The 72,089-nt window shown below is 36.9% G+C and overlaps 2 long non-coding RNA genes across 2 annotated transcripts; one reads left to right on the top strand and one right to left on the bottom strand.

Moving 5' to 3' along the window:
• Window positions 1-34,760: 34,760 nt before the first annotated feature.
• LOC116557692 lies at window positions 34,761-54,809 on the bottom strand. The gene is made up of 3 exons (XR_004271655.1): window positions 54,799-54,809; window positions 54,059-54,066; window positions 34,761-34,868 (listed from the first exon to the last, which is right to left on the bottom strand). It is a non-coding gene; the product is annotated as an uncharacterized LOC116557692 (long non-coding RNA).
• A 6,618-nt stretch (window positions 54,810-61,427) lies between these two features.
• On the top strand, window positions 61,428-70,101 carry LOC116557691. The gene is made up of 3 exons (XR_004271654.1): window positions 61,428-61,442; window positions 65,272-65,276; window positions 70,011-70,101. It is a non-coding gene; the product is annotated as an uncharacterized LOC116557691 (long non-coding RNA).
• Window positions 70,102-72,089: the final 1,988 nt, after the last annotated feature.

The following is a 72,089-nucleotide window of genomic DNA, read 5'->3' as shown; positions in this document are numbered from 1 at the left end:
GATCTATGGTTTGTGAACTGTGTGAACACAAGACAATCAGCGATACTCTAGGAATTTGTTTTTTCTCATCTGTGGACTCTGAAGAGAGAGACATAATTACAATTTTATTGTGTTGGTTTTAATGGCAAATGTAAATGAAAGCATTTTACAAATTCAAGAGGTAGCAAATATAAGTTTAATGTGATAACAGAAAACATACTATAAATTTACAATTTAGGTTGGGTGTGGTGGCTCATGCCTGCAATTCCAGAACTTTGGGAGGTGGAAGTAGCAGGAGCATCACTTGAGCCTAGGAGTTTGAGACCAGCCTGGGCAACATGGCGAAACCCTGTTTCCATAAAAAAAACCAAAAAAGTTAACTAGGCCTTTAGTCCTGGCTACTTGGGAGTCTGAGGTGGGAAGATTGATTCAGCCTGAGAGGTCAAGGCTGCGGTGAGCTGAGCTATGATCAGGCCACTGCACTCAAGCCTGGGTGGAAAAAAGAGAAAGAAAAAAAATTTATAATTTACCTCAATTATTTAAATATTATATAAATGACTATATACATGGTTCTAAGTTATTTGAAATTATGGCTTCCCCAGTTCTCCATCTTGGAGGTTTTTATTTTACTACCAACAAGTTGGTAGTAAAATTACTCCCTCATTTTTAACCTTGATATCTGGAAATTCTGTCAAAATGCATATTATCACATTTTAATTTTGTATCTGAATAATGTTATTTCTGTTAATTTGGTACTTGGTTTTCTGATTTCCTTGGTTCACTTAGGATAATGGCCTTCAGCTGCATACTTGTTGCAAAAGATGTACTTTCATTCTTTTTTGTACCTGCATAGTATTTTATAGTATATGTAACACATTTTCTTTATCCAATCCATCACTGAGGGGCACTGGGGTTAATTCCATGCTTCTTCTATTATTATATAAATAGTACTTCTCTGCATATTTTTTAAATTCATGTATTATTTCTGTTTAAAAAACATCTTTATATGTACACTTTTAAACCAACATCCAACATCATATTGGTTAAAAACAAAAAAAAGATTTGTATGATGTCTGCTACTTTTATTTTTTCTATCTTTATTTTATTTCATTTTTGGCTTTAAAACTAAATCATAACATGTTGGTGCTATAATATTTGATTTATAAAGGTTTTGACAGTGACATATTAATGGTGAATTATGCATTATGAAATAGCAATAAGCTCTCTTTGTTTGTTTAATGATTTCTACCTTGATTTCTACTTTGTACAGACTTATTATTCCTACCATGACCATCTTTACCTTGCTTGCTTTTGCCTAACATGACTTTGACCATTCTTTTTATTTTATTATTATATTTAAAATTTTTGTGGGTACAAACTAGATGAATACATTTACGGGGTACATGAGATATTTTTAAACAGGAATACAATGCATAATAATCATATCAAGGTAAATGGGGTACTCATCACTTCACGCATTTTTCCTTTCTTTGTGTTATGAAAAGTTTGTGTTGCAAATTCTTACTTTAAAATATACAATAAATTATTGTTGACTGTATTCATTCTGTTGTGCTACCAAATAATGTATCTTTTCCATTCTGTCTAACTACATATTTTTTACCCTTTAACCATTCCCACTCATATCAAATTACTCCCCAAGCCTCTATTGACTATTAGGTATTTGACTATCTTCATGAATTCAATTGTTTTAATGCCTTAGCTCCCATAAATAAGAACAAGTGAAGTTTGCCTTTCTGTGCCTGTCTTATTACACTTAACATAATGTCTTCCAGTTCCATCCATGTTTTAGCAAATGACAGGATCTTATACTTTTTGTGGTTGAATATTACTCCATTGTGTATATGTACCACATTTTCTTTGTTCATTTGTCTGCTGATGGACATGGTGATTGATTCAAAATCTTGACTATTGTGAAGAGTGCTACAATAAAGATGGAAGTGCAGATATCTCTTTGATCTATTGATTTCCTCTCTTTGGGATATATACCCTAGCAGTTGGATTGCTGAATCATATGGTAGCTCTGTTTTTAGTTTTTAAAGAAACCTCCAAACTGTTCTCCACAGTAATTGTACTAATTTACATTCCCACCAACAGTGTAAAAAAGCCCCTTTGCCCACATCTTCACCAGCATTCCTTATTGTCTGTCTTTTGGATACAAGCCATTTTAATTTGAGTAAGATGACATCTCATTTTAGTTCTGAAATGCATTTCCCTGATGATCAATGATGTTGAGCACTTTTTATATACCTCTTTGCCATTTGTATGTCTTCTTTTAGGAAATGTCTGTTCACATCTTTTGTCCATTTTTAATTAGATAATTCAATTTATTTCCTATTGAGTTGTTTAAATTTATCTTTTTTTGAAAAGCTTTTCATTTTGTTGATCTTTTCTGTTGCTCTTTTTTGTTTAAATTTCATCTATCTCTGACTTGCTCTTTATTGTTTCTTTTCTTCTACTAATTTTGGGTTTGGCTTGCTCTTGCTTTTCTAGTTCTTTAAGATGCATTATTAGGTTGTAGTTTTGAAGTTTTTCTACCTTTTTGATGTAGGTGCTTATTTCTATAAACTGTCCTCTTAGTACTGCTTTTGCTGTATCTAGCAGGTTTTGGCATGTTGGGTTGCAATTTTTGTATGTTTCAAAATAATTTTTAATTTTTTTTCTTAATTTCTTCCTTGACTCTCTGGACATTCAGGAACACATTGTTGAATTTCCACGTGTTTGTACAGTTTCCAATGTTCCTCTCATTATTGATTTCGAGTTTTATTTCATTGTGTTCAAAGAAGATACTTGATATGATTTCAATTCTTTATAATTTTTAAGACTTATTTTGTGACCTAACATATGGTCTGTCCTTGGGAATGATCCATGTGCTGAGGAGAAGAATGTGTATTATGCAACCACTGGATGAAATGTTATATAAATATCTATTAGGTCCGTTTAGTCTATAGTATGGATTAAGTTAGATGTTTGTTTGTTGATTTTCTGTTTGCATGATTTAGTCAATGCTGAAATTGAAGGTTCCAGCTATTATTGTATTGGAGTCTCTCTCTTGTTTTTTCTAATATATTTGCATTATATATCTGGATGCACCAGAGTTCAGTGCTATGTGCATACATATTCACTAGGATTATATCCTCTTGCTGAATTGACTGCTTTATCATTGTATAATGACCTTCTTTATCTCTTTTAATGGTTTTTGTCTTGAAGCCTACTTTGATATAAGTAAAACTACTCCTGTTATTTTCTGGTTTCCATTTGCATGAAATACCTTTTTCCATTATTTTATTTTCAGTCTATTTGTATCTTTATAGGGAACTGTGTTTCCTGTAGTAACAGAGCATGCGGTCTTATTTTTTGTCCAATCAGCCACTTTGTCTTTTGATTGGAGAGTTTAGTTCATTTACATTCAATGTTATTATTGATGAGGATTCACTCCCACTGTATTACTTGTTTTCTGGTTGTTTTTGGTTTTTTCTTATTTCTTTCCTTCTTGTCTTCCTTTTAGTGAAGATGATTTTCTCAGGTGGTATTATTTTATTTCTTGAATTTTATATTTTGTGTATCTGTTGTAGGTTTTTTCATTTAATGTTACCATGAGACTTGCAAATAATGTCAATAATGCATTATTTTTAACTGACAACAACTGATTGCAGAAGCAAACAAGGAAAAAGTAAGAAAAATTCTACACTTTAACTTCATTCCTCCATTTTTTAACTTTTTGTTGTTTCCATTTATATCTTATTACACTGTCTATTTCTTAAAAAGATTTTATAGTTATTATTTTTGACAAGTTCATCTTTTTACTTAAAATGTTAGTGGTTACACACCATAAATACAGTGTTATAATATTCTGTGATCCTCCGTTTACTATTATCAATAAGTTTGTACTTTCATATGATTTCTTATTGCTTATTAATGCCATATGCCATTTCTTGCAGACTGAATAACTCATTGTAACATTTCTTGTAGGATAGGTGTGATGTTGAAGTATCTCAGCCTTTGTTTATTCGGTAAAGATTTTATTTTACCTTCATGTTTAAAACATATTTTCTCTGGATGTACTAGTCTAGGATAAAAGTTGTTTTCCTAAAGTACTTTGAATATGTCATGCTACTCTCTCTTTGCCTTTAAGGTTACCATTGAGAAGGTTTCCACTCAGCTGCCATATTTCATAACAAAACATTTTATAACATAGCATAATTTGTATGTTATTTATATTCCCTTGCTACTTTTAGAATCCTTTTTTTTTATCCTTGATTTTTGGGAGTTTGATAATCAAATGCCCTAAGGTGGTTGTCTTTGGGTTAAAGCTGCTTGGTGTTCTATAACCTTCTTGCACATGAATATTGATATCTTTCTCTAGGTCTGGGAAGGTCTCTATTATTACCCCTTTGAATAAACTTTCTACCCCAATCTTTTTCTATTTTCTCTTTAAGATAACTGTTAATTTGTCTTTTCGAGGCTATTTTCCATAACTTGTTGGTGTACCTCATTCTTCTCTATCCTTTTTACTTTTGTCTCCTCTGACTGTGAATTTTTAGTAGCCTGTCTCCAAACTCAGTAATACTTTCTTCTGCTCGATCAGTTCTGCTAAGAGACTCTGTTGCATTTTTCAGTATGTTAATTGCATTTTCAGCTCTAGAATTTTTTCCTGGTTCTTTGTAGTTATTTTAATTCCTTTGTTAAATTTATGTGATAGGATTCTTAACTCCTTTTCTGTGTTATATTGGATTTAGTTGAGCTTCCTCAATACAGTTATTTTGAATATTCTGAAAGTTCAAATATCTCTGGGATCTCTGAGATTGGTCACTGGTACATGACTTAGGTCATTTGTTTGAGGACATGTTTTCCGGGATGGTCTTGATGTCTGTGGATGTGTGTCAGTGTCTGGGCCTTGAAGGCTTAGGTATTTCCTGTAGTCTTTTCAGTCTCAGCTTGTTTGTACCCATCATTCTTACAAAGGCTTTCCAGATATTTGAAGGGACTTGGGTGTAGTTACTTAAGTCTCTGGTGACTGCAGCTGTATCTACTTTAGGGGGCACCTTAGGAGCAGTAATGATGCTTTGTGGCTATTGCAGATTTGTAAGAGAACTGCCTTAGTGGTGTTGGGTAAAATCTGGGAGAATTCCCTTGATTACCAGGCTGAGATTCTTGTTCTCTTTCCTTACTTTAACCCAGAGAAATAGAATCTCTCTCTCTCTCTCTCTCTCTCTCTCTCTCCTCAAGCTGGGAGAAAAGTGACACAAGTACCACTGTGGCAGCCACCACTGGGACAGCCCTGGATCAGACCCAAAGTCAGCACAGCTGTGCATATTGCTCAAGGCTCACAGTGACCACTGCCTGGCTACCACCTATCTTTACTAAGTCCCAAAGCGTCTACCATCAGCAGGTGGCAACTCTCACCAGGCTTGTATCTTTCCCCTCAGGGTGGTGAGGTCTGGAGATACTATCTAAGATGAGAGCCTTAGTAATCAATCTGGTACCTATTCTGCTGCGGCTGAGCTAGTAACCAAGCTGCAAGACAAAGTCCTTCCCGCTCTTCCCTCCACTTTGCTTTACCAGAGGAGTCTGTCCCTATTGCCACTACTGTCCCAGTCCTGCAACAAGTACTGCCTGGCTATCGCTGATAATCACTGAAGCCCAAGGGCTCTTTGGTCAGCTTATGGTGCGTGTCGATAATTTCCTTTCATGGCAGTGAGCTCCAATCCGCCTAGGATAGGTCTAGAAATGGCATCCAAGAGCCAAGGCCTAGAATTAAGTACTCTAGGAGCCTGCTTGGTGCTCTGCCCTCTGTGGCTGAACTAATACCTAAGCTGCAAGACAAAGTCCCCTTCATTTTCCCTTTCCTTTTCTCAAGCAGAAGTGTTCTTCCCCCTTAGCCACCATAGCTGTGGATGTGTTGGATTGTACCTGAATCCAGCATGGCTCTGAGTTTCACTCAAGGTACGTGGTGAGTGTTGCCTAGCTACCATTGTGCTACTACTAGACCTTCAGGCAGAAGGACTCTGCTTCAGCCAGCAGGTGATGGATCCTGCCAGGTCTGGGTTCTTTCCTTCAAGGCAGTGGGATCCTTTCTGGCCCATGGTGTGTTTAGAAATGTCTGTGAGCTAGAGCCTGGCTTGGGGGCCTTAGGGCTCTGCTGGGTGCCCTATTTTGCTATGGCTGAGCTGGCATCCAAGTTGCAAGATAAAATTCTCTTTACCCTTCTCTCTCCTTTCCACAAGCATAGGGAAAGATTCTCTCCTGGATCTTTAAGCTATAGTGCATTCCCTTGGCTACCTTGGCCGGTGTCTCACTAGGTTGCGTGTACCCCAAGTCCACTGGCTGTAAGCCCAGTAGAGCAACAGGCTTTGACCAGGAATTGCACTCCTTGTGGCCTAGACTGCCTTTCGAGTTTATCTAGGACCCCAGAGCACTTTTAGCCTACAGTGGCAGGGCTTGGTGGAGCTCAGGTTCCAACCACTGGAATGGAGGATTTGCCTCTGGCTAATAGTGGTCTAAATGCTCCCTCTGTGGGCACTGGCTGAGATCTGCCCTGCATTGCTTTCCTCTGTGACAGGGCAACAGTGAGTTCCAGTGCAAAGTTCCACAATCACTGAGCTGTCCCTCCTTCAAGCACACAGTCTGTCTCTTCATGCCACATGATCACTGCACAGGAATAAGGAAGAAGGGTGTCAACAATTCAAGAATGTCTTTTCTACCCTCTTCAGTGCCTCTTTCATAACGTAAAAATAAGATATTGGGATTACTCCCCTGAGTTCTGGTTCTTACAAAGGTGCTTTTTCTTTGGTGTAGATAGCTGTTCAGTCTGATGGTTGTGCAGGGAAGGACAATTGCTGGAGGCTTCCATTCGGCAATCCTATTCTATCTCCTCCCCTACATTCCATCCCTTTTATTTTTTGTGATATTGTGTTAGGCATTTTTTTTGTTAGAAGCATATAATTGACTTTGGTTTTCAATTGAAAAAGTAGTTTTATGTTAATAGGGATGCCAGTCCTTATCCTTTTTTTTTTTTTTTTGTCATAGCGAATGCTTGCTATTATATTATCTCGCTTGATGAATTGTGTCATTTGTATCTTTGCTTTATTTGTTTCTACAGTCTGAGATATGTAATATGTTCTCTTTGTTGTTAATATCTTAGTTGACACAGAAAGAATCCAAACTCAGATCAATCTTATAAATAAAAAAAGAAAATAAATCTTGAAAGCAAATTACTAACCCTAATTTTTCCTTCCATCTCCCTGTGTATTACCCATTCATCAATATAAGTTCACAGATGTAGAATAAGGGGAATTTCATGTGTTTCTCAGGCTTTGCAATATCTGCTGAAACTTTTATTGTATTGTGTTATTTTTATTTATTTTATATTTTTATTTTTGACACAGAGTCTCAGTCTGTTGCCCAGGCTGGAGTGTAGTGGCACAATCTCGGCTGACTGCAACCTCCGCCTCCTGGGTTCAAGCGATTCTCCTGCCTCAGCCTCCTGAGTAGCTGGGTCTACAGCGGTGCACCATCACGCCTGGCTAACTTTTGTATTTATAGTAAAGACAATGTTTTACCATGTTGGCCAAGCTGATCTCGAACTCCTGACCTCAGGTGATTCACACACCTCAGCCTCCCAAAAGGCTGGTATTAAGGGTATGAGTCACCACACCCACCCTGTTTTTATTATATATTGCTTGCATGCTTTTCCCCTGGGCAGACTGGAGCAAATTTGACATGTACCAGATACTGCTACCTAAGAAATGCAGGATTGAATTTTTCCCGATTATTTGTTGTAAGCTATCCTCCAAGAAAGACCCAACCTGCTAACAGAAGGGTTTCTGAAAGAAGGCAGTGTTGACTGGCAAATTGCTCCCAACTTATTTGAATAAAAGGAATAGATCCCCTTATGTTTTGCACTGGGAGAGAACTGATGACAAACTGAGAGAAACTTGTACACCTCATCTGCATGATTCCGGTCTTCTAAAATGTTTCCTGTCAGCATTAAAGTGCCATAGCTTCATGAAAACCAGCCCCTTTAATTTTGTTACAGAAATATTAACAATATGATTTATTTCTGAAAAGAAAGACTCTCAGAAAAATTACTGTGTCAAACAAAAATTTATCAGGAAAGAATCTCACAACTTATTGAAAGGGAAATAAGGGAATTAAATTAAGCTAAATAATGGGAACAAGGATGACCTACCTAGGCAGAACTAATGTGAAAAAAAGAAAAATATCCATAAGAATTCTGGTATTATTTTGAGAAACATTGTTATAAATATTAGAATGCATATTGCTGCATATGCTAGAAATACAAATCAAATTGGCTTCAAAAAAATTCTAATTCTTACCTCCCAACCATTTTATTCACAAGCATGGTTAAATTCGGAGGTTTAATTTGTGTCAACAGGAATCAGTGTCTTTTCATCTCTAACTTCAAATGGTAACATAATTCCTAGGTAACATCACTATATGTTATCAGATCAAACTGACAATATGTTGATCACACATCCTACCGACTTGAAGTACAAAACACAGAGAGCTTCTCTTTAACAGACAGAAAGAAAAGGTGAAAGATTGAGTTTTACTGAATTAATATGGGTCCTCTGTCTTTTTCAAGATGTAGGAATACGAGATCTGTGAGAGAGTGAAAAGATATTAGAGGAAATAAATCCCATTTGCTCTCACAAGTAAAAGAGGTTAGCAAAAATAATAGATGTTCATAATTTTTAATATATACGTTCTCTGTCATAAAAATAATTTTAAAAATTGGCTTCTTTCTGGCAGGGTGGCCCATGCCTGTAATCCCAGAACTTTGGGAGGCTGAGGTGGCAGATCACCTGAGGTTAGGAGTTAGAGACCAGCCCGACCAAGATGGAGAAACCCCGTCTCTGCTAAAAATAAAATTACCTGGACGTGGTGGCATATGCCTGTAATCCCAGCTATTCAGGAGGCTGAGACAAGAGAATTGCTTGAACCCGGGAGGTGGAGGTTGCAGTGAGCTAAGATCATGCCATTGTACTCCAGCCTGGACAACAAGAGCAAAACTTCATCTCAAAAAAAAAAAAAAAGGCTTATTTCAAAATATCACATATCCCCAAAACATGTCCAACTATTATGTGTTTACAATAATTTAAAATTTAAAAAAATAATAAAAATAGAATGGAAATATTTAACTTGCATGCAGTATAATATTTCCCTTTAACTTGTTTTTATCTTTATTATTAAAACCAATTATTTGAAACACTGCATATTATTTTGTTGATAATACTATTCTATTAATATACTAATTGTATAACATATCTTGTTGTTAAAGAATTATCATGGATATAACCAATGCGATTTATACTGCTATATTTTTTAATACTTAGTCATTAACTGACTTAAATGCCTAAAAATAATCTTTTTATGTCACAATTTTAATATTTAAGTGTTGTTATGCATACTCCTCACTTAGGGACCTAGAGAATTCAACACGTTTAAAGGGATCTCAGACATATTTTCTGAAATCTTTATCATCAAGCAAAGATTAGTGCTGCAGTTATGCAGAATGTAAACTAAGCTCATAATAATATTTATATGCTAAGTTTATATATATATATGTTTTAATGTATCTTGCCTCCCAACTCCCTACCTGATGGTAGGGAGAATCCGAACCATCAGGCCCCTCTGTCTTCTTTACTCCTTAGGTAATTAGACCAAGATGAATGTTTGCCACCACCTGGCCAGTGACCAAGCATATTTTCTCTCCAGCACTCCAAGAAAAAAAGAATATAGGCAGCTAGTTATTGGTGTTAGCTGCCACAAAAGGTGACATAAGAGCAGAATCTCATGTCAGAATCATGCCAAAGCGTGGTGACAGCCCCTCCAAAGTTGTTGAAAAACAAAAACTATAACTATGAAATAGAAAACCTTCTGGTACAGAAAAGGAAGAAAACAGCTGATATGCATCCGGGAGAATTAAGTACGCCATTTTCTTATTTCTAGACATATATCCAATTTGGAAGTGTGTTACTTCCTTACGTTTCCATGAGATCTTTCTGTTGAATCTTTTCATTCAAAAAGGCATAAAAGATTGTTACTCTTTTCCTGTAAACAAGGGGTCATTTTCCCCATTTACACATTATAGACCTTTCCCATTGTCTTCTGTAATTCACCACTGCAGAGACAAGACTGTAGTCAGCCTGGCTACATTATATACATTATTACAATTTTTATCTAGCTGAATTCTCAGGCAGATTTTTCATTGGCTTGTTAAATCATACATGTTTTCCAAAATTAGTTCTAGTTGAGTGTCTCTTTTCACTGTGATAGTCTGAAATTATAGTGAAGTCTGTAAATTAGCTTCTCTATTATTTAATTTTTATAAATTACCCTTAGCCACATGTTGTATTATTACTTCTATGTCATATGCTCTAATTTCTCATTAGCATATATAAATACTATCCTGGAAATACATTTTCTTTGTGCCATCCACACCTATTTTAAGTTACTTTTATCTGCACCCTAGGCAATTACCTCATGGTCAGATTCTATATAGTGGTTTTAGGATTTTTAGAGTCAGTTTTGCTCTTTAAAACTTTCCATGAAATTTTAAATTTTGATATCATAATGTTAGGTTTATTAACATCATATCGGAACTAAAACTTTTTTTTTTAGACTGACTATTGCTCTGTCACCCAGGCTGGAGTGCTGTGGGGCGATCTTGGTTCACTGCAACCTCCACCTCCCAGGTTCAAGTGATTCTCCTGCCTCAGTCTCCCAAGTAGCTGGGACTACAGGCGAGTGCCACCATGCCAGGCTAATTTTTTGTATTTTTTTTTTTTTGTAGTAGAGACAAGGTTTCACGATGTTAGCCAGGATGGTCTTCATCTCCTGGCCTTGTGATCTACCTGCCTCGGCCTCCCAAAGGGCTGGGATTACAGGTGTGAGCCACCGCAAAGCATTTTTGAAAATTTGAATACTTAGCTCTGGAGAGTAACTTGGAGCACACAGCTATTAAAAAGTTAGAGAGAAAGCTGATAAGAAAGAGATGTCTATACACTGCTAATGATGAATGAGAGGCATCTATAATTTATCTCAATTCTTTAAGATGGCTCTGTTCAGTTTTTATCATACTTTTTAAACACAGTGTCTCTATGTTTGACTTACCAAACTCAGAAGACCATAATACATACCGCAAAGCCACTTTTCAGTTACAATCAATTTATCTCCAGAATGTAACCTGAAATTTTAGTGGTGTTTTCAACAGATCACACCATATTCCAGATGACCATGACATTATACAAAACAAGACATCTGGATTTATTTGCTCAATTTGCGATTCACCCATTCATTCAGGTAACCCATGCATCAACATTCTGTAATACATGATACTCAACTGCTTCTCAAGCATACAAATATGTAGAAAGAGTCAAACAAATAATAAAATCCAGCACTTGATTGCAACTCTCAATGAATTCATAGTTTCCTTGTTGGAGCTGATGAAACTAGCTAAATCATCTTATAAAAGGTAAATTGCCAATAGGAATAGAGAATGATTGGAGAATAGAGTGAGGAAGATACAATAACAATGTGATGTCAACAGAGATAATGAGTGAGTTGTCTCTGTGACTGGTCACTTCCATTACTAGATTCTTTAACTGTTCAGAGAGCAGTACATATGGTCATTATGTTTAAATGTATGCATCATCTCCAAGGTGTGATGTAACTAAGTTTTTAAAATTCTTCACGAAAAAAAATTTCTAGAGAGTTAACATCCTCCTGGTCTGTGACACAAAGAAAGATTCTGTATAAAATCCATGTCATAATACTTAATGAAGGAGGAAGGAATGCATTTCTTCTATTAACTAAACATAAGCCAAATCTCCTTACTGAAACATACATCCTCCATTTTTCAGCTCCAAGTGACAATGTCCGACAAACATTTTCAATTTGTGTTTCTTCTTAGCTAATTTAAATCCAGAGGGAGACACTTGTGCATAAATGAGTGAATAATGTAAACTGTGTTTATCTTAATTTGCTGGTACCTGTTTGAATAATCTTCTCTTTTTCATCTCAATTTAATGAACATGGATAAAAGCTAAATGTATGTAAACATGTTAAAGAGTGAAGGGAACTGTAAAACCTAGAAGGGGAAGAAATTCCACAGCTCTATAAGGAAATTGCGGAGACAAAAATCAAAGGAAAAAGAACATGCATAAATGAAAAGCAAATTAAACACCAATCTAAGCACAGGCACATATTTATATATAAAGTATTTGAAAAGTAACTGTACCTTTTTCCTTTTACATATTTAAAATATTATGTGTGTTCTGTGCATTTGGCAGTTTTTTTAGGTTTCATAAAAAGAAATTAATATAGTTTTACAACAAATACTATAAATCAAAGTGGATACAATGATAAAAAGAAGCATAAATTCAAATTCTGGCTCTTCTATATGTAAACTGGATGACCTAGGAGAAACTCAATAAACTAATGTTTGAAATAAACATTTCTCATATTATCTTACAATAAGAGCTCATTGACTATTTTCTGCTAAGTGTTTGTCTATGTGCCCGAGAGTGATAATAATCAATATTGGTTTTCATCAAATACACTCATGCATACACACACACACACACACACACACACACACACACACTCTCTCTCACTCACTCATATGTGCACCCACACACATTCAGTCCAGCCCAGACCCCCCTTTTTATATGAGACAAAGTTTATTTTCGAACTGACTTTCAATGCTATGAGAAGCCACTACCATATGGAGAACTAACTCATTTGGGAGCTGCAATCTGATACTTACCCTTCTGCTTTGGGGCCTTATTAAAATTTTGATTCTCTAAATCATATGCAAGGCATATATTCAAATTTTGTAGAATCTTTGAGGTAAAGCTGACACTTTCAATGCGAAGAAGATAATCAAATCCCATCAGGGAGTCTTTTGATTCTTATTTCAAAACAAAGGAGCATTTTCTTTCTATTTCAGAGGTAAAGATTGGAAGAACCACCCTCAAATCATAATTGGAGGTAGAAGAATAATAGAGACAAAGTAGATAGGTTGGTAGATAGGTTGATAGGTAGGTAGATAGATAGGTAGATAAGTAGGTAGACAGATGGGCAGATAGGTAGGTAGATTAATAGATAGGTAGATAGGTAAATAGGTAGATAGGAAGGTAGATTAGAGAAGTAGATAGATAGACAGACAGATAGATAGATAGATAGATAGATAGATAGATAGATAGATAGATAGACTGGTAGGTTGGTAGGCAGATAGGGGGGTATATAGGTAGGAAGATAGGTAGGTAGATTAGATAAGTAGATATGTAGGTAGGTGGGCAGGTAGATAGGCAGATAGGTAGGTAGATAGGTAGGCAGTTAGGTAGATAAGTAGGTAGATAGGTAGGTAAATAGGTGGATAGGTAGGTAGATAGGCAGGTAGGTTGTAGGTTGATAGGTAGATTAGATAGGTAGATATATAGGTAGATAGGTAGATTAGATAGGTAAATAGGTAGGTAGGTAGGTAGATAGGCAAATAGGTAGGTAGAAAGGTAGGTAGACTAGCTAGGTAGATAGGTAGTTAGATAGATAGGTAGATAGGTAGGTAAGGTAGGTAGATAGGTTGTCAGGTAAGTAGGTAGGTAGGTAGGTAGATAGGCAAATAAGTAGGCAGATAGGTAGATTAGATAGGTAGATAGATAGGTAGGTAAGATAAGATAGGTAGATAGGTAGGCAAATTCTGAAGTTAAGTTTCTTATATAGAAATTTCCAGATCTACAGGGTAAGTAACGTCTTTTCTAAATCTCATTTTATTTCAGACTTTGTTGTTGAAAATTTTATGTACATAGGAATGAATATATGCTATGTATGCATATGTACATATATTTCTGCTTTAACCCAACAGTTTATAAAACAAAAGTTCACAAACTCAGACTTCAGTAATGACAGAATATCATCATTCTAACAAGTCTCATTTCCTTCTGCAGACACTGATACATAAATTCAGGGTATAACAATCTCCCCAAATCCTGTCATCTTCTCATATTCCCCTAAATTTTTGAAAAACATATTTGTTTTTCTGGAATATGACTCTTTCTCTAGGAAGTAAAAAATTATGAATAACTAAAGTCTAAATAAGTAAAATACAAATTCATTAGTACTTTACTGTTTAAAAGCCATTATAAAGTAAAAATTCAGAATATCATGAGCATACAAAACATGTTAAATTTTGCTTAGCTGTCTCCCAAAGGAAAAGCAGATTTAACACGGTAACTCTGATGAAAAAGGATAGTCGATGGAAAAGAAGAAAAAGAAAAACTAAAATAATTATTTGGAGAAAGAAGCAAATTATCAAAAGAGATAATAATGACTTACTGGAGTGTATATGATAATGTGACTACTATATTTAGCTTCTTTATATAGTTTATTTGAGATGTGAAATACGTAGATAGATATATTTTCACATATAAATCTTGTGTAGTGAGAAGAAAGGAAACAAGAGAGTTTTTGATATTTTGATAAAACAATTTCTGTCCTTCTGTGTAATTTTGTGCACATTCCTAAGGTAACGTCATAATGAACTATTTGTTTATTGATGTGTCTTTTATTTTGATTGTCACTGTCCTAAGAGTAGGTAGCAGAATTTCTTATTTCTTATGAAAGTACATATTATCTCCATGCTTGGCATATATTAAATATATATTAAATAAATTATTAAATCAGTGAATACCAATATATCATATAGAAAATATTTCTTAATCCTAAATCCCTCTCAGTAGCAGCTCATTTATATATGCGTGTTTTAAGAAAGAGACATCCTCACCTGTAATCCCAGCACTTTGGGAGGCCGAGGTGGGCGGATCACAAGGTCAGGAGATTGAGATCATCCTGCCCAACATGGTGAAACCCTGTTTCTACTAAAAAATACAAAAATTAGCTGGGTGTGGTGGTGCGCACCTGTAGTCCCAGTTACTTGGGAGGCTGAGGCAGGAGAATTGCTTGAACCCAGGAGGCGGAGGTTGCAGTGAGCCAAGATCGCGCCACTGCACTCCAGCCTGGCACCTGGTAACAGAGCGAGACCCTGTTACAAAAAAAAAAAAAAAAAAAAAGAAAAGAAAAGAAAAGAAAAGAAAAAGACATCCTATTAGGAGAAAATTTTTATTCTGGCCTCTTTGAGGACAGCCTGGCAGTGAGAGCCTCTCTGAATTGCATGTTCACATTTATGACTTCTTAAGGAGGAAGTTATTGTATTCCTCTATCCAGACTTTGCATAGCTAGTAGGTATTAAGTAAATCCCAGATTGAGCATGATATTAATTCTTTTTACAAAGAGCAAGAATTTAATTTTATTGGACAGAGATCTTGGCATACATATCACATCATATAGAGCAATAAACAATATCTGAAATGTCTTTCTCTTCTGATTAGCTTCCAAAAGACAGAAAGCATCTTTGCTTCTATTGCTATCATTCATTTATCATTGTCTTATTTTTACATGTAAAAATTAGAAATCTATGAACCAAAGATTGCATTTATTTTGAATTTAAACAGAAGGGGGCATCTGGTATGTGACACCACAGAGTGCTGGACACCAACACCTACCTAGGAGTACTGAGAAGGGTAGAAGATTTTGTCAGTGAGTTGATACAAATGCATTTTCTGATTTCTTGTATTTACCGAATGTTGCCGCTATGGTTTCTTCATTCTCTCCATGACTCATGGTGGAATTCGATCCCAGTGTTGGACATGGAGTCAAATAGGAACAGTTCGTTTCATAGAAGAGGATTTCTCAAGAATAGATTAATGTTATCCATTAAGGGTGACTGAATTCTTGCTCTGTTATGTTCTCATGAAAGCTGGTAGTTGAAAACAGCCTGATACAAACCCCGTTACCACTTCCTCTTCTGCCATGTGATCTCTGAACATGGTGGCCCCTCTTTAGCTTCTGCCATGAGTAGAGACAACCTGAAGCCTTCACCAGATGCCAATGCTGATGTCATGCTTCTGGTACAGCCTGCAGATCCGTGAACGAAATAAACCTCTATTCTGTATAAATTACCCAATCTCAGGTATTTGTTTATGGCAACACCAAATAGACTATGGCAGCTCTTTATCCCTGTTTTTACAACCATACTGTCCCCACACTAACTGACTGCCACCCTATCTTTCCAATTGATTAACAATGACCTAAATGAGAACAAGGTCATTAGGCTGCTTGGGGTGGATGCCAGAAATCCACAGCTGAATTCTAAAAATGCAAATCTCTAGGCTAACAGAGATACTCATAGACCCATCTTTTTATGGAAGTTGTGTCAAAAGAATTAATCTGAAGAAAGCAGGAGAGTTCTACTGAAACACTCACAGGGTTATGTTTCTTTTCTCTGGCAGAACTTTTGGCACTTTGCCGTTGTTTATTTTACGCATTGATCTCATAAAATGTCCTGGCTTTTTCTAAGCCATTTAGAAAATATTGTTTATTTTGGCTGGGTGTGGTGGCTCACGCCTGTGATCCCAGCACTTTGGGAGGCCAAGGTGGGTGGATCACGAGGTCAGGAGATCAAGACCACCCTGACCAACATAGTGAAACCCCATCTCTACCAAAAATACAAAAATTAGCTGGGCATGGTGGCACATGCCTGTAGTCCCAGCTACTAGGGAGGCTGAGGCAGGAGAATGGCTTGAACCCAGGAGGCGGAGCTTGCAGTGAGATGAGATTGCGCCACTTCACTCCAGCCTGGGCGATAGAGTGAGACTCTGTCTCCAAAAAAAAAAAAAAAAAAGGAAAAAGGAAAATATTGCTTATTTAAATCTTCAAATCTGTCATGTCAGGGAGTGTTTTCATGATGTGTGAATATGAAGAAAAGTGTGACGTGGGTGCGTGTGTGGATGTATGTGTGCCCTTGTGCGTGTGAGTGTGTCAGGAATGGAGAAGGAAAGTTTGGTCAATAAAAAGCACATTTTATTAAGAGTGAACAGCCTGTCCTGTGGTTGTAGATAAGGATATTTTATGATTCTTCAGCTTTGGGCCTCTTCTAGTCACAGACCCTCCAACACTACAATGAACGAATTGGAACAGAGCAAATCTATTATGGATTTTAATTCTGAAATTCTATAATCCTAACATGTAGACAAACAGTAAATCCTATTTTAAACTATTTGGCTCACTAAGAATTTTTCATGGCTGACCTTCTAGTAAGTTGACCCTTAAATAACTTAGGGTTGAACTGCATGTGTCCACATTTATACAGATTTTCTTCTGCCTCTGCCACCCCTAAAGCAGCAAGACCAGATTCTCTTCTTCCTCCTCCTCCTTAGCCTACTCAACATGAAGATAATGAAAATGAAGGCATTTCTGATGATCCACTTCCACTTAATGACTAGGAAATATATTTTCTATTCCCGATTATATTTTAATAACATTTTCCTTGATCTATCTTACTGCATTGTAAGAATCTACTTTATAATATATAACATATAAAATAGGGTTATTCAACTGTTTATGTTATTGGTAAGGCTTCCAGTTAAGAGTAGGCTGTTAGTAGCTAAGATTTTTGGGAGGGTCAAAAGTTATAGAAGAATTTCAACTCTTAGGAGTTGCTACCTCTAACTCCTGCATTGTTCAAGGGCCAACTGTATTTTCCTGTAACATATGAATCATAAGTCTCTAACATGATACAGATTGTGGGACTTGAGTAAACTATGCTTGTTAGAAATATATTACTTGTTCTTTACCAGTTTCTCTGTCCTACCTTACAGTCATTTGTAAGCAATACTAATGTATTATTTGTATATCAGTGAGAATACAAACTATGCCTTTTTAATATTCATGCCTTTACAAACCTCCCTCTATTCCCATGTTTGCACTTAGCTGAGTAGAAAGAGTGAACTGTGCATGGATGAAATTTCATCAACTGGTAGAATTTAAGCAGTGGTACAGTCAGGATAGGGATTTTTGAAATCAGAGAGATCTTGGCTTAAAATTTGGTCTGCCACTCATTGGTTGTGGAGCTTGAGAAGATTACCCATAGTATTATTATTAGGATTCTATTAATAATCTAAGTATATAATTTATTTACCTAGATTTAGATTACCAGCATGGCCTGTGTAGAGAGCAGAACAAGGCTAAAATTTATTGAACTAAATTGGAAGCAAAAAACCAACAAATAAAAAGCAACCCCTGCTTGCATTTGTCAGCAATGTGTAAATTTTACTGGGCAAATTGGAAAGGTCTATGCTAAATTAAGGCAACTGGAGCTTCCAATGGAGAAGAACTAGAAAGAAAAACACCATTGGTATAAATTCTGCTATAGATTCAGTGAAAAGAAATGGCTCAATTCTTTTTCATTAAAAAAAAATCTACAAAGGTTGCATTGATGTCTAAGGCAAATACATGGATCTTTTTGCAAATTGATGGTCTTTGTGAAAATTTTTACAAATGTTCTTCATTTTATCACTGTAGAAACCACAAGAGAAATTCCAAGGAAGGAAGCAAGGACAGGGTAGACATGCAAACGCTCTTAGATCTCACAGTAATACATCAAGTGCTATTTTAATACATCAGACCTATAGCCACATGAGAAGAAGAATTGTAAATGCAAAATAGCCATGTGAAAGAAGAATAAATAAAAGCTAGCAGGACTTTCAAGACAATACAGGATAAAATATCCTGTCCTGTTTATAGATTGCATACAGATACTAGGATTTTATATGGAACCATATTAGGCTAAACAGAATTTTAAAAGCTGAAATAAAAGCAATGTTGTCTTATTAAGGGCTTACCCCTCTTTTACTGAAAGATGTATGAAATAATACTTAACATCTGGATTTCTCCCTTATTTAGACTTTCTGTTGTAAAATCTTCCTTTCAGAGTATAGGAAAGAGGAAAGGTCATGTAAGCAACTTTAAACCCTAGGGTTGTGTGATCTCTAATACATTTCAGTCTATTCGAGAATCTACCAGTTTTATGGGGTGGGGTATTGATCCAAGTATTTGTACTTCAGTTTCTTCATGATGTAATAGAGACATAATTTAAAGCCAGAGAAAATCAAATAGGACCTCAGAGCCTCTATAATCTGCTCTAACAGGTCTAGCATCCTCAGGGTGCATAGACTTCTTAGACTTCAGGTTGGAGATAAGGCAACCTTCTCTAGGAAATTGTAGGTCAAGTACATTTCTGGTAGCATAGTACTCATTCTATATCTGTTTAATTTTCTGAAGGCTCATAAAAATTGTAAGTTGTGGGAGGACTCATATCTAATACATTATGCCTTGATATACTTTGGCTTCATTTTAGAAAATTGCATATAACAAAAGAAACCATCTGATAGCCATTCTCATTCTCCTTGGTAAATGATTTTGACCATCCACTGCAGTCTATCTGCTCAGACTTACAAAGCTGTATTATTGTAAGTTGAAAAATATGTTGCACATTATAGTAATTCTTATATTCACTATGTTTTTCCCAGTGCTCAAAGTAATGCCTATCACACAACAAGCACTTAGTAAATATTTTTTTTAATTCAGATATTCTTGATTTTTATTGTCTTTCTTAATGTGGACTCTGAAAATCATGCCCAGTGGGTTTAAGTCCCAGACCAGATATTGCCTTAGACAAGTGACATAACTTCTCTAAGATTCTATTTCCTCACCAGTAAAATGGTGACAGTAAGTGTTGTCTTTCAAGACTTGCTGCATATAAATAAGTTAAAGGACATAAGACAGTTCCACAGTACCTGAGAAACAACCAAGTCACAATAAGTGTTAACTCTTATTACTGTATGTTTTTAATTTTATATCTCCCATCACATATGTGTTATAGTTAATATCAGAGACAGATCAACATTTGCTTTTCTTGAAATAAGAGAAACATAAAAAGAAAAGATAAATATCACTTTTGAACATTAAAAATTCACAGAACTCTAGTTTTCCAATGAAAAGTGGTATTTCTGAAAATACAGGAAATTAGGAGGAGCTGGGACAGTTAAATTTTTGAATTGAGACAAGCCAATAGTCCTACAGAAATAACACTTACTCCAGTTCTTCTCTAGCAAATAGTAATAAAAGGAGAATTTGCAAATTTAAAAGTTGTACACTTAACTCCAAGATAACAAAGAGCCTACCAACATTCCCTCCAAGAAACAGTGATAATTATCCAAGATGTTATTTTACTAAGGAGCCTAAAAATAACCTTGAAATATTTCTAACACATTCCTGAGAAACAGCAAAAAAGATAAAACCTATTTGCTATCTAGGTCTGGTCTTATTTCTCCATATAGAGAATCTAGGGAATTTGTTGCCTGTCATAATTAAGGAGAAAATATATTTAACAAGCTGAAATATATAGGACCATTTCTGAAGTGAACCAATGTTTGTGAAAATAATTCCAGACCTTTAATCTGATCTCAAGTTTTCTTTTCTCTCATCATTTCTGGTTATTTTTATGAGCATCAGCTGACCAGTTTAAAAATTCAAGTCTCTGCCGCCTTAAGGTCTTGATTTGAACATGTTTGTCTAATGACTTTCTTCATTCTGTTTTTCATACTTAGATGATCAATCACAGTGACAAGCAAGGATTGTGTCATTACCCTGGAGTATTCTGAACGATCACTTAGGCAAGAGCATAAATAGCATTGTGTACTACAATATGTGCGTTTTCTTTTTAAAAACATTGTAATCATCTGATTGTTCATATACTATGATTGTGTATTTTAAGAAAATCATTTACTTCCTGTTACTTGCATTTTCCCATTGATTTTGAAAGCTGGTAATGGAAATGATGAACTTGCTTTCTCTAAATTAAAATTAGAGTGATGACACTTGTATGTGCGACTATTTTAGAAGAATGGGTAATTTTTGTTAGCTTACTTCTAAATTGACAAAGTGAAGACAAAGAACATTCTAGCTCAGCATTCATTCATTCAGTTGTCAGTCATGTTTTCAAACTTTTCAAACCCATATTATTCCCCAATATTTATATTTACAGACTTGTGACTATGTCACTGCATGGAATGTGTGCTTTCTCTCTTTTTTTACTTTTCATATTGACTTGTAGAGGGATAGTCTAATCAGAATGGCATTGCTGCTTTGTTTATAGCACTTTGAACTTACATCTAAGATGTAAAAGAGTCTAAAATGTATCTTAATTTTCCACTTATCCTCAAAGTAATATCATTTTAACATAAATAGCTTAACATAATTGGTTTTTGTATTAAGACCCTGGGGTGTTAAGTATGAAAAACCTCAAATCCAGGCTTCTATAGATATTTATTTGATGCTGTGTCATATGTATCTATATTTTAAGAATCTACCTCATGTTTCTTTCCCTTGCATTTTTATGTAAATAAATTCTGAGTGTAATGTGTTTATGACTATTAAATGCCATGTGCTGGTCCCCTGTGCTATAATAAAGTACATCCGTGCCTTCTGAATTTCTCTGGCAACTGTCTCTGCATTCGCTGTCTTCCAATCAGCATCTGCAAATGTAACCATTTAAATCTGATCCCCCTGTCTGAATCAGTTATTCAGATAAAAGGCAGCCAACATCTAAGCCCTGCTCCATGTGGGACCCTCTTAATACTTCCCCCCAGAATGGACATGGTTTCTCTTACCAGGAGTGTCTGTTTTTTGTTTCTTCCACTCATTCTTTATCTACTCCCATGTCTCCTCCTGGATTCTTGCAGGGTCTATCTTAAGCAGGAACCAATTATGCAGAATTTAATCAAAGGCTTTCTGAAATTCAAATAGTCATAACATATGTACTGTCATTCCCAACACTGCTGGTACCACTTCAGATTGGAAACGATGTAAAATAAGCAGATATGTTTTCTAAAACTAAATTTATCATTTCAGTTTTATTCTCTGGTCAAAAAAATGCTATTTAAATTCATATGTTTTCAATCTTTATATATATATAAATACATACGTATATATATATATATATATATACACATATATATATATATATACACATATATATATGCTTTATAATGCTTAAGAGAATTCAGCAGATTTCTAGAAAATTTATTTGAATGATTTATTTTCTTTGAATCACCATTGAACCAACAGACTATTCCATTTTGTCTACTTTCTGTCAAAGTGAAATCATCATAGCCGTATACAAATAAATTTTTTTAAAATGTTAATGTTCTGACACTGGTTTATATGGTTACAGAAATTACCAGAATTTACTTGTGGCTACCCTTAGAAAAAAACCCAGACATTTGAGTTAATATACATTCTTTGAAGCTACATTTTATTCAACTCATTCTACTGTACCTCATTATTCTAGTGTACATGAAAGTATAGACAGTATTCATTTCATTCTTAAATGAGTCAGTAAGACTTTATTTGTTCTCAGTACAATGGCTAGATTTTCTTAGCTTGAGTTTGATTCAGGGACAAGAGTGGCACGTAAGCTTGTTCTGTTATTACGTATTTAACAGATTTCTCAACTAACGACAAGGAGCTGTTAGTGAGTACATTTTATGTGCATTATGAAATTTATATACAATATCATATTTATTTCTATCCTCACAGTCTTTTCAAGTTAATGTCAACAGCTTCATTTTTTTTTCAGATGCAAAAATTGAAATTTAGAAAGTCTTAGTAACCTGCATAGTATTTCACATAGCCAAAGTATGAAAGCTTGGATTCAAATACCGGAACCATCTGAATCTAAATGATATTCTTAACCACTCAATCTGTGCTGCTCCAGAAAACAGATACACATACAAGAGTCAAAAAGAAAGGTAGCCTCACAAGAAAATCTCAGTCATGAACCCCAAATTCAGAAACCCTGCTCTAAATTAAAGAGAAAGTTAAAGGAGACCTTGAGATTTCTTCTGGGTTGGCCACCATATTTTACAGGGAAAGGAAAGGACAGGAAATAGTAAACTGAGATAGAAACTTGATCTTAGGATTTACCATGCTTTTTAGCTAGAGAAGATGTTGGCAACCTTTCTTAAGCCATATAGTACATATTTTAACGTTTGTGGATCATGACATAGTCTTTGTTGGAACTACTCAATTGTGCTGTTTTAGGTGAAAGCAGTCATAAACAAGAGAAAAGGAATGGGTGTGGCCAGATTTAACCCGCAGTGGCTCCCACTAGCTCATTATTAGATTTTTGGAAGGAAAGAGAACATAAATGTGATGTTCAGGTAAAGAATTCACATGGAGATGTAGAACTATTAGTGGAAATATTAGAAATTATACTGTGAAATGGTGTTTGACAGTAGGGTTTTTAAATGGTCAATATGCAGCCAGTAGAGAAACAACAAAAAAAGTTGAAATAAGATGTGGGACCTGAAAACAGCAAGTTAAGATGACAATTGTTTTTTAATGCAAAAATGTGATATAAAATACATAGACATTTTGAGTAATTCACTTTGAATGAGGCACTTTGAGAAAAAATGCATATATTTAGTCTTTTCCACTTTTAAATGTAGGCCAAGTATAAAGTAATTGGAGAAAGGAAGGTAGGAGAAATGGGATAATGATTGCAAAAAAATTTACACATGAAAGAATGTTAATGTGATAAAACTATTATTCAAATTGCAGTCTCTTGATGCTTCACCAAACCAAAGAATGTTAATGTGATAAAACTATTATTCAAATTGCAGTGTCTTGATGCTTCACCAAACCTTATCCTGACTTTCTCCGTTTCTATGGCCTCCTCCTCTTTTTCAGCCAATCAGATCTCTGTATCAAATAAGTGCTGGTCAAATGAATATGAACATGTTATATGCTTCTCGTTAGACCTAATTAGTTTCCATCAAAGTTAAGAATCCTGCCCAAGCATTTTCGGTATTATTTGGACCCATAAAGCAGAAAGGGGGCCATATCCCTAATGTCTTTCTGGTTTGCCATTAATATAAACAAAATATTCAGAACTATTATTTTTAGTGGAGGTTTAGATGTTTGAGAACATACAGATGTTTCCATTTCACCTAGAGAAAACAATAGATCTGCTATATAATACTAAAGATAGAACTTAATTGAGCCCATCAGATGATGATGAAGAAACAGTGCAACATTTCAGATGATTAAACTGCATGCTTTGTATTCAGCCTTTTTCCCTCAGCACCCTGTGGATTTCTTCCACAGCCTTTCCCGTCTTTGAAGTCAGTGGGAGCTCTGAGCCTAGAAAAGTCACCCGGAGTACAGAAGTGCACAAGGACAAGTCTATTTGACTTTGTGTCCTCACAAGGATCATGGAGTGGTTAAATGAGTAAGCAGGAGGAAAAAGAAATCCTAACCTCAGTCAAATGCAAAACAAGCATTTTTCTTTCTTATTCTTTTTGTTTTGAAGTTCGATGTTGTTTCTTTACTTTTTTTTTTTCCACAATACCTTTGCCCTTCCTGTTTCCAACAGTGATTAGAAGTACTTAAAACTCTTTGGAAAGTATGTTCTGTTGATATTTCTAACAGGGACTGGAGCAAAAACTATGACTTATGAACCTCTGCCCCTTTGATGTGCTATCACTAAAGCTCTGAGTACAAAGTGTGAATGTCTCAAGCTTACAGTAGTTCTCGAGGGATTGCCAAGACCAAGCAGTCATTGATGGGATTTCAAAAGACGAATAACGAAGCAAACTCTCTTAGTGTGCAATAGCACTAATAATTAGTAGAGGTCATTACCCATGCTTTTCTTAAGACAGAAATATTTCATGTCTTCCTTTAATCATGTATGATTTTCAACAAGTATCATTTATTATAACATTTTGAATCCTTAAACAAGAAAGATATTTTATAAATCCTTACCCTATGGCCCATCATTACATTTTAATAAGCTGTTAGTATTTATTAAACATACAATTACTGCCATATTAAAATAAAAATTAATGCCAATTAGAGATATTTAATTTAATGTACTACTACTTGGCTAGTTAATATCAACCTCTCCCATGTGTTCCAATAGATGAGTAAGAAATTTAATTATTGCATATTAAAATTTTCTGGACAGTTTACTTTTATTGTACTATAGGATTTACTTGCTCTTTTAATCTTCGACTTTCCTAAACCTACATCAATTCGCTTGGCAATTTTTCAATGACATAGCACAGCACAGGACATTTTCCTTGGTTATTCAGTCAAGGAAAACACCTGGTGCATAGTGAACCGATAGGTGGATTTTGATGGAGTCCAACTAAATTTATTTTAATTCAATAGATGTTACTTGAACATTGTTTACATGTAAGAAACGATCCCAAACATTTCAGGGATAGAGAAAGAGACCTGAAAAGAACCAATCAACTTTTCTGGTTTGCTCAGACCTCATGGGTACATGGGCATAGAACTGTTAGTGCTAAAATAGAAAATTCCAGCCAAACTTGGATGGATTTTTTTCCCTGAAAGCCTCTGAGGACACTTACCTCAAGGAGAAAAAGACAATATAGGAATAAAGAATATATGTCATAATATTAACTTTTACTGAATGGCCCAGAAATACAAATAGGTATACATTACTTCTGGGTAAGCAGTCAAGGTAGATCCTGCTACAGCCATTTTTGTTAATATTGATAATAATAATCATGATTTTGACTTTTTTTTAATGCAAAACCATATAAAGTATGATAATTATGGTACTCTTCTAAGAATTCTGAAATGCTGTGTAGCTGAAAAAGTTGCACTGAGTTTTCCTTATCTGTATTTTCTTGGCGCAGAAAATTATAAACATTAAGAGAACTTGAGTTACATCTTTCCTGCCTAGTGCTGTATGTTGTTTAGAGAATTTCCTTATTTAATTCTTCTGGTGATTCTGCAGGTTATACATGAATTAATCCATCTAACAACAATGCCACAAGAGAGGTCCAATTTTTATTTTCATTTTACATATAGGGATGCTGAGGCTTAGGAAAATTATGTAATTTGTCCAAGATCAAACGTGCAAATCATAGCCAGGATTTTAATTGGACCAGTCTAGCTTTAAAGCCCAAGTTCTTACCCATAATATTGCTGCCTTCATGAAGCAGTGCTTGACTTTAGCATTACCATAATTATTACCGATTTAATTAGAACTTCACCATCAATAGGATTATCTCACCCCATGTCTAGAACTAGCACAGCAAATTAGTTACAGGTTTGAGCTAGCTTTTCAAACTTTAGGCTTACTATCTTTCTGTTATCCCACAGTATCTATTTTTTTTTAAGTTTACTCTTTCTTATACCAAGCATAATATGAAGCCCCATAACAGCATATTATTTATCCATTCACCGGCTTATAGACAAAGTAGTTTTGGGGAATAAAAGGACTTTTGAAAAATATCACTTTTTGGCATTGATAATGTAGCAAGGGGGAGGAAGTATTTGTTTTGATTCATTTTGTTTTAGATTTATAATTTTCTGAAAGCTGTGGTATATAGACATAAGCTTCATCTAAGCAAAGAAAAATAAAGTGTTGTCATGCCAGTTGAAGCAGGTGAGCAAGATTTAGGCCTCCAATTGCTTGATGTCCCTGTTTCTATTACCTGGAAGGTAGAATGACATAGAGTTCTGACCAGCATGGCTTAGGAACCATCCTATAAATTCTAGAGACATAATATCTACAGTACTATCTCAGTGAAATAATGGAGAAAGAGCTCACAGATCAGACAGGATTTAATTTAGCGATTAAAGCATAGCAGTCTTTCATTAATTCCTTATAGGACAGTCATCTCATTGTGTGTGGATGGCCAGCAATCAAAGCCATTGAACAGAATCAGAACATGTGCATTAAGTAATCATGACAGAGATAAAAGGGTATGAGATTATAGACAACTGGCATGTGACATCATTCCTTATGGATTTCATGTGTCTCTGTGCATGATAATTTTTCAAGCATCTTAATCTTTAAAGAACTAGGAGCTGGAATTATGAGGGGAGTCAGAGTGAATACAATTGCTTGGAAGAAGTTTCCATGGCTTAATGGACAACTTCACACCCTGCATAACAAACGCCACTGTCTGTCTTTCACAATTTTCATGCCACCTCTAAAAACAAAGTGACTGAGATATTTCACACCGTAATTAACAAGTGGATGGTAATTCCAGGCTTAATTTCATTTGATTGAAAAGTTATGGTCTTCATTACTGAAAGTAAGTATGGGCCATATAGTTAACAGTAGATTGGCATTCAGTCCCACTTGAGGAGTGAAGTGGGAGAGAGGACTAGTGTCTGGCTGCTTATATTACAATCATTACTCCTCAAGTCTGCCAGGAGAGTAGCAGTTCTAGGATACTGTGAATAGTTGAATAATTGTCTACCATTCTTAGAAAGGCAAATAAGGAAGATATTTGGGGCTGATTTTATTAAGCAGTCATGTACCCCACATGGCCTGATAGTATAATTTGACAACCAAATTGGAAAGTCATTTTGTTTGCTAAATAGTGTGACCCCCTCTGTAGGCAAACAAATCCTACACACTCTTAGCTACCACAGAAGCAAAAGTATTCATTTGTGAGAACTACATCAAGGCAACCATTGGGGGTTTTCTTGAAAATGAAACATTTGCGGCCAGTTGACATTGCAGAAGGTTGGGTTGAGCAAACTGTATCAAGAGAGAAGTGTTTGCTGACAGTTTGACAAAAAGGACATGTTGCTTTTGCTTTACCAGAGGAGAGGTTAGGCGGTACAGCACCACTCCCAGTGAAACCTTGGGGTGTTGCATAGCTATCCATTCACAGCTTTCACAGTGATGAATGAGGTCTTAGCAGATGCCTAGCAGAGAGGGTTAGAGAGGAATAGATTCCTCATAAGTCTGCCCTTTTCCCCTCAGATTGGGCAAGGCAGATGATTAGAGAAAGTAGAGTCTGGGTAGTTTAATAAAACCCATCTGCTTTAGCTTTTAATAGAAAAGTCTTTCAGAAGCTCTTGAAAATCAAAAGCAATTTAATTGTAAAAAATCATGTAAATATATATATATGTTATATACATGCCATATATATGACACATACACACTCACACATAGCAAAATATTTGTATTTTCCAAGAATAAAGCTTTCATTGTTGTTTTGCCTGCAATCCCAGTTGAATGGATATATAGGCTTTTATCTGTATCCAGCATGGACTTCTGACTACATATTTATGACATCAATGGATGGTTGTGTTAATTGAACACAGGGGAAACTAAAACAATGCAGATCCAAATCACTTTAACCTGTTAAGTTTGTTAAACAGTAGGAGGAATTTTACAACAAAAGAAAATTTACGGAAAATACCTGATGTACTGAATGTCTCCTAATGAATGCGTCTTTCCCACAATGCCTCCATTACCAGCTCTTATACAAGATCTCACTGTGGCAGCTAAAATCTAAACAAGGAAAGGGAGAAGTTATTATTTCAACCTATTCACTTCATAAATTGTGCATGATATTAGAAGACTATTTTATTCTGTAGCTACTTGCTTGGAGACTTTTACTCCATCAGCTATATTTTATGTTTGAATGATGGTTACATCAAAATTAAGTTAAAAATATTTCCATATGTGTTGAGCACTTTATATATTAAAAAAAAGGTAAATATGTATATATCATCCATAGATCTAAGTATATATCTGCTCAGGAAAGAATAAAACATGCAGAGAAACACTGGTAAAGCAAAGTGAAAACATTAATTTTGTTAAATACTTTCATACTGAAACTTGAGAGTGCTCAATACTTTATGACATTCCTTCAATAGTTAACGACAATGCACCTTGCTTCCAGACAACCAAAACTTATGAAGAGAGTGAGGAAAGGCTGGTATATTTTAAATAAATTGAAATTTGGGAGACTAGCTTCTAAATCAATTTTCATTTTAATAAATTTATTTTTATTGAATATATTCTTTATGTAATAAAAGCATTTTATGCCAAATATCTAGTTCCATAAAAATCAGGGCAAACATTTTCAAATATTTATAAAGAATAACTATTAGCTTAGCCCAGAAGTTATTTAATTTATAGCAAAATAATTATTTTAAACTATTTAAATGGCATGCTTTTTCTTCTTCATAAAGAAACACCGCCTAGCTTCAGGTTTAGAATATCAACTATCATTTACTTTAATGAATTTGATATAGCTTGTTGTTGTTTTTTAAAAAAAGAAAAACATATACTGAAAACTCCCATGATTATAAAACTTTAGGAGCCTTAGTTTATAATCATAGCTCTCAAACTTTAGAATGCACCTGAATCACCTGAAAGGCTTTATGAAGCAGACTGCTGGGTTCCGTCCCCACAGTTTCTGATATGCCTTTCTGAGAAGTTTCCATGTGATGCCGATAATGCAGTCTGGGGATACTTATGAGAACCACAGGTTTATACTATCAGTTTAGTCCTCCAGTGCAAATCCGTGGCCGCTGGTGAAAACAAAAATGTGAAATGAGGAGGCAAGTCAATCATAAAGAAAGGAGAATGTGCTTTTTTCTCTTTAAAAAATGGTGGTTATGCTTTGTTTTCTTCTTCAGACTTGTCCAGAAACCAAAGAAGAACCAGAAAATTGAAAGAGGAAACATGAATAGGCGATTGAACTCTATTATAGCAGTTTGAACTTTGCTGCAAGAGAATATTCTAAATCTTCCTCAGCCTTCTGAAGTCTTGAGGCATCCTTTTATTCCTTTACTGTAGCTTACCAAGGTGCTACTTTATGGTATTTTATACTGTTATTTTATCCTTTTTAATTGTGTGTATTTTTTGTACCATGATTCCATAACAGAATAAGCTTTATTATCACAATAAGCATTATTGTAGTGACACAACTTTTTGCAAAAGCCCTTTCTTTCTTCATGCAAACATTATTTGTCTAGAGTTATTGAGATATCCCGAGCTCTCTAAACTGTTTATATTACAAATTTATATAGACCTTAAGGGTTGTGACTTTTCCTGTTTAATCATATCTGGGATCTCCAGTTATTGCCCACAGTTGCTTTGACTCTGTGGGCTTAGCCATTCTTGCTGCTTTATGACCTAAAACAGCAACCAGAGGCATCATGCGTGGCTAAGAAGAATGTGCTTTCATACCTGGTCCACAAACCAATTTAAATGTGTTTCTCTAAGTGAGAGCAAGAACTGACTGTTTTTGTGTGTTTACTCTCTAACTGCACCTGAACTCAGGCTCCATCCCAACAATAGAGTAATTTTCTGGAACCCTGCACTCCTAACCCAGTTCTCACAACGTGTTAACAATCATGAGGAAAGTAAACACAAGAAAATAGGAATCCTTATCAATGTCATGCCATCATTTTCATATAATCCTTTCATTAAAAAAATTATCATCTTTTCCATGTTCTTGTTGGCAGCAAGTTGATTTACAAATGCTAGCTATTGGCTAATATGTAGCTTTGGAAATGTCCCTAAACTTCTTAGGAACTTAGTTTCCTTCAATGGATTAATCTGAATACACTCCCAAATGTTTTCACTTTCAACGGAGGAGCTCTCAAATGGGAAGAGTCTGTGGTGCCAAGTAAAAGCGGTTGTTAAAATCACAGTCTGAGTTTAACAACTCATTTGGTTTGAGGTCAAAGTCTTTGTTCTTGTTTAGCACTGAGTATAAGCTCACTAGATGCAAATCGCAATATGGAAGCAACGTATAAAAAGAACAAGTCCCAGCCAATAAAAAAGTTCGCTTACTTTTACTTTACACAATATCTCACTGGCTGCCTTTAAAATATTTCCTAAGCCGGTTTGAGGACATCATGGAAGAAGCTAAGCTCATCCTGGCCTTTGCACATTTTGCTTCTGACAAGAAAACAAAATGATGTTTTTGTTTTTGCATCAGAAAATTTATTTTCAGCAAGTCCTTAAACTTCCTCCAAAATATACATTTTTAAAAAAATGCTGGCAAATGGTCGTTTCAAAATACGTGTTGTATTGTGGATGCTCTCTTCTGTTTTCCCCTCACTGTCTCTTGTTTTGGTCTTTTGATGTGAGTAGAGGCTCAGCAGCCACAGTCACTTAATGGAAGTGAATGGCATTTTCAGAGACCCAAAATTTTCATCATTGAATCTATTTAGAGAGGCTGCACAGAGCCATTCTTCCTCTAATCTCCTACTGATTTTCAATGCAAATACTGCCAGCATTGCTCATGGCCACAGGATTTAGTTATGCACTTGACTGAAAACCATGTCAATGCAAATTCAGAGGATAACCGGCATGCAAATTCCTAAGGCTTCAGCAAGTTACAATTCAGCCACAGTATTAGCAAAACAAGATAGCAATTATGCAAGGAATCAGCTGAAAGGTTATTTTTAATTTAAAGTTTTTGCATCTTTACAGCTGGGAAAAATGAAACCCTGCCTATTCTTTCTTATAAAACCCACCCGGTAGAAACCATAAGACATATGGTACATTATGACAGCCATGTTCTAGTATGAGGCACACACACATATGTACACTCACACAAACTGCTGCTAGAAGGCTAGAGGGACTTCTGATGAGGATAAATTGTTTTATTTTCTTCCACTGTTTATTACTGATTTCAGAGACCAATATATAATTAGCATCCATTAAAATCTGCATATTTGAAAGTATCAGTCCTGAGCAATTTGCCCTCATTTCTAAACTCTTATCTCTGGTCTCACCATTCCTCCTTCTTCTTGCTTCTGGGTGCTGTTGCTGAGGTATCTTTTGCTATGATGGGTAAAGGAAGTGACTTTGCCTTTCATCACGGTCCAGGGATCTATGCTGTGCTCAGAGAATTCCAACCTGAATTTATGACTGATGGAGCTATTTAATTTATTTAGAGTCTAGAAAAATTAAAGCCATCCTGTAATGTACTGTCTCTAAAAAGGTAACAACCATCTGTTCATGACACCTTGCATTTCTCCTGAGTCAGGGGCAGGTGATGCAAGTTTCTTTTGCAATATTTTCGTGAGTCAAGAAGAGCAGGCACAATTCTGGAAAACAGGGGAATTGTGTGATCACTTTTAAGAATTACTGTGGTTGACAATAACAAACAGCACAATTGAGATCTCAGGGCAAGCCTGAGTCTCAGGGTCTGGGTTGGAATCCAGGGTTTCCTCCTAACCTGTTGGGTGAACTGGATAAGTCACTTAGCTCCCCAGCTTTCCAATGTTTTCCCATAAATGTCAACACCTTCCTTCTCAAAGCATGGCCTGTGGTCCAGCAGCATTGACATCACTCAGGAGTTTGTTGGAGAGCTGTGGAATCTTACCCCAGCCCACCCCCAAACCACTGAATCAAAACCTGCCTCTTAACAGTCATCGGGCTATTTGAATGACTGTTAAAATTTGACAGTCACTGATATGTAATACAATAGGTTTCCTGTAAGTGGTAATTTTATTCATTTATTGAGTGTCTACTATTTCCAGGATGCCCACTGGACATAACAGAAAATGGAAACTAACATGTACCGTTGTTCTCATGGTAGGAGAAACAGACTTGAATTTCACAAATAAAAGTCTAATTGAAGATTGACAAGAGTGCCCTGAAGATCTTGAATGAGGCCTTATGATCATGAGAAAATTGACCTGGACAGGGGTGTGAATGAAGTTGTGTTATTAAAGTGTGTCCAGAGCTGTATTCAGGAAGACACTTGTCATTTCTTCTTGTCCAGAGCATTTCAGTTTTAACAATTTAAGTGTTAACCAGTCTTATACTTCTGAATATATGTTAGTTTCTTTTAGGATTATACATTATTTTTCTCTTATTTGACATTGAATCCTGGACTTCTAAACAACTGTGTGTCTTGCATTAACTCAGCAGACATAAATCCCTCACTTTCCTCCTTGGTAGGGGTTCTCTCCAAACGGGTATTTAGCCTGGTAGGGGACAGGTAGCTCGTTACTAGTTCAGACAACAACTGGAGCATCCACTGCTACTTATGGTATTTTGAAAGGTCAAGCTCCCTCTCTGGACACGTTATATTATAGTAATTACTTTCCCTTGGTCTCTCCTCCTGTAAGTACTGTTCTTAGGCTCTACTGAGTCCTGACCTGCCCACCCAAGCCTCCTGGTTCCTGAGTTACCATATTAAGAGTAATGGAACAGCCACACTACATAGTAACAAATCAAGACAGAGAGTGACTAGACTCTTTCCAGAATCAAAAATACGAAAGATGTCCCGAACCCAATTCTATCCACCAGCTACTGATACTTGGGTGAGGAAGTAATCAGTATTAGAACAAGGACAAGCGCTTACGAATTCTAATTGCCATGGCATAGAATATGTGTCCTAGAAATATTTTATTATTATTAACCCATATTTATAAAAATCCTTTTTCACTGATGCTTATTCATCTTGTTCAGCAGAGTTACTTTGAAATGTAAATCTGACCCTATTACTCTCCCCTGCTTAAAATATGTTGATGATTCCCCATAAAGCCACGTTCACAAAGTTCAGTTTCCTACACATCCCAATTTTCTACACGTTCATTCATTTCCTATGGCCTTTTCACCTGGTATTCTATTCCCCTACCATCTCAAAGACAGTGATTTTCAAATGTGCCTTATTCTCAGGCATCTGAGTTTTTTGTCATTCTCATTATTTGATTGGAAATCTCTTTATTATTCCATTCTCTGGAAAAGTCTCCTTCCTCATTCTGCAGTTACTCATATTTCCTTGATGAGGGCTGTCCTGACTCCCTGTATAGAACTAGGCAATTCAAAATTCCCTAAATGACTTCTATTATCTATTTTGCTGCATCGTACTTTTATTACACAGATATTTCTGGGATTTTGTGCCCATTTTCATATGATATTGTGATTTCAAAAGCAGAGACCCTTATTTTTGAATCGTGTATCCCCAGAGTCTAATACAGTATCTGAAGCATAGCATACCCTCGGGGAAAACGTGTTTAGAACAAAGTCAGGCAGAAAAAATTGTGTACGTTTTCATAAATGAATGAATGCATGCACAGAGGTTATAGGCTATTTCCATCCATAATTGAAAGCAGAACAAAATTAAAAGCCATATCCTTGCACATTACTTGTTTTGTAATCAATGCTGAAATATTTGTAAAATCAACAAAGACAATATGCAGAGGGACACACAAGGCCAGCTCTACCTCTTCTTTCCTGAGTACTGAAATTGTACCATTTGCTTATAATAACCCCTCAAGTGTACATAGAAAAGGTTCAAGCATTTCAAATCAAATGTCATGTCAGGAAATCTATTTTTTATTAGTAGGATAATTTTTGTGTTTCTCAAAGCAATTTGTAAATATTACCTAATCAAATCTACTAGGGCAGACAGGCTGAAAATATTACACTTACGCTCCAGATGACAGAGGCCAAGAGAATAGTGTATGTGAGCATGTGTGTGCGCAAATGTGTGTGTGTGTATGTGTGTGTGTGTGTTAGGCAAAAATCAGCCTCACTATGCTAGAGTCTCCCCAGTGTGTCTGTCTCAGCTCATTGCTTGTCAATAAAGATCACCACAGACAAGATGATTGGACTATAATGTGGACCAATTATTTAAATTACGCTCCTACTAGCTTTTCACACACTGTGTTCATTCTGCGCAATGCTAGAGACTGGTCAACAGAGAAATTTCTCTCTGTCTTCCACTAAATCTTTGTGTCAATCTCTCTCTTTTCAGTGATGGTTTTCTACAGTACTTCCTGCCTCCACAATGGGGAAAAACTAAAAAGTATAAATCATGTACTGTGTTCTCAGAGAATTCACCATTTGATAAGCTGCCAAAACTTGTTTTGTTTCAGTCATTGCTCCCTGATGCATGACAATACATAGTCTAAACTGCACAGGGGAAATACAAGTGTCAAGACGGTCTATTCTATTTGAGGAGGCACCTTCTCTATGTTCTTAAATTCTTCAATAGCAGGACTGCATCTTAGTTTATCTAATTTTTTTTTTAATTAATGAGAGTTTCTTATGTTGCCCAGGTTGGCCTCGAACGCATAGCCTCACCTCCTCAAGCACCAGGTCAACTGGCCTGAGCCACTGCCGCTCCCTCTAATTTCTTATTACCCTTCAGTGAACTTTAATATGCCGTTGGTCTCATTTTCCCTCACAGTTCTCATTTCTGTGTTAACTCATGTTCTTTCTTCTACTTAAACTACCTGCACTTTCTACCTTCTCCGTATACTCAAGATCCACCCATGTTTAATATCCATATTTACCTCCCCCTAAAATAAATCTGTTTCCTGATAATTCTGTTCTATTCCTGAAGGTAAAGTAAATATTACAAAAATTAGCATATAATTACATATTGATTATATTGTAATTGTACTCTCTTTGTTCCAGGTATGCCAACTTGTTTCCCCAAGGATTACCTAAGTTTTGACTTTTACAAATATCATATCTTAAATTAATTTATATCCTCTGAAGACTGAACAATAATAGGGATTCAACAAAAATCCCTTGCTTCAGAGTTGTGGTTAAAGTATTCACTCATTTATTATTCTTCTGCTTACACCAAACACTCACTGCTCCTTATCTCTCTTCATGCGTTTCTCTACGCCTGGAGTTCCATTTTCCCACTCTTAAACTTGGAAATTCTTAGTACTCCTTTAAAGCTCAGGGCACAGAAGTATTTTTTCTTGGTAATATCCAGAATTGATTTGTTTTCCTTTCATGCTTCTATGATACTTTACATAGTATTCTATTTTAACTGTAATTACATTTCCTTATTTTGAGGTTTATAAAATTGTCAAATTCAATACCATCTATGGTAGACTAAGAAATAGTCCCCAATATCCATCTCCTAAGCCAAGTGGGTAAGGGAGTAGGTCATTGCAGATTTGATTAAAGATCTTGAGTTGAGAGTATTATCCAGGTGAGCTCTAAATGCAATCACATGTATTATTATGTAAGGGAGGCAGAGGGAGATTTGATACAGACACAGAGAAAAAGGTGACATGTAGATAGATCAGAGATTCAAAAATGCTGTCTCCTTTGAAGATTGGAGTGATGAAGCTATAAGCCATAGAATGATGGCAGCCACCAGAACCTGAAAGAGGAAGAAATTCTTTTCGAAGTCTCTAGAGAGAGCATAGCCTGATACCTTGATTTCAGCCATTGATATAACCTCAGACTTCTGGTCTCCAGAACTAGGAGAGAATAAATTTCTGTTGTTGAAATCCCCATAATTTGTCATATTGTATTACAGTGGCCATGTCTCAATTTATTTAATATTCATTTATTTGAGACAGGGTCTTACTGTGTTGTCCAGGCTGGAGTTTAGTGTGCAGTCACAGCTCACAGCAGTCTGGAACTCCTCAGTTCAAGTGATCCTCCTGCCTCAGCCTCCTGAGTAACTAGGACTACAGATGTGCACCACCACGCTTGGCTCAATCTATTTTGTATTGTTTGCTCTATCTCCTGCTGTTAGCATTATACCTTCCATATAGCAATACATTTCAGAAATGCTTTCTGACCCCCTACTATGTGCAAGGTGATATGCTAGCTGCTTGGCAATTTCACTGTAATAAGCATTTTAAAGGCTACATTTGGTATTATAATTTTTTTATTACATATATATATATATATATATGAACTTAAGCTTTTCCTGAAAGTTCACATTTGAATATCCAACTGTCTATTTGACTTCTCTACTTGCATTTTAAAACAGTGCCTCCAACTTAAATGATTGAAACCTCACTCCTGATACATTCTCTGCAGTTGTATTCTCTGGAGACCACACTTCTGCTTCTCTGTAAGTTACTCTATTAACCAAATGTACAAGCCAAAAATCTTCCTTTCTTCTCCCTCCGCATCCAACAGACCTCAACAAATCCTCTTGTTCCTGTCTCAGAATCACATCTTATATTCATTTACTTCTCTCCATCATCACTGCTATTAATTATTTTCACACTCTTAAGTACTATAACGGTCTCAATAAATTTCCTTGATCTCACTCTTATCTCTACTCTCTATAAAGTTTTCTGCATTTATTTGCTAGAGTATTCTTTTAGAACCACAAACTAGAGCCAGGAATGATAGCATGCACCTGTAGTTACATTTGCTCAGGAGGCCAAAGTGGGAAGACTGCTTTAGCCCAGGAGCTTGAGGCTACAGTGAGCTACAATCGTGCCGCTGAACTCAACATAGAGTTGGACAACATAGAGACTTTGTCTCTTAAAGAAAAATAATAAAAACAATTTTTGAAAAGGAAACCAGTAGATTTTCTACCTAAAAATATGCCAGTGTCTTACTACTGCAAATTTGGGGTCAAATAAAACCCCAAATTCTTATTTCGTCTCATGGGGCCTGTATCTCAGATGTCATTCCCTACCATTTTTCTGTTGTGTTGATTAAATGATCCAATATTGTGGCTTTATTTTAGATTTTAGTTAGTCAAACTCACTTTTAACTTAAAGCCTTCACAATGGGCTTCGAAGTCTCTGAATAAAATGTTGCTTCCTCACATCAGTTTGGTAACTTATTGTCATTTAAATTCGTATCATAAATTACTCAGTGCCTTCCTACTATAGCCAATTAGAATTATTTGTGCAATGATCTGCACATTTGTCTGTGTCTTTTTTATTGCATCTCACTAATATATAAGTTTCATGAGAGCATAAAGACACTATCTGTCTTATTTATCTCTATCTCCAGGGTCTAAGTCAGTGTTTGGTACATAAAGGTTTCTCAGTAAACAGCTGTTGAAAGAAAGGAATGCAAAAATAAATCAGCTAGTCAATCAACAGCACCCAATCAATGAATTATCTTCAAATTCTAATATCCAAAGTGTACCCAGGTCACCAGCCTGCATTATAACAGGGACACACAAAAATATATTAATATGGCATTTCTTTTCCCCAGTTCACAACAGAACTGTGAAAACAATAGCACAAAAGAGGAGGACCTCTGTATTTCAGGAAGTACTGTCTGCTCATTTCTGCACTTCTGCAAGTGTTATTTAAATTGGTATCTACCTGTATCATTTCTATGTGTCTGGTTTATTTGCCAATACTTGAGGATTTCTTACATTGCTGATTACAGGCCCTCTGCCAATAGTACTACCTGTAGACGCTCTCAAATGTCATCTGTCTTGGCCACTCTGTGTTTCATCTGTTTGTTTTTTCTGTCTCTATCTCCCAGAGACCCCAGGAGACATGCAGGCTCAGCAGAGGGTGACAACGTGACCATGCTTCCCTGTGCTTATCCTTTCGAAGACATTACTCTAACATTAGCCAAACAATTGTCTGCCCCTTTTCACTCTCTCTTCTGCTGCAAAAAGTCCCTACTCTTTTCTACAGCTTGTACTGTAGGTCCTCGTCTACCTTTCTGAGGCTGTCTTGACTTCCTACTCTGACTACTCATAAAGAGATCAAAGCTAGTACCAACCTAATGTTTGCTTTCACTTCTTTCCTCTCCTTTCTCTTTCTACTGAAGTTGCTTTGGGTGGAGATTTGAGAATTTGTAGATTGGGCTTAATGCTTATTTAATTATTTTATTAGAAGTTTTTTATTTTTTACAAAAAATTATTGTCTCTATGGTTCTTTATTCTCATTTTTCTACTTACCACACCCAAATTATTTAAACATAAATAAATTGTGTAGAATAAGACAAATAGTAGATACTCAAAAAATAGAAGATATTATCTTCATCATCATCATCATCATTATTAAATGCAATCAAAAAAGCAAAACCTAATTTTTATTCTAAATTTCAGAAGTCTTTTGTTGAATGCTGTGAAAATATAGTGAGTTATCAACGTTTAAAAATCCTTTTTACTTTTTCTTCAAGTTTGAAGCATATAATGCCCCACAGCAAGCTGAAAATAGAATATTCTGTCAGTCAAAAAATTATTCCTGTACATGATGTCAAACATCCGATTTAATTCAATAATTTGATCAATATACCTTTTGAAGTTATGCATACATAGTTTCATGTGCCGTTTAAGCTTGTAGTTTTTGATTACAGAAGAAGAGTAAGAAATAAAAGCAATACCAGCATATGATAGCAATTTTCCTTTGATCATGTCAAAAGTAAGATGTGCATGAAAGATGTGTTCAGGAGTAGTTGATACAGTAAATCCTCTTTCTTTAATTTGTGAATATAGTCTGTATTTTATGTCCTCAATATTGTAACACTGAAATACATTCACTTCCTCAACAAAGTTTTGACAAAGAGCATTCCAAAGTAGCATGCAGCATCAATAGTTACACTGATTACTTTTGATGAATACAGAAGTTTTCATGACACATACTTGGATAAATTATATGATTCAGTTCCGTGCCTTGAAATCTCCAAATTCCAAATAGGAGGAGAATCACCTTTTAAGTTTCTAAAGATTAGTCTTAGATAAACCATATTAAATAATTATGGATAATGCACATTATTTGACAAAATATCCTGAATTGTAAATTGCAATAGAAGGAATTGCCATAAAAATTGACTTCAAAGAATATTATTAGACAAATTCCCAAGGAATTTCTTACCTATTCACTTTAGGAATCAACAATCAGCCATTAAGTTAGTATTTTAAGGCTAAAGCTACTCCTTTTATGTTCATTCATGTGTGTGGGGGGGAATCTTACTATTCTTTGAAGTCAATTTTTATGGCGATTCCTTCTATTGTGATTTGCAATTCAGTATATTTTGGGGTTCCTGATAGTTGCTGTTGCTAATTACTTATTTATCTCCCTTAGATTTATTTTGTCTTAATTGTCAAATAGTTGTGCATTATCCATCATTATTTAATATGGTTTATCTAAGACTAGTCTTTAGAAACTTGAAAGGTGATTCTCCTCCTATTTGGAATTTGGAGGTTTCAAGGTGTGGAACTGAATCATATAATTTATCCAAATATGTTATTCCTCATCCTTAAAAAAAAATGTTTGGTTTTAAAATATAACACAGCTGTCAAAATTGCCAGTTCTTTCTTTCTTTGGTGTATAGGATTATGGAAGACACTGAAGGACATTGGGGACCTATGGGCAGACAGAACATAATAAGTCATAGTTTTGGTTCTGAGTGACTGGCAGCATTATGCCCCAAAGGATTAGTGGAAAGTCCTCATGCTATCCTAGAAAAGAAAGTACCTGCAACCCAGCTGGCAAAGTGTAAAAACTAAGATTTTCCACCACAAATGGATATAAAAAGGGGAGTAGCTTTGGCCTTTAAATACTAACTTAAATAAAATCCTCTATCCTTTTCTTCCTTTTCCAATCTCATTCAGTTTCCTTCTCATATTTTCTCTTTTCCTCTCTACTCAATGATTGTTATTTTTAGTAGTAGTAACAGAAACCCTATTACAACTCACATGAATGGTTATGAGGAGTAGGCTGTTAGCTCATAATAAAACACACATAACAGCAATAAAACAAAGCAAAACTACAAGGAGCCAAAAGAAGCATAAAACTGCTGTTACTTTTTACACAGGAAAAGGAGGCTGAGTGTCTGACTTTGGAAATAACCTAGGCTGGTGTCTCCTTCCAAGAGCATAGAGAAGGTGATTACATTTCATCCTAGGAAATATTGCCACAAGCACAAAAGGTAACTCAATATAACACAAAGGCAAGCAAGCAAACTAAAACAAGTGAATTTCTCAAAAAATCAAACAAAAAATTGAGTTTTTACATTGTGGGGTACCTTTCCAGTCAACCAGTAGGCCTGAGTATATTTTAAAAAAATCATTCATATAAAGCGTTAAGTCAAATTTGAAGTTTCTACAGCAAAGATATTCATGAGGCTACCGGTGTCCTCATCCAAATACATTTTGATTCTCTAAATCCCATTGACAATTGCAAGCCTTCCCTCCTGTTTGTTTGATTATTGTTATACAAATAGTTTTTATTTATTTATTTTCAATTTCTGGGCACCGACGACAATTTAAATGTGTTTGTTTCACAATTTCTCGTAGAAAAGTACACACAAAGATTGACTTGATAGTCCTAGAATGCATTCATTTCATTATCAAAGGCTAGAGCTAAATCTAAAAGCTATATAGGCAACATAATAAAATATAATCATAAGATCTACAAATATCAAGTCCTACTTTACACTGCCATGACAATGTTTTCTCATTTCTATTTACATAATCTTCAAAAACACAGCCTTTAGATTTTAAAATGTCTGCTTTAGAATTTTATTTGTAATAAAACTTCTAGTGAGATGAACTGATAAGTGATAGATAGCTAAAAGAAACGGATTCTGGGGAAATGTCTTAGAAGTAAAGCATAATGTTCTTTGCATGAGAGTAAAGAACTTCCCTCTGAAATAATAGCAATGGACTAGATGATTTCTGGATTTTCTTGTAGCTCTGGGGACCTACAATGACTGTTAGGTGTGCTGTCCTTTTTATTATTATTATTATTTGGAGGCTAGGAGAACCATTTTTTAATGTGGTGTGCTCTATTTTCACCACTCAATGAAAAGAATACCCTATCTGCATTACCACACCTTAATGAGTTTCTGTGAAAATATAGCATGCAGAAGTATGCTGTGGACTACAAACACTGCAAATGCAAGATCGTAGTTTTACTGTCCAAGACACAAACTGCCATAAGGAAGTGGAAGGTAGGGGGTGAAATATGTGGCCTCAAGTGCCTAACTCAGTTTAAATCTTTATTTTCTCAAAACCATTGAGTCTCAGTATCTAATTTGAAAAAGAGAGATGCAGGTACCAACCTTATGAGATTATTGGCAGAATGGAAGAAACAATGTATACACATCTCACATACAAGGCCTTAAATATGGTAAGTACTCAATAAATGCTCGTGATTATTTTTTGTACACTCCTGGCATGCATCTGGGCAGTGATCATAAAATTAATAATGAAGAGAAAACAAAACAGAAAAATACCAAAGTATATCTATTTCTAAGTGTGGCCTTTTCCTAGGGACTGTACTAGCTAACAAAAAAGGAGGCAGAATTAAGTAAAACTTGAAGCTCCTTGAATTCAGGGAATTTAAAATTTCCAGAAGAGAAGATAAATGAGAATAACTTTGAGTCTCAATGTCAGAAACAAGTGATTTTCCATCCACCTTTTCCAGCTTTCTGAGTTTTAAAATATCAATGCCTTTTCCCATAGCGTTCTGGAGCTGGCTTGTAATGGAGCTGGCACACACCAGGTTGCCAACTGTTAAATTTTCAGTATTATGAGCTGATTGACAGACGTTTTGGTAGCTTGTAATCTGTCAGGGTGGGAGTACTCACTGCGATCAAGGAAACAACCAACACTACAAATTCTAAGTATTTTTTAGTCCTAGAGTTCTTATTAAACATTTGCCAGCATAATAATGCTATTGGCCCTTCAAAAGAACCCATTGACCATGAAAGGATAGCCCAAATATTGCTCTGAAAAAAGGGAAATTATTTGTTTTCAACTAATGTGAAATAAATGCTTATGGTGGTCCAGGCACTGTACTAGATTCTAAATTAGCTCTTGATCAGACTAAACTACTTATGCAGGATTTTTCTCAGCCACTTTACTTGGCTCAAAACAGGGGACGCCAAGCCTACTCAGCATTTGTCTGTCTCGTGCTCTGGCCCATGGCTTCCATGGTCATCACACCTGTGTGCTTAGCCCCTGGTGGGAGGGAACAAGTGAGCAAGTGAGTGCAGGCTCCAGCCAGCCGCTCCAAGCACTGACAGAGGAGTAGGTTCTGGTGGGGCTCACAGCCAGACCAGACATGTCCCAAGGAGAATGTGGCAGCACCCAGACAAGGATGCCTGTGATCCCAAAGCCCCACAGAGGGTGTTACACTGTGCTAATTAGCTCTTTTAGTTCACCATCCACGGCTGGATCAATGGTGGCATGCTAACAGCTCAATCAGCTCCTTACTCCACTCTGGCCCAGTTAGAACAGAGGGCAAGGTTACAGCCTTTCTAGGTACCCACATTCGGTGGGTCCCGAGCTCCTGTCCCAAGCCCAAGAAAAATAAGGTCACCTTGACAATTGAAGGGTGATGAAGGTGGAGAATAGTATTGAGTGATGAAACAGTTCTCAGCAAAGGGGGGATGGGAATGTCAGGTTGTCTCTCGCCCAATGTCAGTCTATCTCCCTACAGTATGGCTGAGTCTAGGGTTTTTACAGGTACAGGATAGGGGAGTGCATGCTGATTGATTTGCGCATATGAAAGAAAGGTTAAAACAAAGGCACCAGTCAAAGGTGGGTGTGGTGGCGTAAAGACAATTAGGGAAATGTAGGCATATTAGTCCATTCTCACACTGCTGATAAAGGTACTTGAGACTGGGTGATTTATAACGAAAAAGAGGTTTAATGAACTCACAGTTCCATGTGACTGGGGAGGCCTCACAATCATGGCAGAAAGTAAAAGGCACATCTTACATGGCAGCAGGCAAGAAAGAATGAGAGACAAGCAAAAGGTAAAACCCCTCATAAACCTATCAGATCTCATGAGACTTATTCACTTACCACAAGAACTGTATGGGGAAACTGCCCTCATGATTATATTTTCTCCCCCAGGTGTCTCTCGCATCATGGGGAAATTATGGGAGCTACAATTCAAGATAATATTTGGGTGGGGACAGAGTGCAACCATATCAGTATGCATATGTAAAATAGGTGAAGGTGGGGAATGAATCAAAGAAAGCACACCAAACCGGAAGACAGATCCTCAATCCAATTTGTGGATTTAACTTGTAGCTTGGCCTTTGGGCTTTAAACTGCCTTTGGCTTGAAGATGAGGTTTTACTGGGGACCTGCCGCCATCTGTCTAGGCATGTCTCTGCCTCCTGCTGCTATCAAATCCCCCTCTAAAGATACATCTAATTGTCATTAGGATAGGAATGATATCCAAGCTTAATTGCTTCCTGCTGACAGGGAGCACTGTTTTGGGGAAAATGGCAGTCAGATTTCCCTCTAAGACCTACCTAAGGGTCCCCCGTGAAACAGAGTCCTCTTCTGAGGCTCCACTTGCATGACGGTTTGAAGCTTGATGACCTCTAGGTTAGAAAAAAAAAAAACAAATTTTACAAAGTAAAGTATAAATGGACCAAATGTGTGGAATTATGTGGACATATATGTTATGTGGACAAAAAGGAATTAAAAGGGAAATAATCTAGTGCTGAACATAACAGAAATAAGAAGTAAAATATACTAATCATTTTGAAAACAGTATTGTGGGCACAGCTGTTTCACCCTGGTGAAAGAAATTGAATCCTGTATGGGAGCAATTAAACTTTAGGAGAGAGAACTGTTTAGGGGAATAGATATTCCTATTGGTACACAGGATTAAGCAGTCCTTGGCAAAGATGCTTCATGGTGAGAAACAGGATGAAGGTAAGAACAGCAAGCCGAGGCAAGACTATAAAGAGGCTATCTGTGGAAGATTAATTATTAACACTTATCTTTTGTGATTTGTAGCTCGAGTTCCCCAATTTCTTCACATTGGTACTTTGGATGCTCTTCTGGGTTGATGGTGGTAACCATATCAGCTTCCCAGGCCTTTACTCAAGTAGAATGAATTTAATAACCAATTCTAGTAACCTTTACTGCTGTCGAAGTAGGAAGAAGTACGGTGTAAGGGCCCCCTCAATCCGGGCCTAGAGAGGGAGAAAGAAAAGGGAGTGCTTTTATCAGTACTAGATCCTCTGGGTTGAATAGAGGTGGCCCTAGTTCATGGGATTGGGCCTCTGACAGTTGTTTTAGTTCCTGTTGGAAGCAGACCAAATAAGTTATATGTTTGATTAAGTCCGAGGTCCCTTGGTTTAGCAAGAAATCATCGGCGAGAAAGGGTTGTCCTTACATCATTTCAGAGGGACTTAAACTCTGCTTTGAAGGAGTGTTTCTAAAATGTAGTAGGGCTGTGGGAAGAAGAGTAATTCAGGGGAAGTGAGTTTCTTGAGACAGTTTTCTCAGGTGCTTTTTGTTATAATCATTTGTCTTATCTACCCTTCCCGAGGATTGTGGTCTCTAGGCACAATGAAAATGGTATTGCATGCCTAGTGCCTTTGAAACCCCTTGGTGGCGGCCACTTTGAACAAGGGGCCATCATTCCTTTGTAGGTACAAGACAGTCCAAAGTGATGAATTAACTCATTGATTAGTACTTTTATCACCTCAGGGGTTTTCTCTGTCTGACATGGAATGCTTCTACCCAGTTAGTGAAGGTAGCTGCATATACCAGTAGATACTGGATGTCCCCTGTCTTTGGAAAATGGGTGAAATCTGTTTGCCAGTCTTCCCCCAGGTAGCCTCCGATTCATTGGATTCTAGCGGGGAGAAGCCATTGATTGAGGTGATTACTCTTAATGCAAGTCTTTCAAGCATTATCAACCTGTTTGATCACCTGTAGCAGATTTTTACCTAAGAATAACATCTGGGCAAATTGATAGGTTTTATCCTTACTTAGGTGGAAGGCATGGTAAAAGATTTCAAGAACTTTCCATTGTCTGGCAGCTGGTAGATGAAGCTAGCCATCCTCCAACTGTTACCATCCTGAGGACTGAAAGACGTATTCTCAAGAGGAGGCCTATTCTATTTCTGCAGGAGACTATTGAGGTTTTATTTATCTTATGGAGCCCTCCCAGAGTTGAGCGGTTTCAAGTGGGTCAGAAATCTGGGGTCTTCTCACTGCTGACTTAGCTGCTTGGTCTGCCAACCTATTTCCTTGAGCCATTTCATCCATTCCTTTTGGTAGCCTTTATAATGTAGTACTGCCACTTCCCATGGGAGAAAAACTGAGTATAACAGTCTATTAATATCCTGATGGTATTTAATGGGAGACCAATTAGCTGTGAAGAAGCTCCTCTCTTTCCAGATAGTGGCATGGGCATGGAGGACCAGGAAAGCATACTTTGAATAAGTATAAATGTTAACTGCTTTACCTTTTTAATTCAAGGGCCCTCACAAGGACAATTAGCTCAGTTAGTTGAGGCTTTGTGCCCAAGGGGAGAGATGCATTCTCAATCACATCATTTAGGGTAACTATTGCGTACCCTGCTTTATAGATCCCTTGTTCTACACAGAAATGTCCATCTGTAAAGAGAATCTAGTCTAGGTTCTCTTAGGGTGTTTCCTTGAGGTCGTTTATGGCTGCATAGGTTTACACTATTATCTGTTTGTAATCATGTTCAAGCTCCCCAGCTTCCTCTGGGAGGAAGGTGGCTGGATTTGAAGAAGAACAGGACCTTAACTGGACTGAAGATCCCTTTAACAGCAGAGCTTGATATTTGAGGAAGTGGTTGCTCATTAAGTAGAGGCTCCCCTTATAATACAGCAGTCCCGCCACATTATGTGGGGTATAAATGGTTATTTCCCACAATTAATTTAGTAGCTTCTGGTACTAGCAAGGCTACCGCCACAACTTCCTGGAGGCAGGCCAGCCATCCTTTAGCTACTAAATCAAGTTCCTTGCTTAGGTGCCTACAGGTTGCAGGGCTGGACCTTGGGCCTGGGTTAGAACTCCCAGGGTCATTCCCTTCCTTTCTGACACATAGAGATTAAACATTTTCCCTGTAAGAAGACTAAGGGCTGGTGACTCAAGCAAGGCTTGTTTTACTCGGTCCAATGTGTTTTAACCCTCTGGTTCTCAAATAAGGAAGTGAGTTTTAGCTGCCTGAGTCTTTTTTATTAGGTGATATAAGGGATGAGCTATTTTACTGTACCCAGGTAACCGTAGTCTGTAGAACCCTGTGATGCTCAAGAATCTCCTTAGTTGCTTGAAGGCTTCAGGGAGGGGAAAGGAGAAGATTGGTTTAATCCTTTATTTGTCCAAAGTCCTGGTCCTGTCTGACAAGACTAGATCTAGATATTTCACTGAAGTCTGACAGAGCTGAGCCTTAGATTTTGAGACCTTATATATTCTGTTAGCCAGAAAATTAAGAAGAGCCTTACTGTCCTCCTGAGATAGTTCCTCAATTGTGGCACAGAGGAGAATGTCATCTACATATGGTAAAACTTTAACTCAAGAATAAAGAAACTCAGAGAGGTCTTTGGACAATGTCTGCCCACACAGGTGGGGGCTACTTTGGAATCTCTGAGATAACACCTTCCAGGTTAGCTGGGTAGTCTGTTTGCATGGATCCTCAAATGCAAAAAAATATTAGAAGTCAGGGTGCAACAGTATGCAGAAAAAGGCATTCTTTAGGTCCAGGACTATGAACCATTTAGTTTCCTCAGGAATTTGACTTAGCAGGTATATTAGTCTGTTTTTATACTGCTGATAAAGACATACCCAAGACTGGTCAATTTACAAAAGAAAAAGGTTTAATTGGACTTACAGTTCCACATGGCTGTGGAAGCCTCACAATCATGGTGGAAGGCAAGGAAGAGCAAGTCACGTCTTACGTGGATGGCAGCAGGCAAAGTGAGAGCTTGTGTAGGCAAACTCCTGTTTTGCAAAAGCATCAGGTCTCATGAGGCTGTTCACTATCATAAGAACAGTGCAAGAAAGACTTGCTGCTATAATTCAATCACTTCCCACCAGGTTCCTCCCATGACACATGGAAATTGTGGGAGTTAAATTCAAGATGAGATTTGGATGGGGACCCAGCCAAACCATATCAGCAGGGTACACAGATTGGAAACCACCAGGTGAATTGAAACCACAGCTGCATTAACAAGGCAGAAATCCTGGACCAGTCTCTATTCCCCATCAGGTTCTCATACCCCCACTACTGGGGCATTAAAAGGGCTGTTACAGGGTTTGAGGGGGCCTTGAATACTCAAGTTATCAAGTCCTTTCCTAACTTCTAGTCCTTTCTAGTCCTTTTCTAACTTCTTGTTTCAGGGGAGATTGTCTCTGGTTATGAAAAGAAGTTAGTCCTTTCCTGACTTCTGGTTTCAAGGGATATTGTCTCTGGTTATGTCTCTGGTTAAGGTGGATCCAGACTGGCTTGGCAGTTGTGGTTCAGCCAATTTTCCCTTGAGTTTTCCAAACTACTGGGTTAATGTTTGTCTCCACTAGGGGGAGACAAAGAATTCATCCTGGAGCCATCAGGATGGTGGTTCCCATATGGACCAGAGTATCCCTGCCCAGCAGAGAATTTGGGCTTTCAGGCATGATTATAAAGCCGTGGGTAAACAAGAGGTCTCCCCAGCTATAACTAAGAAATTAGGAAAAATATCAGGTTAAAGGCCTTCCTGAGACACCACTCATGGTCATGATAAGAGAGGATGGGGAGAGGAGAACTGAAAGTCCTGCTTCAGTGTCCAGAAAGTGGTTCACTTTCCTACCTCTGATATTCAGACTCGCTTAGAACTCCTGTATGGTAATGGTGGTCTGGACCACTGAAGCGGGGAAGAGGGGCCTGGGACCCATCAGTCCTGCTGGACCATTTGGGAGATGGGATTTGTGACCTACATCTCCACAGATAGTCCACCCTCCGGTGGTCCCCATTGCAGATTAGACAGGGCAGAGGTGGCGTCCTCATGCTGTCTGGACAGTCCTTTGTAAAATGCCCTGACTTGCCACATTCATAGCAGTTAACAGGTACATCCTGGAGATTCTGGGGTTTGTAGGCCTGAAAGGTAAGCATAATGTCTCTACCTTTTTCTAGTGTACTTCTTTCTCTCCTGGGCCTCCTCCCTATATCTGTTGTAAAATACCAAAGTGGCCACTTTCAGGAAGCTCTCTAAAGTACTATGATATAGTTTTGCAGAGTTCGCACTCAAATTTCATTTTGAATTGTAGTTTCCATAATCCCCACATGTCATGGGAGAGACCAGGTGGAGATAATTGAATGATGGGGGTGGTTTACACCATTCTGTTCTTGTGACAGTGAGAACTATCTCACAAAATCTGATGGTTTTATAAGGGGCTTCTCCCTTTGCTAGGCACTCATTCTTTCCCCTGCTGTCCTGTGAAGAGGTGCCTTCTGCCATGATTGTAAGTTTCCTGAGGCCTCCCCAGCCATGTAAAACTGTGAGTCAATTAAACCTGTTTCCTTTATAAATTACCCAGTCACAGGTATTTCTTCATAGCAGCATGAGAACAGATTAATACAGTAGTAAATTGGTAACTCAAAGAGTGGGGTGTTGCTGTAAAGATACTAAAAATGTGAAAGCGACTTTGGAACTAAATAACAGGTGGACACTGGAATAGTTTGTAGGGCTCAGAAAAAGACAGAAATATGTGGAAAAGTTTGAAACTCCCTAAAGATTTATTGAATGGTTTGAACAATGAGGCTCAGGCTGAGGTGGTCTCAGATAGAGACATTGTTGGGAACAGGAGTAAAGGTGACTCTTGCTATGCAAGGAGACTGCAACATTTTGCCCCTGCCCTAGAGATTTGTGAAACTTTGAACTTGAGAGAGATGACTTAGGATATCTGGTGGAAGAAATTTCTAAATCTCAAAGCATTCAAGAGGAAGCATAGCATAAAAGTTTGGAAAATATGTAGGCTGACTGTGAGACAGAAAATAAAAACCCATTTTCTAGGGAGAAATTCAAGCCTGCTACAGAAATTCACGTAAGTAACAATGAGCCAAACGTTAATCACCAAGACAATAAGGAAACGTCTCCATGGCATTACAGAGACCTTTTCAGCAGCACCTCCTATCACAGGTCTTGAGGTCTAGGAGGGAAAAATGGTTTTATGGGCCTAGCTAAGGGCCCCCTGCCTAGTGCAGCCTCAAAACCTGGTGCCCTGCATCCCAGCTGCTTCAGCTCCAGCTATGGCTAAAAGGGGTCAACAGTCAACTCAGGCTGTTGCTTCACAAGCTGCAAACCCCAAGCCTTGGCGCTTACATGTGGTGTTGGGCCTTCCGGTGCACAAAAGTCAAGAACTGAGGTTTGAGAACCTCTGCCTAGATTTCAGAGGATTTATGGAAATGCCTGGATGCACAGAGAGAAGTTTGCTGCAGGGGCAGAGCCCTCATATAAAACCTCTGCTGGGCAGTGCAGAAGGAAACTGTGGGGTTAGAGCCCCCACACAATGCTCCCACTGGAGCACTGCTTAGTGGAGCTGTGAGATGAGAGCCACCATCCTCCAGACCCCAGAATGATAGATCCACTGACAGCTTGCACTGTAGACCTGAAACAGTCACAGATACTTAGTGCCAGCTTGTGAAAGCAGCCAGGAGGAGGCTGTACCCCACAAAGTCACAGGGCCAGAAATTCCCAAGACCATGGAGGCTCATCTCTTGCATCAGCATGCCCTGGATGTGAGATATGGGGGCAAAGAAGATCATTTTGATACTTGAAGTTTTATTGACTGCCCTATTGTATTTCAGACTTGCATGGCACCTGTAGCCTCTTTGTTTTGGCTAATTTCTCCCATTTTAAATGGGTATATTTACCCAATCCTGTGTCTTCATTGTATCTAAGAAGTAGCTACTTTACTTTTGATTTTACAGGGTCACAGGGAGAGGGGACTTGCCTTTTCTTAGATGAGTCTTTGGATTTGAACTTTGAGTTAATGCTGGAATGAGGTAAGACTTTGGGGGACTGCTGGAAGGGCATGATTGTGTTTTGAATTGAAAGAACATGAGATCTGGGAGGGACCAGGGGCAGAATAATATGGTTTGGCTATGGTCCCACTCAAATCTCATCTTGAATCCATAATCCCCAGATGTCATGGGAGGGACCAGGTGGAGATAATTAAATCATGAGGCAGTTTCCCCCGTCCCATACTTGTGACAGTGACTGAGTATTCATGAGATCTGATGGTTTTATAAGGGGCTTCTCTCTTCCCTGGGCACTCATTCTCTCTCATGCCACCCTGTGAAGAGGTGCCTTCCACTATGATTTTAAGTTTTCTGAAGCCTCCCTGGCCATGCAGAGCTGTGAGTCAATGAAAACTCTTTACTTTATAAATTACCCAGTCTTAATTATTTCTTCATAGCAGAGTTAGAACAGACTAATACATACTACCTTGTCTCATGACCTGTTTCTGCATCTTCCTCCTGATATCAAGTGCTGCCTGTGTAATAAATTTGTCCTTTAGGATTTGTTGTCCCTCAACTGAATCAGGAGATTGAGAAGTATGCTTTACCAAGGCCCCTCTTAGTCTTTCCAGGAAGGCAGTGGGATTTTCATTAAATCCCAGGACTATCATGCACAGTTTGGAGTAGTTGAGATGTTTAGTTCTAGTCCTTTGTAAGTTCTCCATTATGCACAGCTGAATGTGTTTCCTATTCCATTCCATTTCATCATTAGGATCCCATTTAGGGTCCTCTAATGGTACTGCTGCTCTTCCAATTGGATAAGACTCATCTTCCCTGAACCTATATGAGATACAAAGCTCATCCCCAAATCTCTCTGCCACTTGCAGGGTAGCCTGATTCTCAGTGTCAGAGTTTGATTCAAAGGTAACATAACTTCTTTCCAGGAAAGTTCAAATACTTGAGTTAAATTCTGAAAAGCCTCTCTATACCTGTCAGGGTCATCTGAAAATTTGCCAAGGTCCCCGTAATTTGGCTTAAGTCCAGTAAACGAAGGGGGCCCACACCTTACTGGGGCCACATTCACGAGACATCTGTTTTAGGGGCAGGAGTGAGACTGGGACCTGTCTAAAATGAGGACGTTTAGAAAAGGGAATGTGAGAGAGAGAAACTGGATAGGAAGGATGGGGTGGACCTGGAGTAGCAGGGGCAAAGGGAGTTGGCTTTCCTGCTGGAGGTGGCTCTGGGGTTTCTCTAGTTCCCTGGCATTGCCCCTTGCAGCCTCTCCTGAGATGGCCAATATGAGGGCTGGATTAATCCCACAATGTCAGCAAAGGTCTGAGTTATTCTGCAAGGCAAAGAACGCCGGAACATATGTGACCTACCATCTGCTCTCCAATTTACAGCAAAAGTCCAGCTGCAGGATAGTGTCAAATGGCTTCCTGAGGCCAAGCCAGTCATTTCTGCAAATTATAATTTGGCCAAACTCATGAGCAAAGAGCTATGAAGTATTATTTTTTCTCCAGAGTCTGAGGGTCAAAGCAGTCCCAATGATTCAGGATACACTCCAGAGGAATCTAGACTGAAGATAGTTGGTTACCCATCTGAAAGTGAGGAAAAGATGCATCTCTTAGTTCCTTTTCTCTCTTTCAGTGAAAACACAGGATGTATGAGGGACAGAAAGAAAGGGAATCCCCTTTTCATCTTCCATGCTTTTTATCCCCAAGTTCCAGCAACCTACTCAGGTACTGCCCATGGATTCCAGTGTGACCTTCACCCATGGACCAGTGGGGCCTAGATGGTAGGAATCATTCATACTCCCCTACCTGCTCCCTATTACCTCTGCTGTCAGTAACCTTTGAAGTCTGTAGACCTCATCTATGCCATGAATATAAGTATGGCCTCCTTCCATGAAGGGAGTGCCTAATAAGCAGGAATTAGTCCTGCCCACCTATGTTGTGCCCCTTGACTTCCATTTTTGCCTGCCTTTGGATACCTCAGATCTAGTTTTCCTTGAAAACTAGAAGCTTGAAATTGAGTTTCTGGTACATGGTACCTCAGGGTTGTGCATGGGTTCATTTAAATTAAGTCTCAGAGAGCCCTCGCCAAATTTACAGCCAGAAGCCTATGGGGCTGCTCCTCCATTGCTTCCCTACTATAAACAGGGTGCTAAAGTGAAGTTGTGGAGCCAGGCCCTTCTCAAACAAAGGAGGCAAAAGAAGTTCCATGAATTGGAGACCTAGACTAGTGAGATGCTTCCTAAAAGAAAAAACAAAAAACAAAAAACACTTCTCACATTGAAAAGCCCCCAGTATGTGCAGGGTTATGTGAAATCCTGACATGGTGGAAAAAAGAAAAAAAAAACTGCTTTAATGTAGGGAGGGAATGGTGCCTGGAGGAAAAAGGCTCTTGCTCTATGCAAATTGTTTTTTCAACAGAGGGAAAAAAAGCATCTTAACTACTGCATACTCCCTGCTTCTCAGAATAGATGAAAACCACATTGTTCTAAATTACATTTTTGATGACTGGGCCAAGTGCTCATCCTGCCCAGTATATCTTTGTAGTCTGCAACAACACTCTTAACATTATAAGAGATAGGAGCCACTAATCCATGAAAGAAGGAGGAAAAATGCCATAGAAAAGTCCAGGGGTCTTGGCTGAAACCCTAGTGGGTGGTCGGGGACTGGAGCCAGTCAAGGGGCCTTCAGGCAAGGCTGAGGTGTGGCCTTGGTCAGATGACTTCAGTTGCCCTGGAACCTTATTCCAACCCATGCAACAGCTAGACCTCCGCGAAGAGAAATAAAGCCAGGATTTCCTACACCCAAGAGTCACAGGGGATGCGGGGTGGCAGGGTTCCCCCTCAGCACCCTGTTCTCTGTATCTGCTCCATTTACTCTTAACTAGCTAATCAGAGGTTCGGCTCTTTGTCTGCCTTCAGAGAAACATCTAAGGACAAGAAGCCTTGGAAAGAAGAGTGAAGAGTCATAGATTCATGTTCACTCACCCTTCTGATGAATCCCAGACAAGCCCACAGACTACTAGATGAAACCTATGGAAAAAGAAGGGACTCAGACAAGAGCAAGCTAGTAAAAAAGCAGAAGAGAGAGAAACCCAAATGAACGGTACATTTCCAAAGTGTTACTCTGCTGAACTGGCATGAGATACCAGCAGTTCACCCCTGAGATACATTATCACCAACTTTCAAACTCTCTTGAAATCCATAGCATGTAAAAGACTGGTACTGTACTTTAAATGCTGCCTTCTCAACTTTGTCATTAAAAATGACAATGTTTTCAGTAGATTTAATAAATCACTACTAAATGTCTTTTAGTTTCTTCATATGTAGTTACTCTGAACTGAATGATTCATTTTAGCTAGACGAATAGGCACATTGTGAAAATCTCCTTATAGGAACAAAGAGACAAGGTGTTGGCAGTATTCTTTGTCTCACGATATGAAAGATTTCAAAGACTTCTTTTAAAATGTTTAAAAGCAAGTAGTTGAGACACATGCTACCTCCCTAAAGTTACATCAGTTAATTTATTTAAACCGCTTCAATTTGTACTTTGAGTCACAGATACTGTAGGACAAGCAGTGATCACAATATAGGACATTTCTATAGCCAAAAACAATGGCATACTTTAGGCCTGAGTCAACTGATATGGTCAAAAAATGACATTATTAGAAAACCAGAATGTGATCTCAGGTTTTGCCATTTCTGGCCAGACACCTTTAAGATACGTAAGTTTCTTGGCTACAGTTTTCTGTTTTATTAATACATACAATCAATATTTATAAAAGAAGAAAGCTAGACAAAATCAGTTTTTGTGTTAAGTGAGCTAGTTGTCACTGGACTGAGATGAACAGCACAATGCTTGGTGCATGACCAAGCATTGAATCGCACTAAAAAATCTGGATCATCAAATGATCAAGGTGTCTCTTAATGCTTTGATGACCACTCACAAAATATCTCAGCTGGGTATTGGAAATTCCCCAAAAGAGAAAGCACATTTCAGGTTCAGAGCTCTCTTAGGAAGAATATATAAATATAATTAAGTAATACTGTCTTTTTTATTTGTTGTTGTAATTATTTTAATGATTTTTATTTTATTTTATTTTTGAGACAGTGTCTCACTAAAATTTCCAGGGCTGAAGTGCAGTGGCACGATGTTGGCTCACTGCAACCTCCACTTCCTGGATTCAAGTGATTCTCCTGCCTCAGTCTCCCGAGTAGCTGGGAATACAGGTGTCTGCCACCATGCCTGTCCAATTTTTTTATTTTTAGTAATGACGGGGTTTTACCATGTTGGCCAGGCTCAGGCTGGTCTCAAACTCCTGACCTCAAGTGATCTGCCCACCCTGGCCTTCCAAAGTGCTGGGACCACAGGCATGAGCCACCATTCCCAGCCAGTTATCATTAGTTTTAGATAATCCGTTATCATTTAGTAACATTTCTGAGGGTATATTTTGTGTTATTTTATTTCCTGCTGCCTGAGAACAATAGCATTGTAGTGTTGTTTTTTTTTTTTCCTCTTCTTTTATAGATCATTTCCATGTCCCTTAAAATCGAAATGAGCAACACAAAGCCTAAGTTAATTAATTAATTAATTAATTATTGTGGAAAAAATGTGAAATAAAAATTACCATTTTAACCATTTTAAGTTAATTTTTAATCCTTTTCACTTAGCATAATATCTTCATGTTTCATCCATATAATAGCATGTGTCAGAACTTCCTTTTCTGTAAGACTGAATAACATTTTATGACATGTATATACCACATTTTATTTATCTATTCAACCATCTATGGATACTTGTGTTGCTCCTGCCTTTTGGTTAGTGTGAATAATGGTGCTATAAATGTGGGTATTCAAATAACATTTTGAGTGTTCTTACTTTCAAAGTTTTGACATATGCTTAGAAGTGGATATGCTGGATTATATGCTAATTCTATGTTTACTTTTTAAGGAAGTACAGTACTGTTTTCCCTAGTGGATGTATCATCTTACATTTCTATCAGTAATGAGTACTGGTTGCAATTTCTCCACCAACATGTGATTTTCTGTTTTTGTTTGCTAATAGCCACCCTAATTGGTGTGAAGTGGTATCTCATTGTGATTTTGATTTGCATTTCCCTAATGATTAATGATGCTGAGGATCCTTTTATGTACTTATTGGTCATTTGTACATCTTTAGAAAAACGTCTTTGCAAGTCTTTTGCATATGTCTTAAATTAGGTTTTTTGTTGTTGTTGGTGGTGTTGTTGAGTTTATTTATTCATCTCCCCAACCTCTCAAGAATAAACAGGACCTACATTTTAATGACAGAGAAGCAAAAATGAAAGTACTGAAACCTAAGTGGCCTCACGGTAAGTTATGGTTCAAGAGCCAAGGTGACTACCAAGGTCGGAACAACTAGCTTGTTAGGGGAGTAAAAGATGCTACATTAAAGGGAATCATCATTCTGCATCTTACTAAGAATAGTTTGTCTATGAATGGCAAAACAAGGTTGTTTCACAAATATTAAGAAGTAAATGGCTACATGAGTTCAATAAATTATACTAATGTCATTGCTATGAAAATAGAAACAGTAATTTGTCACACTACCCTCATTTAAATGAATTTAAATAAACTTCTTTTTTATTTCTTCAATCTGTCACACACAAGCCATATGCAATTGAAAATACCATCCAGAATAACGTAAAGAATGTTTCTCTTCATTTCAAATGAGAAAGAACAATATACAGATAGAGGTCTCCTATCTCTATCCTCAAGATACTGATAAATTCTCTAAAAAATAATGAAAGCTGGTATACTATCCCATCAGAATTTTTTTTCTTAATTTGGTTCCCAAATGCTATCATTCTGTAGAAATTAAACAGGTGTCACTTGAGAAATAATTCTGCAATTTAATAAAGTATGGTGGTTAAACACAGTTAAAAATAATACATTGCTATAAACTCAGAATTATTAAAATAATGTGCATTGCAAATCTTTGTAAAAGGAACATAGTATAATACAATTTTGAAACATCTTTCTGTTTGGAATTGTGTCTTTAGCTAATTTGGCTACCCTTTCACTGCTTCATTCTTTGCCTGGTATCTAGTGAGTCCTTAGTCAATGGTCAGTGTTATCTGAACAGATGAGTGAGATCTAAGCAGGAGGAAAGGCATATACAGTACTCAGATAAGCAAACACATCTTAAGAGAATTACTTATTGTGCACCAGAAAAAGGTACATTTTCTTGTTGCTAAGAAAAACAAAACTAACAACAACAACAACAACAACAAAACCCAGAAACATCTTCACCAGAACTTGTTTTAGTTGAGAGTAGAAGCTGCAGATTGTTAGGTTTTCTATTGCCAACATCATTGCTTCAATTATTTTCTAATCTTTAATATCACTTGCATCATGAACTGAAGGCAGGGAACTTTTCATTTTAGTGGCAATTGTTTTATTTCACTGAAATATGATAAATGATTACTCTTATCTTAAGACAAAAATGCAAACGTTATTAATGAGTAATGAAATGAACTACACAGCTCTTTAAATTGTCCAGGCATCAAATTTGATTCTGTGACCTTCTAATGTAGGATATTTCAAGAAGTAGGCTAAATTCACTCTGAAACAATGTTTATTTCTGTTTGTTGTACATTTAATGGCCTTTCAAGTTGTCTAAAGTCATCCTGTTCCCATGATCTGGAAAATATCTGCATAAAGCATCCTGGAGGCCTTTTATGACATATGAAAAGGCTTGAACTCCAAGAAGAGCATTGAATGCCCCTTCAAGAGTTTTTAACTGCTGCAGACATCACAATGGTCCTGTCAATCTGGACGAATTTCCACTTCACTTACACATTGGGCACTTGCTTATATCATCATGCAACTCCCATCTTCATATGTCTTTAAAGTTTGTTTCCTGTCTGGAAAACCCCATTTCCATCACTCTCTTTCCTCCTTATTTTTCAGGTCTCTATAAGGTCTATCTTTCACCAGAGCATCTATATCAATCCACCCTTAATAGGTAAGGAGTCCCTTCTATAAATTTATAGGAGTCCCTCCTATAAATTTTTTTACTTTGTTCTTCCTCCATTAAAGCACTTATGACATTGCATTTCAAACTGCCTGTGCAGTCATCTGTTTCCCCCATTAGAGTTGAAGAGGACTAACATGACTTTTCTCCCCTTACCTCTCTATCTGTAGGGTCTAAGATAAAGCTGCTAGACAGCAATTGCTCAAAAATATCTGTCGAATGGATGCATGTAGGTATTTATTCTGTTAATAAAACATTCCATAGATATATATGCCCTGGTTCAAAAGTAGTGAACATGCTGGGCAAAGTCTCTGGACTTGTAGAACTCATGTTGTGAGAAGGACGAAAAGCAAGTTCACAAATAAATATGTAATATTGTGACAGCTGTTTGTAAATGCTAATAATAACAATTCTTTTTTCTGTAAAAAGGCAAACAATGGTTGAGATGTGGATAGGCTATTACAAAATCAAAAAAGCAGGCAAATTTTAAATCAAGAGAAGCCATGTATTTGTTCATAAAAAAATGGAGTATATTGAAGAGTAAATAGGGAACAGTGCAAAGATTTTTTTTTTTTGTTAAAGATACTGTGATTACCAAGTTTTATCTGAAAATACATTCACCAATAGTAGTGTTTTATTTATATTTCTTAGAGGCAATTCATGGTCATGAAGGAAAGATAAGAAGTAAACAATAAATTGAATATATAGACATATATGTAGATAAACATAGATATACAATGTGGGTATGGATAGAGACAGTCAAGTAAATATTGAAATTGTATAATGCTTTTCAATAACAACTCAAAGATAACCACGACCTTACCATAGAGAGATAAGCAAACATTGTATGTAGACATCTTCTTAATTAGGCTTAAGCAGAGTTGGGAAGAACATGACAGCAAACCAGTGGAAAGGTCTCATGCTTGAACCTTATTGCAACAATAAACAAAACCATAAATCAGTAAATAAATTAAAACTGTGATTTTTATTTATTTGGATTTATGACTTTTTCATTCCCAAATCTTGACACATTCCTTGCTATAGAAACACCATGAAGCATCTGGTTGTAGTAGCAAGGGCTAAGTGCACAGTGTGGAGTAGACATGAAATAATGGTCTGATTGTTGGCTTGGCTTGTTTTAGTGTGTGTTCTACGTGTGCACATCTTTCCTTTCCTCTTGTTACTTAAGGAGCACCTGAAACTCAGTGTTTTTTACAATTTAAAAAAAAGATCAAAACATTATTTAAAAATTATGTCATCTATAAAGTATTCAAGGGGCTAGAAGATTATCTTTTTATTCAAGCTACAGAAACTGACTACAAATACTACTTGCACATACGACATATCAATTTAATCCAAATAACACCTACTATTAAGAATATAATTTTTTCATAAAACGTAGATATGAGAGACACAATCTTCATAATAAGATCATCATGTATGTGAAAATGAAACAGGCCCACCTTATTATTATTACTCAATAATGATAAACTCACTTTTTATGAATCTTCCACCTGATGCACAGCTATAATCACTAATGCCAGAGCATCTTCTCATTTAATAATTGAGGCAGTTGTCATATTTACAAAGATGCCAGGTAAATTCTTGCAACCTTGCTTAGCTTTGACAAGTATTCATTTGCTTTAAGATTGCCAGCAACACATTAGATACGATTAGATGAAAAATAATTTCCATTTGAATGATGTGATCTTTGTGTTCTTTCTTTATTAAAAACACACAATACACTTGAAATGTACAATTGTATGCAAATGATCATTCATAGCATACAAAGTACTGTTTACGTAAAAAAAAATTAGTCTCTATTTTTACATCTAAATGTGCTGAAATGTACTGGGATTGAACACATCTGTTGGAAGAGTTAGATGGGAACCTTGCAGCATGCTTCTCTTGTCTGAACCAGCTCACTGGCACTTAAAACAGAACTAAATAATCTTGCTTGATTTTCTTTTGTCCCAGGAGGAGGATAACTTCTGATTACCTCTTTGGGGAACAAGCACATTTGTTCTGCCTGCAACTAGGAAGTGAAGGCTACGGACCACTCAGAAATTGTAATTCAGGTTCATGCTGCAAATAGTGAAGAATATGTGAAACACAGAGGTCTAAAGGCTTAGTCACTACATCTGAGAGATGTCCATTCACAAATAAGAGCTAGAAATAGGATGGAGATAATGTGTCTTCATACTTGTGTAAATGAACTTTGCAAGTAGGTGCAGAAATTGAAATAATTAGGTAAAAGGAAATTATAGATTGCCATGGTAGGGGATGAAAATGAATGGGAACCTTAGGGGGCTAATAAGAATAAGATGTCCCACTGTGAGAATTACACACATTTGCGCATCCTCATCTACATCACACTTAGATCAATGAAATAGCTAGAACCTTTGAGTTCTAACTCACAAATTCATTGAGGAATATTGTTGAGTTTTGTATGTCTGAACGGGCAGGAGGGAATAATTAGAGTATAAGAAAGCTGCATTGCACTTTAGCCTGGGCAACAGAGCAAGACTCCATCTCAAAAAAAAAAAAAAAGATAGAATGCTGCATCTCAGACATACAGCAGCCAAAATCTCAAATCTATGTCAAGCTCTCTCCTAGACTTGCTTCTATGTAAAAACCACTTGTCTCAAAGAGAAGTTATAAAACAGTGTTTAGGGGCTCAAAATTCAAAGACACTGGAACTTAAATGAACTGGTAAAATCTCAAGCTAGTCTTCCTAAGACCTCTCCAAATGTAATGTGCATACTTCCTACCTATTTTTGAAATATATTTGTCTGATGACAGATTTCTATCATCTGACAAATATATTAATTTAATACATTTATTTAATACATTTATTACATTTATACATTAATACATTATATATTAATACATTTAATACATTTGTTTAATACATTTATGACATTAATTTAATATTTTTATGTTATTATGTCTATACCCCTTATACACGGTTGCCTTTATTGGTATGTGTGCTTGTTTTATTTAAGTATACCACCTTAAGTAAAAACCTGTGTCCATGAATGGCTTTAGGTTAACATATTTTTAAGAGACTCATATTTTAAACATTAATTGATTTGTTATTTAAAGGAGTATTACAGTAAAGTTTTTATAGGATTAGTTACCTCTAATTGATCTTGTGTGTAAGTTAACATTGCTACACACTAGGTATGTTTAAGACAGATTTCTAATACAGTTGTTGGTTACTCATAGATAATCACAGTCTTTGTGATTATCTTTGTATAGAGTCAAGCACAAGCCTTGCCCTTCAAAGACTGGTCTGTATAACAGCAGCACTGGCATTCTCCGGAAGCATGTTATAAATGCAGACTCTTGATCTGAATCTAATAAATCAGAATTTGTGTTTTAATAAGATACTCTGATAATCATTGCTTGTTGAAGTTCAAGAAGCACTTATCTAAACAATTTTGTTTGTAACTTGTTTTATAGATACTGTAAAAAAAAAAAAAAAAAAAAAAAAACCTTAGTCAAATTAAACTTAACGGTTTAATTGAGCAAAGAATGATTCATGAATCTGGCAGCCCCTGAACCAGAATAGATTCAAAGAGGCTCTAGCACAGCTGTCTGGTGGAAGAAGGTTTATGGACAGAAAAAGGGAAGCAAGGCACAAAAATAGCTGGATTGGCTATTTCTCAGCATTTGCTTATATGAACATAGTTTAAACAGTTGACCACCCTTGATTGGCTGAAACTTGGTGGCTGCCAGAAAGCTAGGCTGCAATCTGTTTGCACATACAGTTAGGTTACAGTTCACTGTGTCAAGAGAAACCTTTAAGCTAAACTTAAAATATGTAAAGAGGGCCAGGTGCAGTGGCTCACGCATGTAATCCCAGCACTTTGGGAGGCCAAGGTGGGTGGATCACAAGGTCAAGAGTTAGATACCAGCTTGACCAACATGGTGAAACTCTGTCTCTACTAAAAATACACAAAAAATTAGCCAGCTGCGGTGGTGTGCACCTGTAATTCCAGCTATGCAGGAGGCTGAGAAAGGAGAATTGCTTGAACCCGGGAGGTGGAGGTTGCAGTGAGCTGACATTGCACCACTGCACTCCAGCCTGGGCAAAAGAGCAAAACTTAAAAAAAAAATGTAAAGAGGCAGCTTTAGGCTGAACTTAAATTGACAATTCATATGGTGCTAGCATGGCAGTGGTTCTGATGGTGATGGGGATGTCAGTGACTGCGTTGCCCTCACGGTAACGTGGTAATGGTGCTGGTTAGGGTGGTAGTTGTGGAAGTGATGGTAGAAGCATCAGGCTACTTTCCAGGTCCCACTAGGTGAGGACCTAAGTATATCACTTCAATACTAAAATATTATTGGAAAAATACTAAATACAAATGCAAAAATTATATTTACCAGAAATCCTATGGAGAAAATTTTATGCATTTGAGGATAAATACTGACAGATCCTTTGAAAAAGAAATGAGATCCCCAAAATTTATGCCAGAGAAGACCTGGGGGTGGAAGGGTCTGGCTCATGGGCAGATGATTTTCAGGCCAGAACTGAACTTAACCTAATAGAGTGAGTTTGGCCATACCACTTTCAGCAAAACTTCCCCAAACATTCAGTTGTTTAAATAAATGTTAACAAATAGTTAATATAATTTTAAAGCATAGATAAATCAGTAGCTTTTCCATAATACTAAATTATTCATATGCCCAATGTGTCCTTATGTCTTAGTTCAGCCCCAATTACCATGAATCTTTGGATGTAAACATCTTCCTGCTTTTCTTTCCCTTCTTAAAGCAACATTTAATACAGGAATAATAAACAGCTTAAAAGGGCTGGATAAAGGAAGACCCTCACTTCTGGATAATTTTTATGAGCAATCAGCTCATCCTCTTTAGCTTTTTAGGCCTGTGGCATTTTCCATGATGCCGTTCTAACTCAATAGGATTAAAGTCTGGGGACTTGTAAAGAAAATACTATCTGCATTTATTGCTTAGTTATAATCTCACTCTGCAGTGCATAATGTTTCTAATGTAGGCATTTTGCGGCGGGGATCAAATTTTGTGAAAGGCAGCTGGCAATGTGTCATCTCAGAGCGCTGAACGTGGCACTCCCGCGGCTTGAGACAGGGCTCTCATTTGGTGTCAACGTGGCACCATCACGTGCTTGGAGGTCATTGGGAGACCCTAGCACAGCATTGTAAAATAGTAACTTGGAGCTGCTTAGTCAAGGAACTTTCCCTAATGATAATTTAAAAAGAAAATGATAACAAATGCCCACAATCATTCCCCGACCTAGGTCCTTCTACAGTTCTCTGTGGACTGGTATCGTGTTATCATGTTTGAATGACAAGATAACAAGAACTACTTCTTGATACAGCACTTCATTCTGAATGCATCGCCACTTTATAATTGCAAAGAGAAAGGCAGATTTAAAATACCATTTTGTTTCTTTTTCTTTCATTGTAAAAAGCAACAACAAAAAATTAAAAGCCTGAAAAAGAGAGGGGAGGGTGGGTGTGTTTATCTTGCAAAGCCATGATATATGCCATCTTTCAGGAAAACAATTTTGAAGGGTTAATATTCACAGTACCTGCCTAGGGCAGGAAATTGAACTACCTCTCTGGAGTTCTACTGTCAATTCATCAGGATAAATAAGAGTCTGCAATTCAGCACATGCCAGATGAGAAACAGGCCTTAGGCTGCTTCTGCCATATTTCATTAGCAACCTTTCTGATCACAGGGTAATACCTAAGGAAAAATATGTGTGTCACACAATGCAATGAGGACCAAAACAGGTGGTCAGAAAGAAAAAGAAAAGAAGAAAAAAAATCCTCCATCATAGTTTTCTGACTCATGTAGTTTATGTGAAAGGAACAGAAATAGACTACAACATAATATATAATGAGTTAATCTGTAAACAAACCATTTATCTTTTTACTTGCTTGTTTTTAGGTTAGAGTGGATTAGAATGAACAATTCTACTTATGAAATTTTTGTTTTTGTTTCTTTCATTTTATAGTCACTTATTTAGGGGCCTATAAAATATAAATACTTACTTTAAATATTTGGGATGAGGTGTTAATTAAAAGAAGATCATGACCTTTGAGTCCTTCTAGCAAAATGAAGGGATTTCTTGTGTGCTTGCACTTGAATATTTTTGCATCTTATTTGGATTAAAAAGCTTCCAGGTACCTGAAAAAAAAATCAAATGTGTATTTTTTTATTAATAGGTAAACTTTTGGTATACTCCTTAGTCTTACTGAGTGCAAGATTTCTTGTATTCAAAATGGAAAACAATTATAATCATAGTATTATTGTATGTAGACTTACTGTAAGAATTAAATACGTGATGTGAAAAATCACATTTTAAGCTGTAAAACTGTGTGGCACTGTATAAACCTGATGCAAAGCCACACTGTTTTCATCAGAAAAAGAAATTACCCTGTGGGAATGGAGAGCAGTGATAGTGTACCTGAGATTGACAGTGACAAGAGACAGACAAATTCCTAGGAAGACAGGGACTGGTCCTCAGTGAAACCTGACCTTCAAGACAAAGACTGTTTAAAGCCTGAAAATCAAGCTACTAGATCTGGAGAGAGCTCATGACCAGAGTGGGAACTTTCCCCATCTTACCTTCTCTCTCTTGATTGCTTCCTTCTTGATGATGCCTTTTAATCAACTGAATGGTGCTTTCTCCAAAGCCCACCCATGGACCAATCAGCATGCCCTCCCCCATCCTGAGCCCATAAAAACACCAGCCTCAGCCACATAGTGAGCTACCCACTCTTAGGTCCCTTCTCTGCTGAGAGCTTTCCTTCTGTTGCTCAATAAAATGCTTCCCCACCCTATTCAAGCTCCAGTATCTGCGTTCCTTATTTCTCTGGGGTTCAGGAAAAGAACCTGAAACTCACTAAGCTGTGGGTGGCAGGAACAAGTGAGCTATATAACATGCCCCAATTTGTTGAGATGTCATTGGCGGGAACAAGAGAGAGCTGTAACATTTCCTGGGGCTTTACACCTTGGGATTCCCCTAGCAAAAGCTGTAACAACCCTTTGGGCTTCGTGGTTTCTGGCATCTTCATTTTTTGGGCACCACTGAATCCCTTTTGTCTGGTTGCTGGTGCCCAACATGGGAGCCACTTGTGGCATACTCAGTCCAGCCACGGGCTTAACGTGGAGCCATGGCAGGCATGGGATTCAGGCCAGCAGTGTGAGTTAAGTGCAGCCTGTTGGGCTGAGTGCGTGGAGGGAGCCTGGCAGGCCCAAAAAAAGCCCTGGGCAAAGGTCACAGGAAAGAGCCACTGAGCTCCATTTCCTTCCACTCACTGAACTACAAAAGCCACAACAAAATGGTGAGGAAATGGTGGAAGAGCATGTGGTAATGTACATGAGACGATATTATAGAGAGCATTGAACACAAATTCCTGGATGATTATTAAATTGTGTTGAAGAAAAGCTGATCATTATTGGCAACATGGGCTTTATTAAATTACCTTTCAAGAGGCGGTGAACTGGTTTTGGAGGGAATCCACAGAAGCAGTAGGTGGAACACATACTGTGAAGGATACAGCCCCAGACAGCAGTGTCTTCCTGTAGAGGGTGAAGAAAAGGGAGATCAAAAGAGGAAAGTAAGCATTTGTTTAAGCTTGAGTATCTAATGAAGATAGAAAGCTAGGAGAATAGTTGTTACAGATGCAATTATCTGCCCTAACCTCAAAGTTTCCAAGGAGTGTAAACTTTTTTTTCCCTTTGTATTTTATTTGTTTCTGCTGATAAGAATCCCAGGGACTTCCCAACACAGAAGTTCTAATATACACACACATACACATGGTAATAAAATTTTGACAATTGGAAAAATTTTGTTGAAAAGAATTGTTAACAATATAATAAAATACTTCAGTTTTTCTCATCCTCTGTGTGGTCCTCTGTATTGAAAATACTTGATGTGTTCTAAGAGACCACCCAGAGTTTCAATTCTTACTTTCCTGACTGCTTCCATAATAAAGTTTACATATTCTTAACTTTTTTTCTGCTTTATCTGAATCTGGATTCATTATGTATCTTAAACTTCTCATATATTGGGACTCACTGAATAATATAGCAGAGGTGTAGACAGACAATAAATGCAGTTTTACTAGAGCTAACCTTTACATGCATTGAATAATCCAAGCAGTTAACATCTACAGAAAGGTTGAACCAGATTTATTGCATCTCTTACATAAAAACTCTCAAGCTCAAGCAGTTACATGTAATTATAACCAACAATGGTAAGATCAACTGAGCCACAAATGATAAGGCATGGTAGAATTTCTACTGTGTTTAGAATTAAGGATAATACACCTTCCTGTCTTCAAACACAAAATAAATGTAAAGTGGTCAATCATGAGAGGAAAAATTTCCAAAGTATTTTTCTAGACTGATCTATTTACTGTTCAAAACCTAGTGCGTTGCTTGGCAATAAAAATATCACTAAGGTACAAGATTTCATTAATATAAAACTTCTAGTAAGTCAAATTGTGGTGTTCTTAGAGGTGCTTTAAGACTCCAGTATTATGAATGTGAATTTGTCTCAATTTATATAAATCGGCATTTGAAACTTTTGTTGTGGCTAAGGATTATGATTGCATCCTTAGTTATAAATTATTTTTTCTTTTATATTTAAAATCATTTCTATGACTAACTGAAGCAGGGTTTAGTAATATATACTTGTCAGGATTACTGTAAATCTAGAGATTAATAATAGAAACAATCAACAATTTTCTTCTCTTTTCCATTTATTTTCTAAATATCTGACTTTTTAAGCCAAAATTATATCTTTTTATTGGAAGACCAATCCTTTAAAGCTGAGTCTCAGACTCTTAACTTGTTTTGTGTATTTCCATTTACTTCTATGTGATGACAAGTACATGATGTCAATGTTAATAAAGTGACTTGAGAGCCTTGAAAATGTGTCTCTTCTATATTTAAGTGTTATTTCAAGTTCTTTTCAGCACAGAGTTAAGCATTTCATAAGTGCCAAGTGTTGCTCTTGAACGCCCTGGTTTAAAAATACAAATTATAATTTAGAAAATTGCATATTTTTATCAACTGAAATACTTCATTTTTAATTAAGAGAGAGATGAATCACTCTGGATTCTTAACCAATGTGAGTTAAATTTTAAGAGAAAATGCAGTAGAAATATGAAAACTTTTAAAGGAGATTTTACATTTTTCACAGGAAGATCAAGTCTGTTTGGTTAGTGTTACAATGTGGGTGATGATAGACATTGTATACAATACTTTACCAATCAGAAAGGACAGGAATTTGTGTTCACAGCACTAGTGCTAAAATTGACAGGGCAATAGTCAGATTTGAAATTAAATATTAAAGAGTATTTCTCCCTTTCCTGTTCTCCTCAGGTAGCTCTTCCACCAAGGGTTATATCTCCTCCATGGTTCTAGCTTCCATTTAAAAGGCCAGAGGTGGCCTCCATGTCCAGATTCCGGAAATGCTTTCTCATCTCCCAAGCCCAGGAATGGTGTCCTGCTGTTGCTGCACTATCTTCTGTAGATTCTTCAGCGATTCTATCACATGATTAACCATTCTCTCTATTCTAATCCTGATATCCAAGTATTTTCCATTTTCTTGCTAGATCCTGACTAATAAGCAGCTTTAGATGTCTAATTTTTGGTCATATCATATATGTATTGTCTAATATGATTTTTCTAATAGAGAATGAATTTCCAGCATATTTTTAATGTAGAAAACACTAAAGTTGATATGGAAATCCTGGTATTTGATAGTACGTTTAGAAAGTCCCTTTTTTTTTCTTTTCTGATGGAGTTTTGCTCTTGTTGCCCAGGCTGGAGTGCAATAGCACAAGCCCAGCCCACTGCAACCTCTTTCTCCTGGGTTCAAGTGATTGTCTGACATCAGCCTCCTGAGTAGCTGGACTACAGGTGCCCACCACCACATCTGACTAATTTTTCTTTTTGTATTTTTAGTAGAGATGATGTTTCACTATGTTGGCCAGGCTGGTCACAAACTCCTGACTTCAGAGGATCTGCCTGCCTTGGCCTCCCAAAGTGCTGGGATTATAGGCATGAGTTACTGCATTCCGCCCCAATATTCTATATTTGTTTGCATTGTTTACTGGAGATACTACAGAGTAGAGCATATTTTGGCCTATGTTAGGAAGTATAGCATATTTTAGGAAAGTCTTGCATAAACAGAACATTAAAATGGATTAAGCCCTTCACTTTTCACTTTTCAGTATGGTGCCTGAGGTGAACTTGTAAGGAGTTCATATATTCAGTCAGAAAGTGAAGAGATTTGAATGTTGTAGGGTTGACTAAGTCCTCTCTCTAGAAATATTGGGTTTATCTCAAAAAAACTTCTTATGCAAAATGGGTGACACAAACTGAATATCATAGCCCTAGAGATGATTTAACCTTACTGAACACTTGCATGGTTACCTCTTTGCCTGTTTGCCTAACAAAAATTGCCACATGAAGCAAAATTTGGTCAGGTTCTTCTGTAGTAAGGTTGTGAGAAAGAGCTAACAGAAACCGACCATTGGCAAGTACTGTAATCTACAGAGAAGAAAAAAAGATAATGAGAGAGAAAAGAGAAAGGAAGGAAGGAAGGAGGGGAGGAGGGAGGCAGGGAGGGAGGAAAGGAGGAAAGGAAGGAAGGAAGGAAAGAAGGGAAGGAGGGAGGGAAGAAAGAAGGGAGGGAGGGAGGCAGAAGGCAAGAAATGAAAAGAGAAAACCAAAAAAAAAGCCAACTAGTATCTATATTGAGAAATACCCAAACCAATTCAAGTCACATATAAAATATTTTAACTAAGGTACAGAATTCTGAGATTCTAACCAGCTGGCTTTGGTTAACAATTCAATAAAAGACTGATACTTAGTATATACTGCCCACCTCACCTTATATAAGCAATAGACCATTTCTATGTAGAATGTGGTTTAAATATTCAGAGCAAGTCAATGCTTCAAAATACTAACTGGAGACAATTAATGAAGCACATTAGGAACATATGCAAAAACATTACTGCTTGGTACATTGGTGTGCATTGTGTACATTTATGTTTATCATAATGTAAATCATGATCATCTATCATTTATCAGGACCAATACAATTTCTTGCCAAACAATTAAAAGGGTCTCAGGGAGGCTAAGTATCAATAAAATTAGCATAATAAAGACAAAAATACTGAACTCTAATATTCCATTCCATAATGCGTATCTGCCTATATGTGTTTGAAATAAAGTTCATCATTGTAAGAGTTTTACTACTGATTTCCACAAAATAAGAAAAACAGAAAGATTGAAAATGAAATATGTAGAAATAAAGTATCAAAATACTGTATCCTCTTTAAAAACACAGATTGTTTCTCAAGTTATTATCTACTTTAGCACTCTATTCATTAAACCTTCTTTCTCATCATGGCCCATCACTGACTATGAAATATAATATACTTGCCAAAAATAAGCCATCAGCCCTGTGATGGAAGAACTGCTCATGTTCAGTACCAAAATCTCCACTGCTTGTCACCTGGCATAGAGTAGGTGCTCAATAAATGATAATTGTTTTAAACATTTCTGCTTTGCTAGTGCATGTGTGAGAATTATTTTGCTACATTTTATATGACTACAAATTATTTGTATTTATAAAGCGTAATATTTTAAATGAGTTTGTACAGTATATTCTGGACATTTTATCACTACTAATAATATTGATATTAGGTATAAAGCATTCCCAATTCTGAAAAACTAACAAAGGGACTTTGAAATTCAGCCTATTAAGGGCATACAATTCTCCAGTCTAACTGGTATTTTCCATCTCTACTGCAGAGTAGAGTCAGTTAAGTAGAGTCAGTTAAATATTGTTAAAGGGTCACACTACTCACAGGAACCTACAGATTCAGTACTATTCCTATCAAACTACCAACATCATTTTTCACAGAATTAGAAAAAAATACACTAAAATTCATATGGAATCAAAAAAGAGTGTAAATAGCCAAATCTATCCTAAGCAAAAAACAAAAACAAGAAACAAAGCTGAAGGCATCATGTTACCTGACTTCAAGCTCTACTATTAGGCTACAGTAACCAAAACAGTATGGAACCGGTACAAAATCAGACACATAGACAAATGGAACAGAATAGAGAACCCAGAAATAAAGCCACACACCTGCAACCATCTGATGTTTGAGAAAGTCGATAAAAATATGCAATGGGGAAAGGACTTCCTATTTAGTAAATGGTACTGAGATAGCTGGATAGCCACATGAGAAGAATGAAACTGAACCCCTACTTATCACCATATGCAAAAATTAATTCAAGATGGACTAGAGATTTAAATGTAAGACCTCAAACTGTAAGAATCCTAGAAGAAAACCTAGAAAACACCATTCTGGACATTAGCCTCAGAAAATAATTTATGGCTGAGTCCTCAATAGTGATTGCAACAAAAACAAAATTTGACAAGTGGAACTGAATTAAACCAACGAGCTTCTGCATTGCAAAAGAAACTGTCAACAGAGTAAACAGGCAACCTGCAGAATGGGAAAAATATTTGCAAGCTATGGTCTATTATGCAGAATCTACAAGGAACTTAAATAATTGAACAAGTAAGAAACACATAAGCCCATTAAAAAGTGGGCAGAAAAAAAATGAACAGACACTTCACAAAAGAAGACATATGTGCAGCTAACAAATATAAGAAAAAATGCACAACATCACTAATCATCAGAGAAATGTGAATCAAAACTACAATGAAATACCATTTCATGCCAATCAGATGGCTGTTTCTAAAAAGTCAATATGTAGCATTCTGGTATGGCTGTAAAGAAAACGGAACATTTATACACTTTCGTTGGAATGTAAATTAGTTCAGCCACTGTGGAAAGCAGATTGGAAATTTCTCAAATAACTTAGAATTACAATTGAACCCAGCAATTCCATTACTGGGTGTATATCCAAAGGAAAACACATCATTTTACTAAAAAGAAACACGCACTCATATGTTTATTACAGCCCTATTTGCCATAGTAGAGCAATGAAATCAACCTAGTTGCCCATCAGTGGTGGATTTAATAAAAAAAAATGACAAATATACACCATGATATAGTACATAGCCATAAAAAAGAACAAAAGTTTGTCCTTCTCAGGAACATAGATGCAGCTGGAGGCCATTGTCCTAAGCAAACTTACACAGGAACAAAAAATCAAAACTGCATGTTCTCACTTCTAAGTGGGAGCTAAACATTGAATACTCATGGACATAAAGATGGCAACAATAGATACTGGAAACTACTAGAAGGAGGAGGGAAAAGGTGGACAAAGGTTGAAAAACTACTGAGTACTATGCTCACCACCTGGGTTACAAGATTAATCATACCCCAAATCTTAGCATCACACAATATACTTGTGTAATGAACCTGCTTATGTACCCTCTGAATCTAAAATAAAAGCTGAAGTTACATTAGAAAATGTGTGAAAATTGGAAGAGACTAATGCTCCATTTGGGGAACAGTTAGGATGAAATTCAGAAAACATTTTTTTTGCAATTGGGCAGAGTATACTAGGTGCTGGGTATACATTGTTAGAACAAAAATAAAACACCCTACAAGATCCCCTACTTTTATATAACTTACATTTCAGTGGTGAGGATAAATTATAGTGAATCGGAAAATAGATAGTGTCATCGGCTCTTATTAGTATATAGAAAAAATCCTCTGAAAGCCTGTGCCGTACCAAATAATGAAATCTCAGATTTTTTAAAGCTTTATTTCTAGACTCATAATACATAAATGTCAGTCTTCCTTATCCCCATATTCACCCCTGCTGTCCCTCACCTGCAATAGCTACGAGTGATGAACAAATAGAAAAGATGAAGATTTCAATCCTGGAAGTTAAGCCTTGGGTCAATTTCAAAGTCTGTGAGCCGAATCTGAGATTGCTGCATTTATCTGGGGACCCTCTAATGATAATCAGGAGATCCCAATTCAGTAACATTACCACCTTCCCCCACATAAAAAGCAAAACATAACTTGAAGAAAATTTCCATAACCTATGGCCTGAGGAGTATCAAAGATTAAAATCTAACGAATATGAGCTCATAAACGAAGATCACTAAACCCTCAGGGATTTAGTTGCCATAACAGGAGCAAGAAAACAAAGTCAATTTGAGAGATGCACGGATTTCAAATATTGAAATGATCAAACTACAACATAATTATACATGAAATATTTATTGAAATGAAGATATAGCTCTGCAAGTGACCAAGCAATCATGCAAAAGAACCAAACAAAATTTTGAAATGAAAGTGATAAATGTAAAGACAAAAACCTTCAAAAAATGCGTTAAAATGTGATTCAGCTAAAGAGAAAATTTGTGGATAGGAAACTCATTTACAATGCAGGAGAGGGATAAGAATACAGAACATAAAAATATGAGAAAGATGGACTGGGAGCAGTGGTTCACTCCTGTAATCCTAGCACTTTGGGAGACTGGGGTGAGAGGATTTCTTGTACCCAAGAGTTTGATACCAGCCTGGACAACACAGAGAGAACCAATCTCTACAAAAAAATTAAAAAATTACCCAGATGTAGTGGTGTTGACCTGTGGTCTCAGCTACTTGTGAGTCTCAGGGTGGGACGATCACTTGAGCTGAGAGGTTGAAGCTGCAGTGAGCCATGATCACGCCACTGTACTCCAGCCTGGGGAACAGAGAAAGACCCTCCCCGCACCCTCCCACCTCTCTCTCTCTCTCTTTCTCTCTCTCCCGCTCCATGATCATGCCACATGCCACTATACCACTGTACTCCATCCTCTCTCTGTCTCTGTCTCTGTCTCTGTCTCTCTCTCTCTCTCTCTCTGTGTGTGTGTGTGTGTGTGTGTGTGTTTGAGAAAAAGACTTTAAAGAG

This window comes from Sapajus apella, unplaced genomic scaffold, assembly GCF_009761245.1.
Source record: "Sapajus apella isolate SASKATOON/1434 unplaced genomic scaffold, GSC_monkey_1.0 scaffold20, whole genome shotgun sequence".
Lineage (NCBI taxonomy): Eukaryota > Metazoa > Chordata > Mammalia > Primates > Cebidae > Sapajus > Sapajus apella.
The sequence above is the reverse complement of the archived record's forward strand: the minus strand, read 5'-3'. Positions and strand labels throughout refer to the sequence as shown.